A 72,089-nucleotide genomic window follows, 5' to 3' on the forward strand; every position below is an offset into this window, starting at 1 on the left:
ACTTAAATAAAATTATTTCCCCCACCCCGTAGAATGCACAGAGAGCAAAAAAGAGATCCATTCTGCACCAGATATATGAGCTTGATTGATGAAATGAGTGGGTATCACCTAAAATGAAAGTGACCCAGTCCTTGTCGTCATGAATTCCTTGATTTCACCACTTTTCACTAGGATGTGATTATTATACCATAAAATCCTTTATTCTTTATTATAGATGTAGAGCAAGTGATCACTGTCACTGTCGTCCCATTGTTCATCGATTTGCTCAAACGGGCACCAGTAATGTCTCCATTGTGAGACTTGTTGTTACTGTTTTGGGCATATCAAATACACTACAAGTAGCTTACCAGGTTCTGCCGTGCAGGTGGGATACTCTCGGTAGGTTGCTGGGCTCTCCAAGAGATATGAAGGAATCAAACCTGGGTCGGCCACATGCAAGGCAAACACCCTACCCGCTGTGCTATCATTCCAGTCCTATTTTAAAACTCAGCATGAACTTGTTGTGTTTTTTTTTCTTTCTTAATTTCTCTATCTATTCCCTTGTATCTTACTCCCATACCATAGAAATTCTCCCCTGGAAAAATCTTCCCCAAATCTGTGATTCTGAAATTGCTCCCAAATCTCTCCCCTGTAAAAGAACAATGAAGCTCAAGATGGCATTGATCTCTAATTAATATCTTTATATAAGCAAATGATCTCAAGTCCTCTTGCTTTCCTGCAAGAATGAGTCTGGCTCAGGTAACCATCTATTGCACTTGAAGGTGTAGTGAGTTACCAAAAACATATGGAATTGAGATCACAGAAACCCAGGGGGTTATAGGCTCTGGCATCGCACATAACTTTAAACCTAAAGCTAGAATTTATGAGCCGCTTAAAGATGTTTTTAACTTCTAGGAACCGAGTGTTCTTATGGTAGCAAACAGCACTGGAAGTCTTTAGAACCTTAATAGATTTGCTGGCCTGTATACTGGCTATGCATGATTACCTGAAATATTGGAGAACATATGAGAAATATTAATAATGCTGAAGAATTTCATCAAAGTTAAAGAATCTGGCTGTAGATTGCTTTTGAATAGTATCCAGATTTAATAAATTTGTGAGTGATACCCTATGTTCAGTGGTACTAAATGAGAATAGACCACAATTATTTCATGAGGAGCAAAGTTTCTAAGTAATATGATCACAGTTTTCTTCACAAACAAACCATTGTTCTCCCACAAGAATAATATCTTGCTTTAAAAAATTATATTTATTTAAGGGATAGGTATTTGAACACTGTATGGCTTAGAGCCCAATCATGAACAAATTTATAACTGTGTATCTCATAGTGATTCAATTTTTTAATTATATTTATTCCTTTATCTGTGTAATTTTCATATTATGATGAAAATTTTCTGAGACAACAAAATGTAGGATCATTGAGACCATTGTCTGGTTCTATTGTTTGTTTTTACTTAAAACCAAAAATGTGGTGGTTGTTTCCAACTGATTAGAAGCTGGTGCTTATTGTAGGGGGAGATTATATATTTTTACTTGGTGCTGAGCAAAGGCAGACAGAGTCTTCTTTCCCTTCTATAAGAATGGAGAATCGGACTCCAGAATGAGTGTATCCTATTAAAGAGACACAGGGCATTTAAACTCCTCTTGATAGCTTGAGAGTCAGAGTGACTGTCTGTGACATGAGTTAACACTGCATCATGGCCACTAGTCATTTCAGCTATGTCCAAAATCTCTCAAGAGGTAGAAAAGTCAATTAGTCTAAGCAAACATTCTTTCAAAAGCATTAATTACAAATTACAATGCTCCGTAATTTATATTTCCTTTATTATAAAAATAGAAAATCTGATTTGCTTTTACTTTTCTGGATCACACCTGGCTATGCACAGGGGTTACTCCTGGCTTTGTACTCAGAAATCACTCCTGGGGGTGCTCAGGGAACCATATGGGATGCTGGGAATCGAACCCCAGTTGGCAGTGCACAAGGCAAAATGCCCAACCGGGTATGCTATCTCTCCAGCCCCCAAAATCTGAATTTTTAGAATTAGATTATCAGATATATGCATATCTATAAGATAACATAAGTATAATAATACTCTTCCCTTTCAATATGTATTTTTTTCATTGACTTATCATTGGTTTACACTGTTATGTGTGCTGTTTTTATATTTTTTTTATTTTAGTGTAGAAAAAAGCTACAACTAATGATACAATTCTAGAAGTAAAATTGATTAGATAGCAAAGTTCTAATATTAAAATAAGTAAGTATAGAAACCCCTCAATTTACATGAAAAGAGTATCTGACTGTGGGGTTGTTAATTATTCATGTAAGAATTTATTAAGGTGTTTGTTGCTAGTTGGGTCATCTGTGTTATTGTTTTTGTTTGTTAAATTTAGCAAAAGTCTATGTTTCTTTCCCAATATAACTTGGTGTGCTCCTACTGGAATTTCAGTATTGAAGAGTTGCGAGATGTCCAGCGGTCCAGAGATCTCGGTCTGGGCCAATGAGTTGAATGGTGGGAGGGGCTTGGGGGGTGTGACTGCCCACCCCAACTCCTAAAACACCAGAGTTCTCAGCCTGGACACCGCTGTAGGGACCCGAAATTATTTGAGATTCAGTGTCTCTGCAGAGAATATATATGAGGCAGTGGGGTTGAGCCCTTGCCTGGCTGCAGTGGTGGGGTGTGGGTGCGGGTGGGTATTGAACCCGCTCACATTCTCTGAGCATCCGGGAATTTTCAGATCCAGGGACCAGTGATTCCATGTATTTCAGATGCTTGGCATGCATCTCCTGGGAGATTTAGTTGGGAAACGGTAGAGCAAGGCTGGGGCGGGGGGGGGGGGGGTGGGAGTCAATAGTGGTCACTGTGTCTTATATATATAATTGTTACCACTATACCATCAAGTTTCCAAAGCCATGCTGCCCTCACATAGTCCCGTTTGTTCCCTATACCGTTGCTCTCTTTCTGGTTAGGACATCTGTCATTGACTCAAGGTATTGTTTCGTGTCACTCTGTTTGCTTTAGTTATTCACAGTCTACATATGAGTTAGAACATTGTTTTACAGTCTAAACTCAGAATAATCACCTCAATTCGGTACATTCTGTTCCAAAGTTACTACTTAATCTTTTCAATGGCAGAGTAATATTCTATTGGGTATATATACCACTGCTTCTTATCTAACCGTTCGTTGATAAACACATAGAACAGAATCATGATAACCTGAGTATAAGATGATAAGATGCATACTCTCTGCTGAAAGAAAATCTGTATTTTTCAGTTATGTTCAGCAAAGCTTTATTGTTTAGTCATTCAGGGCACAACATCAGATCTTAGCAATCCGAAGAACAGTAATACGGACTGTTTCCCACACACACACCCCTCTGTAAATCAAATTCATTAGGGAAAAATAAGCACATGAATAAATGATTATCACATAGTCTCTGTTGCCACTATACAGGAACGGTTTTTACATTAAACATTGGAGTCCCCGTGAAGATTACACCTTCAGCATGCTTAGATTTAAGTCATGGTGTGGAAAGGAGGAGTGAGCATTCATATCTGAGAAATTCTAAGAATAAACTCGGGCTCATCACAGGATCACAGTGTGTTCAGCTGACAGTAGGAAGGTTCTGAGAATGAACAGTGTTAGTCAAGAAGTCTGGGAAGATTGTTTACAGTCACCTTATGAAGAAGAGCATGAAAAATTTATCCATGCCAGTGCACAGAACGACACTACAGCCAACAGAGCATTTTCTAAACCAATTACTTAAAATTCCTCAACAAAGTGGCCATGTGAAACTTTCCACCCAAACAGGAAATAATTGTGGAAAATTAATAAAATGCTGTAACCAACTATTCATGTACAGCTTAAAATTCTTTCTTACAGAATCATAAACATTGCTTTTTGAAGTCACAGGCAGCTCTAATAGTTCATAATTATAAGGAAACTAAACAGAATGAAGAAAAAACAAGGCCAGCAAAGTAGAACACGAATCATTTGATCCTATTCGGACTATTTTGGAAGTCTGAAGACTAATTCTTCCAACATGCAAAGTTAGTAAATTGTTTTGCTTCTAACCTTAGTGCAAGATAAAAATAAATTTATATCTATGGAGGGAACTATTGTTTCTAATGTTTGGACTAGTCTGGGCTGGCATCCTTGTATTCTACGTTCTGTCCTTAGTGCATTCACAAATTCCCTAGAAAAGACAATCTCAGAACACAGCAGATCCCTAAGATACTATCACCCTCTGTAAACCCACTCCACTTTCAGCCATTGTGTTACTACAAAATAATATTTAGGGTAGCCTCTATTAATTAAAGAACAATATTTCTGTTTCAGTAAAATAATCTTCATTGAAGTCAAAAAAAAGAGGAATCTAGAAATGGGAGCTTTTGAATCTTCACTTCTCAATTATGTTCTCCTTTTGACTTTCTACTTCTGTGATTATGTTTCCAGTGTTCTTGCCTCTCCATGTTCCCCTGATTACTCCTAACACATGATTGACTAGTCTTTATGCACTAAGATGTTCATGGTTTAGAACACTGTATTCAAAAACAAGAGATAAATCAACCTAGTATGAAAACTAAATTAAACTATATGCCCAAGGATAACTTTTAGAGGATTCATACTAACTCCAAGTGTTTTGCCTCATCTACACAGTCTTAAGGGCTGGAGAAATACTACAATGTGTAGGGTGCTTGCCTTACATATCACGGACACGGATTTAATCCCCACCACTATGTATGGTCCACCAAGTCCAACTAGCAGCACAGATCCAGGATTAGCCCTGATCATAGCTGAGTATGGCCCAGTACACAAAATTGTGGCCATAATAATGTTATTAATAATAATAAAGGGACAGTCTTAATCTATGCACCCGATGTGTTCAAGCTGAGCAACAAAAATTATTATTAATTTGGTGAGAAAACAATGATAGAGAATTTTTGAATGTTCTGTTCTAAATATCCAAATATTTCTTTTAGCCCTTTGCTTTGCTCTGGTACCAGAAATTCAAAGACACTAATGAGACATGTATAAAGGCCAATCTATGTCAGTTCATCAAAAACGATTATAGTCATAACTCCATTTTAAGGTTGTCATGTGAATTAATTAGCCACTTCTGCAACTGAGTATGGAAAGCTCCAGCTTATGGTTTAATATTCTAAAATATTCAATATTTAAAACCAAAATTTCTGGCTTAATATACCACTTAGAAATCTTACTGTCTGATAGGCTAATCATTCAACTGGAAACAATTACATGAAAAAATACTATGCCATATTATATGTTGAAAATTAACATATACATTATATCATATCTTATAGTATATTCTTTTATAGAAATAATATAGTTTTCATACATTTTACTTATATACATTTCATTTTCTATACCTAAGTTCTAAATTATTTGTATTTGGAGAGCATTTTTGAGGCATTCTCGTCTATAGAAGGAAGTGCAGGAAGATGAACTAGCTTTCTGATGTGATCTTACCTCTTCATTTTTCTAGTTATTTATTCTGCTGTACAAAAATGTTTTTGCTTAATTTGGTTTTGGTTTGATAATGTTTATTTTGTTCTTGTTCCTTGCCATTTTATTGTCCAAAAATCCATTGCCAAGGCTAATGTAAAGGAGTCTTCTCTTTATTTTCTTCTATGAGTTTTATCATTTTAGGACTTACTTTTATGAATTTAACCCATTTATGGATAACTTTATGAATAATGTAAGATAGAGGCTTTTTCGTGTGATTATCAAAGCTTTCCCACCAGCTCTTATTGAGAAGACTATCTTTTCTTTACTCAGTGTTCTTGAATGTCATCATCACTGTCATCACTCATCCCATTGCTCATCTATTTGCTCAAGAAAGCACCACTAATGTCTCCATTGGGAGACTTGTTGTTACTGTTTTTGGCATATTGAATACGTTATGGGTAGCTTACCAGGTTCTATTGTGCAGGTGAGATACTCTCAGTAGCTTGCCGAGCTCTCAAAGAGGGATGGAGGAATCAAACCTGGGTAGGCCGTGTGCAAGGCAAACGCCCTACCCACTGTGCACCATTCTTGAATGTAACAGAATCTTATTTGAGTACATATTTTGGAATTAGTTTTCAACTGACTATTATGTTTCATTGATCTTTGTGTGTTTCTATACCCTTCCTATACTATATTGATTACTACAGTGTAGTATGAAATCAAAAACAGAGCAGCCTGTAAACTTGCTCTTTCTCATGATTGTTTTAGGTCTTATGGATTTTTATAGTTCCATATTAAGATTATTTGTTCCACTTTCTTTTTGGCTTTCTGAGTCACATCCAGTGATGCTCAGCAGTCACTCCTAGTTCTGCACTCAGGAGTGACTCCTGGTGGTGCTCAGGGACCATATGGGATGGGGAGGGTCAACCTGAGGTCAGCCACGTGCAAGGCAAATGCCCTACCCTCTGTTCTACAGGTCTGGCCCTATATTTTTCCACTTTTGTGAAGAACTTCATTTAAACTTTGATGAGTTCTGCAGTGAGTATATAGATTGCTTCGGGGAATATGGACATTGCAACAATGTTATTCTTCTCATTCATGGATGTAAATCATAGGATAAATTTCCATTTGTGTGATTTTTATTTCTTTTATCAATAACATATTGTGTTGTTTTTGCTTGTCTTATGTTTGTTTGTATGTTTGTTTGGGTACCATAGCCTGGTGCCCAGGGTTTGCTTTTGGCTATGCACTCAGAGATTACTCCTGGCCAGGTTCAGGGGGTCATATGGCGTGCAGAAGATGGAACCCTGGTCAGTTTTATGCAAAGCAAGAGCCCAACCCACAGTGCCATCTCTTGGGTCCTATAACATAATTTTTTTATGTAGAGATCTTTCACTTTTTTGATTTCACATCTTTTGCTCCTCAATATATCTTGATGCAATTATAAATAAAATTAATTTTATGTATTTAATTGTTAATGTGTAGAGTATAATTATGCTCATTTTATATACTTCACTGAATTTGTTTAGATTGAGTTGTCTTTTAGTAGAATATTCAGAGTTTTCAATTAGTTTTATCTTATCTACAAATAGAGATTAGTTTTCTTCCTTTTCCACCTGGATGCTTTCTATTTCTTTTTCTTACATAATTAGTTTAGAAATACCTTCAATACTATGTGAAGCAGAAGTATCAAGAGAAAACAATTTTACTTCTCATTTTAAAGGTAAGCCTTCTAGTTGGGGATAATTTTAGCTGTGAATCTTTCACTATTGGTTTTTCTAATATTAATCTTCCTATAATGTCTAATTTGATTAGAACTTTTATATGAAAACTTGCCAAATCTTATCAAATACTTCTCTGCATCTATTTAAATTAATATATTTTAATCTTTTACTCTATTCTTGTCAGGGATCATATATATTGACTTCTATAAATTAAACTATTCTGCTTGCACCTCAGGGATAAATCCCCCTATATCTATAGGGGTCTTTTCATTTGTTGTTTTTTTTTTTAAATAAAATCACCATGAGATAAACAGTTATAAGGCTGACCATGATATGTTATTAAATTCAGTTTGCCAAATTGGAATGCTCTGCCACAGAGGTGGGGTGGGGTGGGGGGGATAGGACAGGGGGGTGGGAGGGATACTGGGTTCATAAGTAGTGGAGAATGGACACTGGTGGAGGGATGGGCTCTTGAACATTGCATGAGGGTAAAACAAGCATGAAAATGTGTGAATCTGTAACTGTACCCTCACTGCGACTCACTAATTAAAAAATCAATAAATTATAAAAATAAATAAATAAATAAATAAATTCCGTTTGCTAGAATATTGTTGGAAATCTTTACATCAATAATCGTCAGGAATATTACCCTGTAAATTTCTCTCTTTGGAGTTCATTTTGGCAGAGGTGGCTCCAAAGCAGTTCTCAGGGAGCCTGAGGGTCACTCCCAGGAATCCTCAGCTGACCAGGGCAAATAAGTGAATGCTAGGGCCAACTGATGTGGGGCTGCTGGATCTACACAGTGCTTAGAGGCCACCTGGGCCCCCACTGGTGCTCAGAGGCCCTTAGTACTATACCAGCATTTCTGAGACAGGGCCCATGTGGGACTGAAGATTAAAAGTCAGAATCTGGCACAAGTAAGGTCAGTACCTCTGATCCCGAAGCTCTCCCCAATTCTCTTATAGTGTCTTTTTTTTTTTTTTTTTTAGAATCTCCGTCCTTCTCGGAGAGCCCAGCAAGCTATCGAGAGTATCCCGCCCATACAGCAGAGTCTGGCAAGCGACCCATGGCATATTCAATATGCCAAAAACAGTAACAAGTCTCACAATGGAGACATTGCTGGTGCCCGCTCGAGCAAAACAATGAGCAATGGGATGACAGAGGCAGTGACAGTGAGAATCTGAATTTTTTAAATTTTGTTTTACTGAATCTCCATGAGATATAGTTACATGCTTTCATGTTTGAGTTATAATCACACAATGATCAAACACCCATCCAACCACCAGTGCACATTCCCCACCACCAATATCCCCAGCATACCCCCCCTTTCCCACCCTCCCCCTGCCTCCATGGCAGACAATATTCCCCATACTCTCTCTACTTTTGGGCATTATGGTTTGCAAACAGATACTGAGAGGTCATCATGTTTGGTCCATTATCTACTTTCAGCACACATCTCCCATCCCGACTGATTCCTCCAACCCTCATTTTCTTTATCTGACTTTGCTATCAGACCTAGGATATGAATTTTTGAGTTTTCTCTTTCATAATTTTTGGAATAATTTGAGGATTATTCTTCTTAGGAAACAGTTGATTTGGGCTTTGTTGTGAGGTTTTTGATTACTATTTTAATCACTTTTGTTCTTGGTAATGTGTTCGTATTTTCTACTTCTTCATGATACAACCTTGGAAGGTTGTATGTTTTCTAGAAATGTGCCCATTCATTTCTGGTGATCCAAGTTGTTGGCATACAGTTCTTCTCAGTAGCCTCATGATTTTTCGTATTCTGTTGTATCGATTGTAATATGTCCCTAGTTTTGAACATTTATACAATGGAATTTTTAAAAATGTGGCATAAAGAAAGTTATGAGACATCTCGCTAATGTGGGTTTTGTAGCTCTCTCATCCCAGACCCTGCTTGAGAAGTGGCATGTAAAGCTTGCTGCCAAAGAACAACTCCAACTTAAAAAATTGAACCCTTGGACTGGAGAGAGAATACAGCAGATTGGCTACTTGCCTTATATGCAGCTGATCTAGATTCGAACCCTAGCATTCCACCTGGTCCTCTGAGTACCACCAGGGGTAATTCCTAAGTGTCTATCCAGAAGAAATAACTGGGCATCGCCAGGTGTGGATCAAAAAAACAACAAAACTTTGGAGTCATAGTCTTTCTAGGAACCTCCAGTTCCCCTTTTCTTCTGATCCTTAGCCATCCATATTTCCTCTGATCCCAACTTCTTCCGAAAGTCTGCCTTCTTTCTTCATCTCCCCCTTCCTCCTTCCTTCGGGAAACATAGTGTAATCTTTTAGGTGGATTTTGCATTTTAAAAACACAAGGGACAAGCTTTGATGGCAACGCCAGAATTTAACTCCGTTATACTCCATGGCAAGTCTCCCTTCATCTCAGAGACTTATCTGTCTACCTCAAAGAGGAAAAAGAAACAAACTAATTAAGAATTCCAGAAAGATCCTCTTAAACTGGTGTTAGAGAGTCAGTTTCAGAAGAGAGGTTGGAAAATATGAACTGTGCGGTCAGAAAAGACCTCAGTCCCATAGGTCAAGTCTCTTTGTTTATGTTTGTTTATGTTTCTTGAGTAATTAATTACATGAAGTAAAAGGAAGGAGGTGGAGGATGAAGGTGAACAACTTGTTGGTTCTTAAAAAATAGCCAGTCGTTGAGTCCAGTCCCATAAGTGGATGGATTACCTTCTACCTGGCTCCAGCTCCAGCCAAACCACTCAGAGTTAAGCCTTTTCTTTGATATCTTGTACCAAGAAATGGGAAATACCAGACTTGCTTACAAGCGTAAGAGGCATTGGCTTGCCACGCCGATCCCAGCAGTGAGTGACATTCACCAGACTGGAACACCTGGATTAGCTCCACTCATCACACTTTAGATCCCTGAAGTAAATGCTCACTGAACCAAGATTTCTAGCAGACCAGAACAGATTTAACTCTAATTACCTTCTGGTTTCTAGAGACACTCCACCAGATTCTTTTTTTTTTTTTTTTTTGCTTTTTGGGTCACACCCGGCCATGCACAGGGGTTACTCCTGGCTTTACACTCAGGAATTACTCCTGGCAGTGCTCAGGGGACCATATGGGATGCTGGGATTCGAACCCGGTTTGGCCACGTGCAAGGCAAATGCCCTACCCGCTATGCTATCGCTCCAGCCCCAACTTCACCAGATTCTTAATTCTAGGTTGCTGTCCCTGGTTAACTTTGGTGAATTGTCATCTTCTAGTACATTGTTGCCTCTTTAATGTTCTTGTGGAGATGGGCCAACTCTCACTGGGCATATATGGGATATGATCTTCCCTGAGATAGCACATCCCCACATGTAACCCAGACTATGAATGATGATGTGATAATTATTATATATATATTTTTTATTGAATCATTGTGAGCTAGATTCTCATAAAGCTGTTCATGATTAGATTTCAGTCATAGTGTTCTAACACCCATCCCTCCACCAGTGGACATTTCCCAGCACCAGTGTCCCCGGGTTCCCTCCCATCACCCCCACCCCACCCACAGCCTGCATCTACGTGAAGCACTTCTCTCTCTGAAGTGATGTTTAGCTTTGTGTCACCTTGTGTCAGGGTGTTCACATGAGAGGTCAAAGATTAAGTTGTGTATTTCTCTGAAGGCATGGGTTTCTGGTGAATAAGATTAGTACTTAAACTGACAGAGTTTGATTAAAGCAGAATGCCCTCTACAAAGTTATTGGACCTCATCAAATCATTTTTTATAAATATTTTTTAATTTTTTTTATTGAATCACCATGTTGAAAGTTACAAAGCTTTAAGGCTTAAGTCTCAGTTACATAATGCTTCATCAAATAATTTTAAGTATAAAATAAAACAAAGAATAAAAATTAAAAGAAAGTATAAACTAAAAATAAGCAAAAGTATTTCTTCCAAAAGATGACCTTTGGATTTGGAATATAATTATAACCGTAATTCCCTTTATCTTCTCTCTTTCGTTTCTCTCTTGCTTCTTTGAGTTTATTTTACTTTGTTTTATTTGTTTGTTTGTATTTGGTTGTATTGGGGGGTTACACACATCAGTGCTTAGGAGTTACTCATATACCAGTGCTCAGGGATCACTCTCAACAGTGCTCAGGAGATCATGTGGTACCAGGAATCAAAAACTAACCATTGGTGTACAAAGACCGTGCTCTGTTCCTAAAAGATATATTTTCAGCTCATAACTATTTGTTCTTACATTGCAATTTTTTTAAATTATACTTAGGGGTGGAGCTGGAGCAATAGCACAAAGGGTAAGGTGTTTGCCTTGCATGTGGCCGACCTAGGTTCAGTTCCTCCACCCCTCTCAGAGAGCCAGGCAATTACTGAGAGTATCTTGTTTGCATGGCAGAGCCTCCAAGCTCTCCGTGGTGTATTCTATATGCCAAAAACAGTAACAAGTCTCACAATGGAAATGTGACTGGTGCCCTCTTGAGCAAATCGATGAACAGGATGACAGTGATAATGACAGTGATACTTAGGGTAGGTCTGTGTTCCAGCTAAATTTGAAACAAGAATGCTAACCTCTTTTGAGTCGTGTGTGTGTGTGTGTGTGTGTGTGTGAGAGAGAGAGAGAGAGAGAGAGAGAGAGAGAGAGAGAAACCTCTTTTGAGTCGTGTGTGTGTGTGTGTGTGTGTGTGAGAGAGAGAGATGGTTGATTATAGAATTATCCCCCAAATCCCATAGAATGGAACCTAGATCTTTCTACACTGGCATACTCCTTAAAGAAGTTCACAGGTTACTGTGAAGAATGTTTGCTATTCCTCTCATTCAAGAAAGTGAGAAACCAATTCCAATTCTTTCTCCTCTTTAATCAGCCTTAAATCAGTAGTACTCAATAAACTATTCTACCTCATAAAAGCATGTGTTTTTGTCCTTACCACTAGACTGTAAACTTTCCAAAAGCATGAACCATATGCTATATATATATACCATCATTGCAATGCCAACATACCTAAGGCAATACCTCAGGCACAGTGGAAGCTCCTTAAATAGTTGGTCGAGAGATGACTGACCAAACCGGACACTGGGACACTAGTTGAGAAAGTCTGACCTCAGTTAACCCCAAGAACTAACCCGGGCATGCAGGTGTATCTGGTTTAATTTTGCATACCTTCTCTGAAAACTGACTTACCAAGCAGAACTTCACACACTGTGGTTATGAGGATGAATTTTTGCACTGGCTTCAATTCACATGGTTTAAATAGCATTTCATTTTGCGACGAACTTTTCATTTGAAACTCCACGAATGTGAAAGCATTTGAACCAAACCAGATGCGAGTGCTCAGAATGCCCTGCTAACCTGCTTCACTTGTTGAATTCTGCTCCACTTCCAGCAAACCTTCATCTTAGAATGTCCTGTTCCTCTGATGGTCTTTCAAATACTGAACTTTTATTAGCAAGTCTGCAGAAGGGACATAAGTATCCCGCCCACACGGCAGAGTCTGGCAAGCTACCCATGGAGTATTCAATATGCCAAAAACAGTAACAACACGTCTCGAAATGGAGATGTTACTGATGCCCGCTCAAACAAATCGATGAACAATGGGATGATAGTGCTACGACAGTGCTACAGTGCTTTATTTCTTAAGCATAAGTCGTATTACTTTTTAGGACCAGAGCAATATTACTGTGGGAATGGTGCTTTCTTTTCACGTGGCCAACCCCAGTTTGATTCTCAGCACCCCAAATGGTTCCCCAAGACCCACCAGGAGTGATCCCTGAGTAGCATAGAGCCAGGAAGTCAGCCCTGAGTGCTGCCGGGTGTGGCCAAAACATACACATACACATTTTTTCTTCTCTGGAAGTTATAAAAATCATGCCCAAATCTATAAGACTGTGCATTACTTTAAGTTCATTGTTTGCATTCTCAACTCCTGGGTACATGCCCCATATCCTTAGATCACCATAGTTTATGTGGACATATGTAGTTACAGGCCAGTTCAGAAATGTAATCTGCCTTAACATTAACAGAAACGTGAGGACAAAGTTTTCCATTGTCACATACACTACTGTTAGAATATGTAATCTTGCAATGTGGTTGGCATATGAGAGGCAAATAATACTTGTTCCAAATTCAACTTGGAAAGGAGACCTAGCCTAAGTGTTGTCATTTTGCTTTTGCAGAGTAAAAACAAATGGAAAGTAACAATGGCCTATCCTCCTCAACAATTTCCATTTCTCATTCAAACCCTCGCTTGAAAATCTAATCTCTAACCTGGATGGTCAAACAGTGAGTGTTCAGGTGCTGCACTCATGACAGATATGGTCACCATTCATCCCAAAACTAAAGTGAATGGCCTATTCTACGTCACTCAATGAGGTCTGCTAGATTCATTTCAGAAGCACCTACATTTCAAACATTCAGTGGTATACATAAACAATAACCAAGGGATGGAAATATCTCTACACGGAAGCCTCTTTGAGAAAATGACTAAAAGTAATTAAAAAACCCAAATGCTATCAAGCATGCTGGTACTGATGTACAGTAAAATTAACAAAGAAGAGAATACTATCTTTATCTTAGATCCAAGGAATAAAATAATTCATACATAATGAAACACCCTTTATTTGAACCTTTTGCTGTTCTGAATCACTGTTATGGTTGGGGCTGGGGTTAGGGATGGTGGTAGAGCCTTGTTACTAGCTACTTGGAATTCCCAGAGAGTCCACTGGGTTATGGGTTAAATACTGGTGACAGTTCTCCTGTGATATTCAGAATGTGGATTTGCATTCAAAATGATTCATCACAGATACTATTCACTAGTTTTTTAAAGACCCATTACTCTCTATATACACGTTCTATACCATGTGTCCATTTGTGCACTTTTCTTTATGAGACAGAAGTTAAGTAAAAAAAAAAAGAGTTGACAAATCAAAAAACAGAACTAATGACTGTCAAAATTCAAGAACTGAATTTTAGAATTTGCCTATTCAAAAACCCATTCTTCTCCTACTTCTCTGTCATGGAAGAAGAGATAAGCAATAATTCAAATAGATATATATATATATATATATTAATCTTACTTTCTGACTTGAGCTGGAGCAATAGCACAGCAGTTGGGTACTCGCCTTTCATGTGGCAGACCCGAGTTCGATTCCTCCACCCCTTTCGGAGAGCTACTGAGAGTCTTGAGTCTGGGCGGCAGAGCCTGGCAAGCTACCCATGCATATTGGATATGCCAAAAACAGTAACAATAAGTCTCTCAATGAGAGACATTACTGGTGCCCGCTCGAACAAATCGATAAGCAATTGGATGCAGACTTTCTGACTTATTTCTTCGTGATTTCTATGTGATTTGTACATTTTTTGGCACATTATAATTGAAAAGCAGAGCCTGGCAAGCTCCCCATGGTGTATTTGATATGCCAAAAACTACTGTCTACTTGTCTACTACAAGTCTCACAATGGAGACATTACTGGTTCCTGCTCAAGCAAATCTATGAACAATGGGATGGGAGTGCTGCAGTGCTGTAATTGAAAGCTTATCCATCTCTCATTTGAAGTCATTGCTACAAACATCAAGCTCTTGTTAAGAGGGGGGAAATAGAGTAGAAATGAAAGAAAATCTACACATTCTGAAAAGAAAAAGAGTCCTCTATTGTTGGAATATTTTCCCTTTTTCAGCTGCCTTCTGGAAATAATTTCAGAGGCAGTTTCCCTTTTGTCACAGAAGCCTAGCTGATCTTTGACATGCAGATTTTAGGTGCTAGCCAGGCCTGACTTGACATTGTAGATTCCAGGCTCTGGCCTAGCCTAGTCTTTGGGATGTAAATCCGAGTGCTTTCAGCCCAAGGAAGGCTTCGATTTTGGTTTTCTATCTTCTTTGGGGAGGGGGCTTAGATTAACTGCCTGCAGATACAAGAGAATTATGTTGCCTCAATGTTCTTCCTGTAAGATCTTTTGGTGCCTTTGGTGATGTCAATGTATTGCACCCTTTGGAAGGGCCATGATCAATAAAAGGGGTTCGGAGAGAAGGTGAGGGGGAGAGAGTGTATAGAGGGAAGATTGGAATAAACTGCAAGTGAGAGCAACCATCTTGGCTCCGTTCCTTCCTTCGCCTGCCACATCATCACCATCAACCTCCCCGGGGTGGGGAAGCAGCCGGAGACTACCTAACTCGGGTGGCGGGAGAAACAGCGCTGCTGCCCTAGGCCCTGTGCCTGGCTCAGTGCGGTGAGGCGTCCCTTCCCTCGCCCGCACCTTTTCTTTTTAGTTTTACACATTCTATGATCTGCATGGAGACCACTCCCCACAAATAATGTAAATCATCGATGATATAATCCCTAGTAACCAAGAATATATCTTTATTTCAAATACATGGTTTCTATAATCAAGATAAAAATAGTCAAAAGAGGCCATTGAGGTGGGATCTAATTATCATGAGGATTCTATAAAAGGGAGATATGTCTTACAAAGACAGGTACACTTGGAAGGAAGATGATGGAAAGATACAAGTATTAGCAGATATGTAGATTGCTGAAATTGGGGCAGGGACCCTCAGAAACTCCAAGAAATCCCCAGAAATCAGGAAGAGGCAACTCAAGGCCCCACTCAAGCTCTTGGAGGAAGGATAGTCCTAAGGCACTTTGACTGGGACCTCTAGCTCAGAGAAAAGATATTTTTGTTGTCTTCAGTCACCTTACCAGTGTAAGTTAGTACAGGGTCAAGGAATAAAAACAATGATTTAGGCATACTCCTGGCAATACTGTTCTGAAACTAGTGTCCCCTGCACATAACCCAAGGACACTATAGAGCCCAGGTCAGGACCACTAACACCAAATTTTCCGGTGACTCACTTGCACACTCAATTTTGAGAAGCTCTACTAGGGAGAACATGATTTGCAAGGGGTAGACTTAGAAAAAGAAGAGATGCCAGTGGGTACTCTTGAAATGCCATTTAAGATGGCATGGACCCCCCCTTGTATGTCACTAGAAAGAGACCAAATGCCTTCTAGTCAAAACAAGTAACTATGTAGGCATCTGCAGAAACCAAGAAAGAGATTAAAGGAAAATCACCTTGACCTTGTGAAAATGACCTTGTGAAATAAGAGGCAAAGTAGATTCCAGAGCAAAGGAGATTTTATCATGATTGTGATCGGGAACAGAAGTAAATAGCCTAGGAGAAAAGATCCTCTTATTAATTTCCACTGAGGATGTTTTGTCTTGTTAGCTTTTTCCCAGTGATACATACTAAGCAGTGCATGCCCCAGTGCAGACCTAAATTTCCTAGCAGCTTTTCCTCACAGGAAGTCTCAGTCAGGACTTGAGCTCAATTGTTTCCCTCCAAAGCAAAATGGCCGGAATCAGGTTGGATCCAGTCACTGAGACATAAGAACTTGTCCAACACAAATAGGAATGGGAGCAGCTCAAGAAAAGGATGAAATGATTGATTGCAGCTGAGATTTAGAATCACTGTATTAGTGTCATCCCGTTGTTCATCGATTTACTCGAGTGGGCACCATTAATGTCTCCATTCATCCCAGCCCTGAGATTTTAGCAGCCTCTCCTTACTCGTCTTTCCAAACGATTGGAGGCTTCTTTCAAGGTCAAGGGAATGAGACCTGTTATTGTTACTGTTTTGGGCATACTGAATACGCCAGGAGAGCTTGCCGGGCTCTGCCTTGTGGGCGGGATACTCTCAGTAGCTTGCCAGGCTCTCTGAGAGGCATACATATTCATGTCCCTCTATGATGATGTGTTGTGGCCACATGGTCCAGGAATATGTTCACTCATGCATAAGGCTCAGCCCAAGCATGTGGAAAATGGCCTGGAGCGTGGCAGCAGTGGGGTAGTGGAGGTCGGCTGCTGGGGATGGGTCCCTTGGGGTGGGGAGGGCTCTCACTCACCCACCTCTGGGGCACCTCTGTTTTGGAGTCTGATGACATGATATGGGAGCCTCATTTTATGCTCCCTTCTGAGAGAAGCAGCCCTGAGTTCTGAAGGGTCCCTTATGAGGAGATTATCTGGCGCCAGCAGGAGGGGCTTATGGGTGTGACCCCCAGGTTGACGGAGACTGGGGGAAGCAGGCAGAGGATCTCTTCTCCCAGGTTGGGTTGAGCCCAGAGTCCAACATGACAAATTTCTGCGTTTTTGGAATCTAGAATAAAGGGTTTATTCTAAATTATTAAAATGTAGAATAAGGGATAGAAATGCAAAGTGTCTAACTCAGATATCAAATGTTACAGAGAAAAAACTTGTCTACAGGAGGTTCAGCTTAGGGAGAACTTTGGAAAAATAGAAACTGAACTAAATGCCTGGAAAGTAAAAACAGTGTGATGAAGTAGCGCTAAGATGGGTTTCCAGTGGCTTATTCTAAGCAGGATTCTATTCTTCCTTAGAAAACAAATTCTAATGAGAGCAGTGAATGGTTCGTACAGCTTCAAACTGACGGTCATGGATATTTTATCTTGTTCTTTTGCCACTTTTGGATATGGAATGTCCCAAATCAATATGATACGGTAACAAAAGCACATTTTAATCTTTCTCTACGAAAACTCAAACCTCATTATTCTCTAAACTTATTATTTTAAATCAAAGACTAGAAATACAAAATCAATGAGTCACTTTAAGATTTTGTTAACTCTGACAAGATCAAGTCATCAATCTACTTTCAATTCTTTTCAACTTTGCAGTAGTTGAAATATTCACTGAACTAAAAAAATTTTAAATACACTCCAAAAGAAAAAAAAATGTTCCAGAAAAATAGTATCTGTTTTCTCGATTAAAGTGGTTGCTGAAAACAGTTGTCTACAATTATTGCATCTGCATTTGTTTGGGATTTTTATGTGGGGGTGGCCCAGAAAAAAAATCCGTTTAACTGTTCAAATGAGTATTCTAAACAACCCACTTTGAGAGCAATGGAACTGGCATATCAATACTTAATAACTATAACATGGGCTGCAAAGAACTGAAAGGCAGAAAAGAAATTCTGGAAATGCTATCTTCTACCGCCCTCCCCCACAAGGACACAGCCAAAATCCATTCCCCTTCCCCCACTGTTTTTTTTTTAACACAGGAAACATTTGTGAGACAAATGTAGAATAAGCAAAGTTGTATCATGTTCCCAAGTCAGCTGCATTTGAAATAACTCAGAAGTCAATGATACCTTGTCTTGTTCCTGTCTCTGATCCCTGTTTCATGATCTAGTTCAAACATTGTGACTTCAAGGACCCATCTCAGGATTTCAGTGTTTTTATGGGAACCAATTGTTTCCTTCTAGGGATACACATGTTCATGCACATGCATATTTGCCATGAAAAAAAAATTACTTGGAATCATCCATTTAAAATTTGATTATGCTCGGCCCAGATGAGATCCAGAGCAGCCACGGGCGACACGGCTCCTCTGCACCTTAAAGACTATGATCCAGGAGGTCTACTAACCCATTATGGCACCCAAAGACTTATAGAAATGCATCTAGACTGTAAACTGAGCTAAAACAACAGAAATCCAAAACTGTGCAGCCACAACAGCAGCCGCGCGAGATCCTACAATCTTCATTCTCAGCAATGGAAAACAAACTATCAAATGATTCCGTTTTTGAAGGTTTGATTGTTGGGGGGAAATTCCAAATAATAATAGTCAGTCCTCTGTTGAAGTATTGAATGTACCCAGAGTGTAGAGAGAATAGGGTGAAGATCATTGGCTACTCAGGTGCGGGGGTGGGGCGGGAGGGCGCTATGTTGGGGTTCTTGGTGGGGGAACAGGTGCACTGGTGAAGGAATGGGCGTTTGATCATTATATGACTGAGACTTAAACATGAAACTTTGTAACTTATCACGGTGATTCAATAAAATAAAATTTTAAAATAAAATGAAATAAAATTTGATTATTCCTGGAAGACATGTTATAGTAGTGTAGTCTGTTTCAAAGTTTTAGAGAATGGGGCCACAGAGAAAGCACAAAAGACAAGGCACTTGTCTTGCATGCATTGACCTGGGATCAAACCTCTCACACCACATATGATCCCCAGAATGTGTCTTTGAATTACATCTGAACATAGATCCAGGAACAGCCCTTGAGCACCATGAATGCGTCCCCACCCACCCCCAAAGCAAGACTGAGTGGTCTGAAGTAGTGATGCATGTTAAGCAGAAAGACTGTAGCCAAAATTATGTACAAGAAGTATAAGTCAACGCCCCCTGTTCATGCCCCCAACCTACAGTTTTCACATGAGAGGGTTCTATTCCTAGCAATTCCAGGGACTAAAAGCAGTCTTAGGGTGACTTCTAATGTTTCATAAAGGATTTGCTACCAAAACTTTTTCTGGCATTTAGATATGAACAAATACTATAAGACTTTTCTTTCCAGGGAAACCCAGAATCATGAAGTGTTGCAATCATGTCTCTGAAAGGAAGCCTGAACAGACTGCGTGTCATACAACTAGCTTCCAAACTGCCCATCTTGCCTTACCTAAATGTTCCTGCATCACTGTGGGTTGATGACTTAATACCATGTCTTCTTTGTATATCTCCAAGTAAAAAGGCACATGATGCCCTTGTTTTCCAGGGACTCCAAGTCAGTAGAAATCTCACTCCAAATAGGCTCTGTATTTTACCACCTGGAACACCTCTTCCCCTTATTAGAACGTGCAAACCATGATTATCCTTTCAGCCAGCATTCCTCTGTGTCTCTTCATTTCTCTCTTCCTTTCTTCTATCTTCACCTTCTCCCTATCCACATCTCTCTTTATCCTCCTTCCTTTCCCTCTCCCTTTATCCACCTATTCCTCTCTCTTCTCCCTCTTCTCCCTTTTTTCATCTCTCCTCCCCCTCCTATTTCCCTCTTTCCTCACTCTTTTCATGCATTCTTCTGGCACAAAGTGAGGGTAGCACACTCACGATAATAAAATATAGATTCTGCACATTATTATTATGAGAATATTGCTTCATAAGTCTAGTCAGTCATTCTCTTCAAACTTGATAAACTTTTAATGATGCATATGCTTTGGGTAGTGTGGCTGTGGGGTGCTCTTGTATGAGGCAATATGCCTATTATTTTATGCCGTATACCTACAATCAGTAAGTCTGTAAGAGAATGAGAGATGATGAGAGGATGAATCTAAAGTAAAATTATTTCATTTGAATAATTTAGTCAAGAGACTATGGTATTGCTGTATCACTGTAGCACTGTCATCCTGTTGTTCATTGATTTGCTCAAGCAGACACCAGTAACGTCTCCATTGTGAGACTTGTTACTGTTTTGGGCTTATAGAATATGCTACAGGTAGCTTGCTAGGCTCTGCTGTATGGGTGGGATACTCTTGGTAGCTTGCCGAGCTCTCCAAGAGGGGCAGAGGAATAAACCTCGGGTCAGCCACGTGCAAGGCAAACACCCTACCTGCTGTGCTATTGCTCCAGCCCTCGTAAATAATACAAGTTTTATTTGTATTATACAAATATACATAATATTGCAGAGAACCAAAAATGAAAGAAGAGAAATATTAACCGAAACATTTTGAGAGGCAACAGAAAATTTCAAAGCTATCTAATCTAATCTTTTTGTTGGACAACTAAGGAAATCAAGTAAGGAAATCACAACAATCTACTTTAAGTCACTGTGTTATGAGGAAGAAAGCACCCAAAGAACATCACTTCCAGACCAATGCTCTATCACAGAAAGGAAGGAGGAGAGCATACATTAACGAAGGCCCAGATGGCAGCAGTATAGACAGCTAACTACTATTACTAAAGCATTTTTAAAACCATCTTTCTCCATATTGGATTAGAAATGTGCTCAAATAGATGAAATTATTGACTGACTTTCATATTTTCAGAGCATTTGATATGAGTCTTCACACAATACACTGAAAAAATAATAAAATTTCTATACAATAGACAGAGCAGGTTTGAGTACCATTTTCTGTCACTGGCTGCAAAGTGAGAGAAAAAAAACACATTATTTCCACTTCATTAACGTGGTGCCACCAACATAAGGGATGACAATTCTAGCATCTTTCTAACAACACTCAAATCCGAAACTGATTTTCCATTCCAGCTCACACCTCTCCCCCTTGATTATTCATTGTTTGGCACAAAAGAAAGGAGCAAAGCTTCCTCTCCCTTTCAAGAACATCTTTGAGCAAAGAACACAATGTATCACACAAAATAGCACACTGCCTGCCTCTTAACTGCAAACCATGTGGTCCTGCCATTTGCCTCTGCCCCTTCTTTGCTGCTGCCATATGAAATTTACAATCTGCTGGAGAACACTGTGTCCACACACTTGCTCCAGACTCACAACTCAGGGTCAGAAACTTTCCTTGGGGCTACAATTCTAGTGGTTCTCAGAATGGGGCTTCTCATCTTTGAGAAGCTTGTCAGCACTCAGGCTCCAAGTACCCAGGACTCGAGGCTGCAAGAATCCATAACTGTGAGCTGAAACACAAGGCTGGCTCCTAGGATAGCAAGAAAAACAATGGTAAGAATGCATGAATCAGCCCAACAAAGCAAACCCCAGAACCCTCTGGCCGAAGCATCACTGACACTCTGGCATCAAGCACTGTAGCACTGTAGTCCCGTTGTTCCCGTTGTTCATCGATTTGCTTGAGCGGGCATCAGTACCGTCTCCATTGTGAGACTTGTTGTTACTGGTTTTGGCATATCAAATACACTATGGGTATCTTGCCAGGCTCTGCTGTGTGGGGGGGATATTCTTAGTAGCTTGCCAGACTCTCCGAGAGGGACAGAGGAATAGAACCTGGGTTGACCATGTACAAGGCAAACGCCCTACCCGCTGTGCTATCACTCCAGTCCTTCGGCATCAAGAAGAACAAATATTGAAGAGTAAACCTAGCATCTTTCAGGATCCTGGCCTGCAACTTTCCCTGCCTTATGCCTCCCTCCAGATCTGTCCCCCAGATACCAGACACCTTAGAAATACTTTCTTTTGCACTTACAACCTTGCCAATCTTTCCCAAACCATCCATCTCCTCGGGAAAATTGTGTCTCCTTGATGGGAGCAAAGCATTTGCTGAAAAACTTTCCACATTAGAGAAGGGATCACTAAGACAATGATGGTTGGAGGAATCATTCGGGATGGGGGATGTGTGCTGAAAGTAGATGAAGGACTAAATGTGATAACCTCCTGGTGTCTGTATTGCAAACCATGATGCCTCAATGTAGAGAGAGAGAGTGTATGAGGGGAACTGTCTGCCATAGAGGCAGGTGGAGAGTTGGAAAGAGGTGGTGGTTACTGGGGATATTGGTGGTGGAAAAAGTGCACTGGTGGAGGGATGGGTGTTCAATCATTGTATGACTGAAACTCAAACATGAGCACTTTGTAACTGTATCTCATGGTGATTCAATTAAAAGAAGAAAAGAAAAGGAAAGGTAAACCTTCCACTGAAAACACAATTGACTTGTAGCTCAACTTCCGTACTCACCCTTCCAGGAGCATATCCTATCTCCAGAGATGAGTCTATTGATCCTTAGGAATCACTCTCTAATATTGGAACTTAAATCCTCGATGTTTGTTTATCCCAAGGTCTTCTGAGCACTTTGGGAATGACATTAAATGAGCTTTGTCCACAAGTAGAAAAATTCAGCTGTTATCAGCTCGAAGATGGAGCCAACGATCTTATTTTTTTTTAAATAAAAATTTTATTTTATTAAATCACCATGTGGAAGATTACAATGCTTTCAGGCTTAGGTCTCAGTTATATAATGCAGAAACAACCATCCCTTCACCAGTGCCCATATACCACCACCAAAAAAAAAAAAAAAAACACAGTACACCTCCCATCCCGCACCCCACCCCCTGCCTTGTAACTGATAAGTTTCATTTTACTTTCTGTTTACTTTGGTTACATTCAATATTTCAACACAAACCTCACTATTGTTGTTAGGAGTACCCCACTAGATTCAGACCTACTGTGAAGACAAATGAGGTCGCGAGGCCGCAATAGCGGCTGCACGGTTTTGAATTTCTGTACTTTAAAAACTAAGTCCAGGGAGATTTCTTCCAGATATAGGATCATTGCAGGCTTGAAAACCCAATCTGTGGTTGTCATAATATGGCGGACACCGCGCCCTTCATCCCCGGAGAGAAAGAGGCGAGAGAGAGAAATACCTTTCCCCTCCTGGGCGGGCACGGGGCCGAGGCTTAGATCTCAGGCTGGAGACATTCTGCGAGGAGTTGCCCATGCCAAAAGAGGTTTTGCTGTGTCTGGATTCACGCTCGTGCAGCTGCGGAGAGGCAGCACACGCATGCGGCCCCAGGGATCACATCTCGGCGGTGGGAGGGGCCGGTGCCTCCCACCTTCCCAAGAGCACCCTCGTGTCCTTTTGCTGCAGTTTTTGTCGTAAATCCCATCTGTGGTCGTCTTAATATGGAGGACACCGCACCCTTCATCCCCGGAGAGAAAGAGGCGAGAGAGAGAAATACCTTTCTCCTCCTGGGCGGGCACGGGGCCGAGGGAGCCGACAATCTTAATGTTGAGAAGAAAGTGATGGATTTAGATACAGGAAATTGGGGAGCTGTTCTAGTTTCCCAGCAAAGTGAGTCAGGCAAAGTGTTTCACTACACCATTTTTTCATGCTACTTACTCATTTGTTCCTACATACCTCTAAGCCCTTTTGAGGAGACCATGAGATTTCTCTATGTGTATAAACATTTTAGAACCACTCATCACATTAATCATTGCAATTTACAGTTTTTACCTTTTCAGTTATGTCAGTTATGAGAGGACACTATTGTGAGACTAGCTTTGTTTTGTTTTGCTTTATTTTGGGCCACACCCAGCAATACTCAGGGGTTACTTCTGACTCTGCACTTAGGAATCACTCCTGGCAGTGCTCAGGGAATCATATCAGATGGCAGGGAACTAACCCGGGTCAGCTGCATGCAAGGCAAATACGCTACCCACTGTGCTACCTGTCCCACCAAATGAGACAAGTTTTTGAAAGATCCATCTAATAAAGGTTTCAGTGAATGTTTTAACTAAAAATGAGAAAAATAGGAAAGAAAAAAAAAAGTCTGATAGAAAATCATTTGGATGTTAAAGGCCCTTCAGTTTCTTAACTATGTAAAACAGCTGACAAAGTAAACACTATGATGTGGAAACAAATGGACATGACAGACTTGACTCATGAATAGTAGATTGCCAATGCTTATTTTTAATAGCAAAAGCCCATCATAAGCTCTGTGGACACTGAACACTGGCAAATAAATTGGTGTTGGAACATTATATGCCTGAAACTCAATCATGCATTGAGTAAGTCACAGTGATTCAATAATAATAGTAATAATAATAATAATAGCACTGCACTGTATCACTGTCATCCCATTGTTCATCAAATTGCTCGAGCAGACACCAGTAACATCTCCATTGTGAGACTTGTTGTTACTGTTTTTGGCATATTGAATATGCCACATGGAGCTTGCCAGGCTCTGCAGAGCGGGCGAGATACTCTCAGTAGCTTCCCGGGCTCTCCGAGAGGGACAGAAGAAACAAACCTGGCTCTGCCGTGTGCAAGGCAAACTCCCTACCTGCCAAACTCAAAATAATAATAATAATATAATAATTAATTAAAACAAAAATGAAAGAGGCAAACCATCTCTTCCTAAACCATTTATTTTCAGTTCTTAGAACAGCAATATACTCCACATACCTTCCTTGCTACCAGCTTGTCAAAACAATCCGTGTGTAAGACAATAAGGAATTATTAATACACATGCTGAGATAAATACAATATGTTCTTCATTCCAGGCTCCCACATATTCATACTCAGACTCAACAGATACCAAATTACCTCCTAGTAGCTCTAGTGGCAGAATGGTTTATCTGTCACTAATGCTCGTTTTCTTTCTCCAGTCTACATGATGTCGATGGTGGGGTTTCTGGAGCAAAGACCTCTGGACTGTCGCTCTCTCTGCTTTATAGAACCTCAGTCCCCATCCTTGCATCCTCTATGTCAAACCTGTCTAAAGCATGATGATTCCAGATGTTGTGGCCATTCGTTGTGGCTCTTGGCTACCATTCCAGATGTTCCTGCTATCGTTCACGCGTTGCAGACCCCACGTCCCTCTATCTGTAGACCCGCTATTGCCAAATCTCTGCCTTTGCTCTAACCAGCAGAGACAGGTCCCACCAGGAAAGAGGGAATAGGAAAAAAAATACTCAAATTAGAATCCAAGATGTTTTTAGGCAACAGGACTCTAGAACAGGTAATGCTACCTTAGACACCTCAGAACAGTTGCACTGCGGGGAGAAATATGAGATAGATCAAGGCAGCAGCTAGAGCAATAGCACAGTGGGTAGGGCATTTGCCTTGCACATGGCTGACCCAGGTTCAATTCCCAGCATCCCATATGGTCCCCTGAGCACCGCCAGGAGTAATTCCTGAGTGCAGAGTCAGGAGTAACCCCTGTGTATCACCAGGTGTGACGCAAAAAGCAAAAATAAAAATAAAAAAGCGATAGATCAAGGCAGGTCCAAGGCACCCAAACCAATTCCTGGCACTACTTTCACAATGGCCAGTACTGTCAGGGTACAATTTAGTGGCTTACAAGCACTGCCAGGTCTGTTCTGGTTGTTTCCATGACTGCAGGGCCTGAGCATCACAGCCTGGAATCCCCAAGACTAAATTTTCAGACCTGCAACTGTGCAGATGAGTATCTTTGGACTGACCCCTCAGTTCTCAAGCATTGACGAGGAGGTGCCTAGATAGATAGACAGATAGATAGATAGATAGATAGATAGATAGATAGATAGATAGATAGATAGATAAATAGATATTACACATGAATGGTCGAGGGGCCTCCTACCCTCTAATTGCAACCCTATTTTTCCTGGGTCCTTCCAAACACTAGCTCCTGGTATGATCGGTCTCCTTGCTCAGAAATGAAAGCAAATATAAGATGCGAAATCTCGGTATCTCTCTATGTGTTATAGTCCTTGAGAATCTGCAACACAGTATTAACTTGCATATGTCTCCCAGAGATGCATAAGTTCTTTTTTCTTGGACTCTCTAACCCTACTGAGGAATCTGGAAGCATAGAAAGGTGTTGGTGCTGCAGGTAGCTCAGACAGGCCAAACAAGTGGCTACAAAGCTAAGGTCCTTGTGCTGTGGCTTCTCTTAGCCAATGTGCAGGATCAGGCATAAAACTCTCTTCCCTCCAGATCTAACTGTCCTCCAAGTCTCATTGGGATTAAGCCCCGCATCTGTCCGCAGCCCATTGCTGAGACACAGGCTTATTGTCTGTGCCCTGGAACAATCTCATAAGTGATGTTCGCTTGCCTCCCAGTTTTTATCAAACTATGTACCCACCACCATTAGGGAGTTTGATCCAAAATTTGATCGGCTCCTTCTTTGGCAGATGTGTGCTTGGACACCACCATCAGCCTAACAGGCTGTTCTAGTTAAGATATTCTTCTATTCTGTTACTGAAAATAGTTAAGCAATCTCTAAGAAGTGCAGCCTAGATGTCAATGTTTCTTCATTTCTTAAGCCCTCTCCTCTCACTCAGTAATTCTCTTGTATGTTGAGTGTTGAGAATTGCTGGCTTACAAAACAGATCAGATCCCAAGAGATGAACTGCACCTCTTACATCATGTCCACACATTGCCAAACTGGTCCACTCACTGACTTTCCTTGTTCAGAGATCCTGTGGAAATGTGGTAGAACTTTTTTTTTTCATGGAAGCAGAAAGTTAGTTCACTATTTTTATGGAAGCATATATTCAGACTCTCAGGGGTGCTGTTTGTTTTCTTCACTTTTGGAGGTGGGATGCTCACGCCCACAAGCTTTAGGTACCCAGCTGCTACGGCATCTCCGTTATTTCATACAACTTTCCATACCTGGAAATGTGGCTGGTTGAGAGAGGACAGGGAGCCTGAGTCATGAGCTGTCTCTTTCCAGATGTGCACTATTGGCAGTCAGTGGAGAGGCTAATGCAAGAAGGGCAACTTTTTTTTACAGAACATTACTGTGAATATATCACAAGTTCCTCTGAGGCAAGGTCACTGCATGCTGGTAACTACGTTAGGGACAAGTTCACACTTTTTCCAGAGGAATGAGAGAAAGAAGCAAGTGCTCAATAACTGAACTAAGAGAATCTGTCTCCCAGCACTAGGAGAACAAGAAAGTATCCTGAAAGACATCTTTGTACTGCACAAGCATGAGTTTTTCACGGAGCAGTTAAGTACATTTGCTTGTTGATTTGCTTTTGGGGAATGAGTTCTGGAAAAGATTGAGTCCGAGAAAGTATGAATTATACTCTTTTTTTTATGGTCCCCTCTGTGATTTTAGTATTAAACAAAACCAATAAATAGTAACCTTCTAATTTATTCATTATTCCTACTGTTGAAAGCATGTCCAAGCTCCAACATAACAGCCTTCTCTCATCATTTGAACAAGCAGAACATTCTCTAGAAGCATATGGGTGTGTGGATGTGGTACGTGATGCAGAGAAAGGATCACTGAGACCTGGAAAAAGGAATACTTAGAAAATCAAAAAGAAAATTGCACCTATTTCAGCAAATTGGAAATTGGTGGTGTCTAACTCTGAAAGATCTCTCAGTAGCTATTATTTCCACCCAGGCTATTATTAACTGGTAATATTTTTGCTAGTAAACATTCAATTACCATAGAAACAGAAGTCATGTCATATGGACACCAGGGCCTCCCTTACTTTGCCAGAAAAAAAAAGAATGGCCTTTTAAATGAAGTTTAGAACATGCAAAAACTTGCCAAGAAAACTGTCAGAATATAAACTGAAGTTTGCACTACAGACTCAAAAAGGAAGAGATCTCTGATAAAGTGGAAACTTCACCAACCCTAGTTCCAATATATTTTATCTAGCACCTTTTCAGGAAACATTGAACAGTCTTTCATCTCAGAAACAAACCCTCCACTCTGTTCTAAGTACACCCCATGTCCCCTTCCTAGATACTTGCTGTTCATGTCAAGAGTTGCTTCTAAATCTCTCTTCTATTTCTTCCCTTTCTCCATCTCCCCCATTCGTATCTTTAAAGTGTTCATTTATATTGGCATGCAGCATATGTGCAAAACTGAAAGTATAAGAACGTGGTGTAGTTCAAGGGGGCCAGAGCAATAGCACAGTGGGTAGGGTGTTTTTCTTGCATGCCGCCGACCTGGGTTCAATCCCAGGCATCCCATATGGTCCCCTGAGCACCACCAGGAGTAATTCCTGAGCGCAGAGCCAGGAGTAACCTCTGAGCATCGCTGGATGTGACCCAAAAAGTAAAAAAAAAAAAAAAATGCTGTTCAAGGAAGTCAGACAAGTCGTTCTACAGGTTTAATCACATGTTTTGCATGAGGAAGTCTCAGGAGGGTTAACCTTCAGTATGTGTGCTGCCAAGAATGACCTCCAAGTCTTGCACAGGAAGTGGCCTCCAAATACTGGAAGATGTAGGCAAAAAATCCCTCCAAAATAGAACCCAATAACATATTTCAAAGTGAACACACCTATTCATTACATAGTGATGAAACAGAATATAATAGTATCCAGGAAGCACTCCCCCCCCCATCCTAGTAATCTCTTTGCCCTAGAAAGAATCATTCTATCATTGTATGACTGAAACTCAGACATGAAAACTTTGCAACTGTATCTCTTGATGATTCAATAAAAAATTTTTTTGAAAAAAGAATCACTCTAAATTCCTTTGCTATATGCCCGAAATTTACTTAAATGGATTGTCATCCACTAGCTTTATCCAGTCAAAACTAAAATCAGTGGATTCTACATGAGAAGACAGTTCATGCAGTTTGTTGCTGTACCAGTTTCCTAAAGCAGCTGTCCCCACCAACTGGATAGTGTGAAAATCAATGAACCAAAGTCTGATTCAATCAAGGTGGGGAGGCTAGAAGAGATAACACACACTTGCACAACCAACTCACTGCAGGACTCATAGCATAACTCTCTCTGATAGGAAGTGATGTTGCACTGCCTTTCCAGGGGAAGGAAAAAGGTAATAGCAAGAGCCCCCAAAGCTATATAAGGGGGTGGAGGGGTTGATTTACTGGCTTTTACTTTGAGAACACAAGTCTCACCTGAACACTGCACTTTCTCAAACCCTGTCTGCTGTTATTTCCCAACTAATTCATTTTGTTGTGGAATAAATGATGATTTTTTTCAAAATTATTTATTAGTGAATCACCATGAGGTACAGTTACAAACTTATGAACTTTCATATTTGTATTTCAGTCATATGGTGATTGATTACATCCCTCCACCAGTGCCCATTCTCCTCCACCAATGTTCCCAGTATCCCTCCCACCACCCTCACCCCAACGATGATTTTTTAATTGAATTCAGGCATATATTGTTCCAACATCAATCCCTTTACCATTGCCCACTACCCTTCACCGATGTCCACAGTTTCCTCTGATTACCCAGCCTGCCTCTATTGCTGGCATATTTCCCCTCCCCCTTTATCCTAGTATTCCCTCTCTTAACCTATCCCTACACCCCTATCCAGTGCCAAGCTTCCTACTGAAGACCAGTTCTCCTGTCTTATGTTTTTATTGCATTCGGGCTTTTAATATTCCCATACGAGGTTTCTTTATATCCCACTTATGAGAGATCATTCTGGGTCTGTTCCTCTCTAACTGGTTTTGCTCAATATGACACTCTCAGATCCATCCATGTTGCAGCAAATTGCATGACTATCTTTTCTTATGGCTGAGTAGTATTCCATTGTGCATTTGGATCATAGTTTCCTTATTCAGTCATCTGTTTGTGGGCATTTGGGTTGTTTGCACATTTGGTAATAACTGATGACTTTGTATGTGGTGTTTACAGTGGCTTACTCATGGCTAACAACTTGGAAGACTGAAAATCCAAAATCATGAGGTCAGTGTGGATAATTCCTTGTGAGGGGGGGGAGTCATATATGCTTCTCTCCCAAATTCTGGTGATGTTCTAGCAATCTATCACCTTCCTAGTCTTACAGACCTGTCTGTCTGTTGGTTCTCAGCCTCTGTGCTAATGGTTTTATTCCTATGGGTGTACCTATGTCTTCACAAGACATTCTTTTTAAATTTCCCCCACTCTTCTCCTTCCTGTTATTGTGATGACCAGGCATTCCCCACAAGTTTGGCTGTTGTGCTTCCACCTTTAGTTTTGCCACCCATCAGGTGTTGCATCCCAGATTGCAACGTTTACACACTCAGCCACAGAGTTCAGTCAGAGCAGCACTCTTCGAGTTGTGATGCTCACTTGTATGCTCAGACAGAGTTGCACTCCCTGACTAAGATGCTTGCATACTTTTTTAAAAAATTTGCAGTCTTTTGTGGGGCTCTCCGCCCCTTCAGCTGTGGTGCTGCCAGAAATCTTTGCAAAATCAGTGGTCTCAGACAACAGAGATGTCAGGCACAAACAGCAAAGCTACTGAGACCACACTCAGTACATGCAACAGTACCAGGGATCAAGCTCAAAACCATGCACTTACAGCACCTGTGATAACAATGCATTGTTTTTACAAGGACATCAGTTAGATTCAAACCCTACTCCAAAGCTTTTGTTCAACTATGCCCAACTACAGTGATTATGTTTCCAAACAGGGTGCATTCTGAGGTCCTGAAGATTTTCTTCAAATTAATTATTGAAAGAGTTGTAACACGCCTATGAAGTATTTCATCATCTGAACCCACTACAATTTTCTTTATTCACTCTATATTCTTGTGATTTTTTAGTAGTTCCCAGTTTAAACTAAGCTATTATAGAACCCACATTAATTCCTGTAAAAGATTAAAGAGTAGGAAGCTTGCCTCGAGTGTTGCTCATTTCCTCATTCTATATTGTTCGCTGTTTTCCTCTTTCCTCAAGCCTTTTGTTGACGACAGTTTCTATCATGTACAAGCTGTTTCCTGTTTAACGATAGCCACAAGACATGAGCTGATTTGGCCATGGGAAGTGGTGGTCCTATTTGTGGTGGTCCTGTTGCTGCTATGGTTCTTCAGGAGCCACACCCAGTATGCTCAGGGACCACTGGTTGCCAGGTATCAAAACCAGGGCCTCACACATGCAAGACATATGCGTTACATTTGAACCACATCACCAGCATCTGGAAATCAATCTGCTGCCCAAGCTTTCCTGTAGAACAGAAGTTCCCAAACTTATTTGGCCTACCGCCTCTTTTCAGAAAAAAAAAATCACTCTGTGCAACTAGAAATTTTTTAAGAGAGAACAAAGAGAAAGTAACCCCAAATTATACTTAATTTTACTACTTTCGCCAGGTGATTCCAGCATCCCCATGTGGAGGTGGCATCGCCCACTTTGGAAAAAAATTGCATTAAAAGAATATTCCAGAAAATCAGAAAGCTTCTAAAAGTCATAGAATAAATCTCTCAATTGAATTCCTGGATATGGAACATATTTGGAGAAAATTTGGCATCAATTTTTCCCAAATGGAATGAGCTAAACCAGTGGAGATTTTCACTACCCAATATGACACAGTTATACCATGTTACTGCATATCGTGAAATAAAACATTTGATGTGCTAATACCACAATTACACTACACAAAAAATAACCACTTCAGATATTAGTAGTTTATAACATTAATATATTTTCACTGGTCAGAGTATTAGCTCTTACTTCGCTGAAGAAAGGTCAGACTCCAATCTGATACAATATTCTTCCGGTATACATTTTAAGGACAAGAATAAAAGTTTGTAAGAAAATTCTAACTTTCACGCTGTACTCACTTCATACCATTTTAACACTTAACTATTAATATGAGCAGGCAAGCAAATGTTACACTTGAAGTTATATTCTCAGGGAAATAAGGAGAATGACTAGTCTTTGAATGATTTGGTAGTTCTACCACAGGAAAGATAAGACTATTGACTATTCTCGAGTTCTATGCCATGGAGTAAAACATAGAGCTGAAACAATTTAACCTGATGATTTTCTCAGATCAGCTGAGAATTCCCAAATGGGACATCTTTTCTCTCTGATGAGCTGACAAGATATAATAGTGACTGTATTAGTCAGTTACGGCTGTCACAACAAATACCACAGACTGGGTGGCTTAACAACAGAAGCTTATTTGTCCCACCATTCTGCCAGAGTCCAACATCAAGGTGTTGACAGCATGGCTTCTTCTGGTGCCCCTCTCCTTGACTTGCAGTTGGCTGTCTTCTTGTCTTTGCATGGTCTTTGTCAGTATGTAGGGTATCCAATTATTTTTTTTCCTCTTTTAATAAGGCACCAGACAGAATTTGTTAGATTCCAGCTAACGACCTTGTTTAAACTTATTTTCGTCTTTTAAAATATCATGTCTAAGTACAGTTGCAGTCTGCTGTTCTAGAAGTTAGCATTTCAACATATTAATTTGTGGGAGGAGAGTTGAGTCCATAACCATAGACTAGATCATAGCTTCTGGAATCAAACAGAGGTGAGCTGGAATCAGACATTTCCAGTTAAGAACTGGATGACCAGATAAGTTGCCAAGCTACAAAATTGTCCTAGGTAGATCCATATCCAGGCTGAAAACTCTGAGGCCCTCTGGGCATAGGGGTGGCATAAGGGTGGGCAGTTCTTTATCCCTTCTGGATAGGCCCAGCAGCCGTCACAAACACATACAAATGTCCCAACTCTATGGCTGCTGGACTGGGTGGCCACATACTCAGCTACCCAGAGGCTCCAAATTTCACAGTACTTACAATCCAGTAGAAGCACAGCACATTTGATGGGAAAGTTGCCGAGAAGCCCACTAAGCTCAATGAATAAATGAAAATAATAACACAGAAAGGCTCAAACAGCACCCAACCAGCTCAGTAAATTCTGTGGCAATGACATTAGAGACACAATTTTGAAATATAACCATGATCACAAATTAACTTTTATTGATCTTTTATAATTCCATTTGCCATTTTTTGTAACAAGCAAAATAGAGTAAATCTGTCTGTACTATCTAAAGGCCATGTTTGGAAGATAGGTGAGAATCTGAGGATATTCGTGGAAAGAAGGTCACCCTGGTGGTGGGTAGGATTGGTGTTGGAACATTGAATGCTTGAATCCCTGAAACAATCATGTCGGGCACAACTTTGTAAATTATGGTGTTTAAATTTTAAAAGATGAACTGGATGACCAAATATTCATTTTCACAAGTCCCAAATTCCTTTTCTCTAAAATTAGAGATGATAGCATTTCCTCAACAGGTTGCCTTTCAGTTTGCCAGAGTGTAAATTTTGGGAATAAACAGTGCAATATATATATGATACTATTGCAGTATATTACATAGTGTTATAAAACTCACAAATATTGTTGTTGTTATGCTTTCTTTGTTAAAATACTTTCAGATGCATTCTATGTCAGATACTATATAAGGTATGTAGGCAGTTTATAAACAACTGATAATTGCAGGAAAGTAATACACTATAAAATTACTTTGCCATATCAGTAAAAAGAACAGACCTGGGGCTGGAGCAGTAGCACAGCGGGTAAGGTGTTTGCCTTGCACAGGGCCAACCTGGGTTCAATTCCCAGCATTGCATATGGTCCTCTGAGCAGCTCCAGGAGTAATTCCTGAGTGAAGAGCCAGGAGTAACCCCTGTGCAGAGCCAGGAGTAACCCGGGTGTGACCCAAAAAGAAAAAAAAAAAAAAAATATATATATATATATATATATATATATATAAAGAACAGACCTTAATTTGTAGAGTAGCACCAACTTCTAAGTACTTTGAAGGCTCTTCGTAACAACTATTCCTTAAAACAACAAGCTCTTAAAACAACCACCAAAACCTCTCCTCAGTGATCCTCTGCAAAGCTTTACTGAACTTAGTATGTACATGATGTCAGCTTTTCAGCTGAAGAAACCAGAGCTCATGAAAGTTCAGTGATTTGACTGTCAACTTGGGCTTAGTGGAAAATAAGCTATACTAGAATCCAGTCTTTTGCTACATGCTTGGCTCACAGATCTAAACTGAACTGACTTTACTCCTTCCCTTGCTTTGATGATCATATACAGTTTGATTGGAAAGTTACACTATAATTTCACAGTGATTACATGCCTCTAAAGATCATTTTGTAAGTAAATGTTTTGAAACCAAAGATAATCATTGTTATAAGACCATAGCCCTTTTTCTTATGCCATGTTTCTCCACCAAGAATTTCACCAAAGCTAAAGTTACACTACAGAGTCTCCGTTCCTGGCTCTAGGCTTTGTTCTGCATTTCTGGAACTCCGATTCCATCAGGCTATCTGGAGATGAATGACTGTTTCCTGGACTCTGGGGTGACCTCTATCCTTTCCACTTAATCACTTATACAGAAAGAGCTGCCTCTGTGCCCTTGACACGAGTGTTCTCTAATGTAACACGCTAAGATGAATCAGAAGAAAGGCCTTGCACAAGAGACGTTCAAAACTGGAACATCTTGTCCAGATGGTCTGAAACTGAAATGAGCCCGGATGTCCGATCGGCCTTGGGGTCCTCTTCTCCACTTAGAGGCTGTCTAATTGCTAGACTGTATGTTTCCAGGAAGACCTACAGATTGAAGCGTTTGCTCTACCAGGTTGGGAGCTCAGAGTTACCTCAAGCTGAAACGTCCCACAGTGCAGTTCCAACTTGCAGACCGTTGACTTGTAGTCTGGGTCTGCCTCAGCTCTCCGTGACCCAGCACTAAATGACAATAGCAAATAGAAGACAGTCACCCTTGTTTTAGGTGTTCTGAATTTTCAAATCTGCCTGAAATTTGTATAAAGAATCAGGCCAATTCACATTATCCTCATTTATAAACTGACAGAGCAAATAAGTGAATCTGCCCCAAGGTTCCCAAATTTATTTCATCTATTGACCCTATTTATAAAAATATTACTCATTCCCAGCTCCCCTAGCCCCAAAACTACCTTATTTAAGAAGATACAAAGAAGGAACCCACCCCACCCCTCACCCCCACACACCTAATAGCTTCTAAGATTACTACATTCCCCTGCATCATTACAACCATCCCGCTCTCTGCAGAGGATAGGATCACCCACTTTGAAAACAAGAACACTGAATGGCCATAAGACATTTGACTTGCCATAAGCTTCAGAGTAGAAAGAACAAAGGAGAAATGTTGACTGTCATATCTGTCTTTGGCCCTTGGCAAGCAGTTATAGTTAGCAGCAACTGTCTTTCTGTAACTGGATGTGAGGACAATCTGACTGCGATATCTGTTACCCTGTTAATGACCAGGGCTGTCTTTGCTGATCTGACTGGCTAAGATGAATGTCTATATTGCCAATACACATGCATCCCTTCAAAAGTTTTGTGCTTGATAAAAGAGGATGACCTTCTTCAAAGAGAGACAGACACCTCCAACCCCATACAGAAACACTAATTAGAAGAGATTGATGCTTACGGAAACTTCTTTTTCAATAGCCAAGAACTGGGGAAAAAAATCTTAGTGCCCAATAACTGACAGATGGATTCAGGAGATATGATATGTGTGTATATGCGTGTGTGTGTGGGCAATGATGTTTGCAACTATAGAGGAAGATGATGCACTCATGCTATTTGCTATAACATGCATAGGTCTAAAGGGTATTATTACAGTAAATGAAATGAGTCAAAGAGAGAAAGAGAAATCCTAGAGAGTTTTACTCATATGGGGCATATGACAAAAACAAACAGATAAAGTGAAAACCTTGATAAGATAAACACTTATTGGTCATTTTGTTAAACACGGAATCTTTTTGGTGGAGGGAAGTTATTGTAGGTGCAACTTCCTGCTAGAACCTCCAACCAAGCTCTCCAAGTTCATCTTTCCAGAGTAACATCAATAGGGCATTCTTTGCAGATAATACAAAAGGCATTTACAGTTTATTTGCTCATTCCAAAAAGAATCAACACTAGCGCAATCTGATAAATCGGGAAGCAAGCATGCATGTCTGAAAAATTAAAGTTTCTGCATGAAAATTAATACTATATCACCAAACATACTTGAATAAAAATGCAATGAAAGAAACCTTTTCTACCTGTTACTGAAGTCTCAGAATTCCCATCTCTCTCATATAGCAGCAAAACTCTTCAGAAACTCAGAGTATTTATACTGGCTTACTTTGTATCTTGTTTTTGCTTTTTGTCAAATGGCTTTCACTCTTTTTCATGGCCTTGGATTTTAGGGTCAGAAATAATAGCAATTTCCATATTCACATCCTCAGAAAACATGTCATTTAAAGTTCTAAAGATCCCTCATTAATTACATTTAGTCCTTTCTTCCATGCAAATGAGGAAGCCTTGAAATGATTTATTATGTGCTTGCAGCAAATTCAATGGCAAACTCAGCGTAATACTATTATTTTTTTCAAAGAATTGAAATGCCTTTTTATAATTTTTATATGTGAATAACAGCAGGAAGGGGAAGGAAAATAAAGAGCAGCTCCCATTAGTGGGAAAAGAAGCAGAAAAAGGAAAAAAAGTATCGAGGCCAGAGATATAGTCAAGGAGATAAGACACTTGTCCGACATGCAGTCGACTCGAATTTGATTCCCAGTGCTTCGTATAATCCAGGCCAGGAATAATCCCTGAGTACTGGCACATTGGATTCCAAAATCCCCCAAAAGAAAAATAATCTTTCTGACCTAATTTAGGTTTAATAGTTGATTTTGTACTCATCTGAATCTTGTGGAAACTGTTGACTATCAACCCATTGAAATAAATAGATAATGAACCCGAATCAAAACTTAAAAAGTTAACTTGTAGCACGGGTGTGTGGACTGTGTCTCTGTGTATTTTCATCAATGGGGTAAGCCAGCGTATGCTTTCTTTCATCTGAACCCTATTTTGGCAGGGATTGCCCTGAACTCCGGATACATGATTTAGGTGGGATTTCTGGATTGGCTGCTGGAAATGTGATCGCAATCTGCCCCCTGATTTCCTGTGTAATCTGGAGACCTTAATCTCTCTACCCTGTTTCCTCATCAGTAACTTTATTCAAATGCGTGTACTGTGTACGTAGGAGGGGCAGACAAAGGTCATGAGGCAACAAGGAAATCTAAGGCATAACTAAAATAAAAAAGAAAAGGAGCAAGGAAGGGTGCCTGAATAACTCATCAAGTATAAGTGGACCACACATTTGTATTGGAAGAATTTATTCTGAAAGGCAAGGAAGAAAATATTTTGTAGTTACATCCATGTGTGTCCCAGAAATCATTGCAGTTCTTTAGGGGTGCCTGTCACTGTCACTGTCATCCCGTTGCTCATCAGTTTGCTCAAGGGGGCACCAGTAACATCTCCATTGTGAGACTTGTTGTTACTGTTTGGGGCATATTGAATACGCCATGGGTGACTTGCCAGACTCTGACATGTGGGGGAGATACTTTCAGTAGCTTTCCAGGCATACCTTCCCCAGGCAGAAAATTCTGGTTCATCTCAAAGAAGTAAATACTAGGTATCAGTTGAACCTAGATATAGTGATTCTATGGAACTGGGGGAAGAAATCTAGTGAAGTGAAGCAAGATAGTTTTCATTGAATGAAACTAACTTAGGAAAGATGAGAGAGGACAGAGAGAGGAGAATATGTTCAGGCAAGAACACAGACTTCTCCAAAGTATGAAAGAGCAAGGAAATATAGAGAAAAGCAAGTGAGGTACATGTTCAAGGAATAACATGGGCTTGAGGAGCAAGCAGAGAGGTTGTTTGTTTTTCACTAGAGTATTACTGCATGATAACATTGCACAGGTTTAAGTATATATCACTGAATATAAGGGTTCCCTTCTCTCCAGAGACCTAACAATACTTTTTGTTGTTGTTTTTGTTTGTTTGTTTGTTTTGCTTTTTGGGTCACACACCTGGCAATTCACAGGGGTGACTCCTGGCTCTGCACTCAGGAATTACCCCTGGCAGTGCTCAGGGGACCATATGGGATGCTGGGAATTGAACCCAGGTCAGCCATGCCCTACCCACTGTGCTATCGATCCAGCCCCAATACCTAACAGTACTTTTAAGCTTAGTTAAATGCCATTGTAGTTTTTCTTTTCCTTCACTATACTCTCTCCTTATAATTAAGCTTAAATTAAGTGCTTTCTTTGTACAGTTCTTGTCATATACATTCTGATACAGAGTTGTTTGAAAGATTGGATAGGTTTTGAAAATCTATAGTAGAAAGTACAAAAGTCAAGATGCTCTTGACTTATCTTAGGATTCAAATTACTTTCAAAAGATAGGAAAAACAATGAAAAACAAAACATCTTGTTTTTGTATGGTCAAAATATCAATGCCAGGGGCCGGAGTTATAGTTCAAGGGTAGGTCACTTGCCTTGCACATGGCTGACCTGGGTTCAGTTCTTGACATCCCCTGTGGTCCCCTGAGCACCACCAGCAGTAATTCCTCAGTGCAGAGCCATGGATAACCCATGAGCATCACTAAGTGTAGCTCCCAAACACTTACATATGCAAAATCTAAGTGGATCAATGTAAATAGAGAATAATTATATGAGCTTAACATGGTATTTGAGTTTTTTAACTTCAGGAAAAAGGCTGTTATGGCTAAATTGGAATACAGAGACATTATTTTAAAATTGTGATTCTGCAGAATGAGAATCTTTAATGACTACTCCTCTACCATTTTACCAAGGGTCTGAAGTTCCAAAATGATCTTCTCATGCCTGCTTGATTTCCTCTAGCTGTATATGAAAACTCAATCATGTGACATTTTAGTTTTCATCTCGAAGTTTGGTAATACACAACACAGCCTTTGTGTCCACTTTCTTGCACACTATCTCAATAATTATCTCCATTTTACAGATAAGCATCAGGCAAAGAGAGATGACGCTGATGGCTCAAATTTGATAAACAGCAATTCTCAGGCTAGCATGTAGACCTGCCCATTCTGACCAATGTGGCCTTTACATTGCAGCCTGTTGCTAAATATTCTGAAGTGTTCTTAGATAGGCAGGAAATGTTTTTCTAAATGTCGTCGTTTGCAAGATTGAGCCGCTTCTCAGTGTTTGTTTATCTGCAAAATCGAGGCACATAATGAAGCAATCTTGCAAGGGGCACAGAGGGAAATAAATCTTTGTGGTGCTGAGGGCATGGTGGTTGGCTTTTCAGCAATACATTTATTTCATTTAGGCACCACTTTCTCTTGCCAAGGCCCTTGAGTAACCTTTTGCATCTATATTATTTTGTCTACTGTGGTTCTTGACTCCCCTTCATATACCAAATGTCTGTGTCCTGGAATGGTTTTCCTTTGAGCCCAACTAGTGACTGAAAACTTCCCTCATATTTCCCCCGAAAAGAACAGAACTGAACAAATTCATTGCCTTTCATGTTCATATGCAAACAATTTTATATTTCCTTCTAGTGAAGAGAGTGGATACAAATCATTCCTCTTCCGGTCCCCACCCTGCCCAAGGACCTATAAAAGGGGTGGGGACAGGTGGGGCTTTCCCTATTTGAAATCGGGTTTCCTGAAGTTCTCTATTTCTATTGTTTGACAGGGAATTGCCTACTACTAAGCAATTAACACTCCGCAATTATCACCCTTTCACAAAAATTTCCAAATCCTTTCTGATAAGTAGAAATCATTTTCCAAACGTGCTCAGGGTACACAGGAACGCCCTTACCTACCATTTCTCTGTACAGGCACATTTGGTTATCTCCTGCACTCCTTGTGCAAAAATGTCACAGCATGCTAATGGTAGAGGTGCAATGCCAGCTATACTTAGGCAAGTTCCCGGACAATGTAGTCGTGTAATTTTTCTTTTCAGTAAGATTGCTCCCATGCCCTCACTGTTGTTTGCTTGTGGAGACAAATCGAGGTGAAGAATTATAAACACAACAATTAAATAAGTAATCTCTTTAGGAAAAATTCTCATTCAGCTGGGTAGAAGGAGAGAGAAAAAAGAAAGTGTGTGTGTGAAGAGGGGGAGTAAACAAATTAAGTAAAAGATGAAAAACTCATAATTCTGTGTCTTAGAGCAAAAGTACAACCATTACAGATACTGATCTGACTTCCCTTATGCTCCAGAGGCTTAGCAAAAATATCTAAATTGTGATGAGACTATAGTACAAAGAAAGGTTAGGGTTCTTGCCTTGGACCTACAGACCTGGGTTCGATCCCTAGTACCACATGAGGTCTCCTAAGTCCAGCCAGGAGTGATGCATGAGTTCAAAACCCTGGCCCTGAGTGCCACTGGGTGTGGTGGCCCAAAACCTCAAAAACAACAACAAAAATCCAAATCTGAAATTTTCCTTTGATGAAGACCATGCATTGTCAATGAGAATTTCTAAGACTGTGTCTGTTGCTGTTTCGGCAATCAGTCTCATTTGCTCCTGTGAATGCGCCCTGCAGAGACTTTGTCCTTGGTCTACTTCATGTCTAAAAGTCAACCTAGCATCTCCTTTCCAGTGTTTCTAGAAATACTAGAATTTCATATGCCCAAATTAAAGCAATTCTTTAGTATCTTCAAAAAGTTGTATAAAGTACCTGAAATTCCTGGATATGACATATTGTATTCCTACTGAAAAAAAAAATGTTTAGCAGAATAAAGTTGACCGCATGAATTTTGAAATATTAACACTTTAGTGGACTGGAGTGATGATAGCACAGCCGGTAGGGTGTTTGCCTTGCACGCGGCTGACCCGGGTTCAATTCCTCCATCCCTCTCGGAGAGCCCGGCAGGGTACTGAGAGTCTCCCGCCCTCACAGCAGAGCCTGGCAAGTTGCCATGGTATATTCGATATGCCAAAAACAGTAACAACAAGTCTCACAATGGAGACGTTACTGGTGCCTGCTATAGCAAATCAAGAAAAAACGGGATGACAGTGCTACAGTGCTACACCTTAATACTAGCATTCCAGTGTCTGTATTTTTTTTTCAATTTCCCTAAGATGATTATCAAGAAAAAAATTGTTTTAAATAAGAAAAAGAAAACTTTTTAAAAGACTATTACTTAGTACCATTATAATTATCATATGTATCTTTACACTGTTTTTCTTTCCAGCTTCTGCTTTCTTCTTTGATTGTCCTAAGGGTATAGGTGATTATTAAGAAAACTCTTTGAACACTGTTATTTGGTACCATTATGATCATCATAATATGTTCTTGCATTATTTTCCCCTAAAACTGTTTTTTTATCTCCTTCTCTCCAACCTTGCTTCCTTTTTATCCTTCATTATATCAACTGTATAATAAATACAAGTTTTAATTAAAAATATCAAGCAACCCAAAGATGCAATGTAAATATGTAAAAATGTACATATTTAATGGTATAAAATAAGCAACCCATATATAAATAAGCAACCCAAAGATGTAATGTAAATATGTAAAAATGTACATATTTAATGGTATAAAATGAATTTATCTCAAATAAATAAATAATTAAATAAAATAGATTACCTGTCAATTAAAAATAAAAATAATGTATCACAAGTAGACATTATTGCAAATAGACTTATTTTGCGACCTGTGTTGTAGTTAGCATCTTTAATTTAGCAATTTACAGTGATACTCTTTAAACAATTCCATAAAGCTGCCAATATCTTTAATTTGTTCTATATAAAATATATAAAATAGTAACTACATGTCTTTATAACTTAGTTCTTTTAATGGTGAAATGGAAAACTTAGAATGAGACTTCTGATGGTTAAATCAGCCCTTTTCATACTGTCTATTTTTAGAACAGTTTCTATAGTCTGTGGTGTGTCCAATCAGGTGAACATGATGAAATATATAAACACCTTACAAGTACAAATGAGACCCATTAGTCAAATTGTGCTTTTAATCTGCAAAGGCATTACATCATGAGTCATTTAAAGGAAAGGGTAGAGTTTCCTTTTGAATTCATTACAACATGAAAAGTAACATTTAGAAGGTAGACTGCACAAAATGAAATTGTACCTCTCAGGTAGGATTAGTTTTCCCATGAGAAAGTACACCTTGTATTTAAAAAGAGACCAAAAGTATTCTTTGTTGGTTTCATTATACATAAATTGTTGGAATCTTATGAGCTCATTAATAAAATCTCTCAGACTCAATGTGTAAATAAAGAGGTTCAAATCAAGACTCTATTGAGATGTAGAAAAGAGAGATCATTTAAGAAAATGTTATACGTCAATTTTTAACTTTAGTCTAGAAATTTTTCTAGCAAAGTTAAAATCTAGCCAAAACATATTACATATTAGTTGACAATATAACTGAAATTGACATCTTGTCTCCTAGTCTTGTCTTATGATTTACCAACTTAATATATAGGCACTTACAAAATTCTCACACTTAAACTTTAAAACCCCTACATGTTAAATATTTAATGTGGTTTTCTGTGACTTAACTCATGTCTTAGGGAAGCTGTTCCTTTCTTATTTTGTTTTCCTTGAATATAGCATTAAAAATTCATAATATAAAATGCTGGTGGTTAGGGCACTAGCTCTCTTCCCTTACAACTAACATTACTACCCCTCAGTTTTATCATTGCAAATTTAGAGTTCTGCAAGTTTTACAAGTCTTATGTCACAAGGTAGTGTAAGAAAAAATTGAAATGATATATAAGAAAGTATTAGAAATCAGAGCTATATTAGAGTCATAAAATTACTTTAGAGAATTTGAACATACTTTGTCTGATGTTGGAACTCCTAAGGTTGGATAAAATCGACATCATTAAAAATATTTTAAGAATTGAGCCATGGAAGGAAGATTAGAACTACTCAATATTTCCTACACACACACACACACACACACACACACACACACACACACACACACACACACACAAAGTAGTAGATAGAAATAATAAAGGGGCAGATTTGGGCTCAATAAAAAAAGAAAATATGTCTAAAACAGTCCCGTAGGTATGAATTTCCCTTCACTACAGTTGTTCAAATGCGATTTTAAAAAACATTATGGAAAATGTAGAAATGAATACTGTATAAATGTGGAAAAAGTCCTTATTAAAATTGGCAAATGGACTAGAGGATCACTAAAGCCCTTTCAGGGTTAAGAATCTAAGAGCCTTTTGATATATGCAGAGTTTAAACACTAAAAGTGATTGTTGCTGCATTGTTATTGTTCGTGTTTTATTTAGGTGTCAAGATCACTTGAAAGATAGACTTACCAAAGAAATAAGTTCGTTTATATGGTAACATTTCTATACTTTCATCATTTTCACTTAAAGGGAATATAAGAAAGCAAAGGAGACATACACAAGGAGATGGATAAGCATTCATCTAATGGTATATGTTTCCCTGAGAATAGCATTATGACTAAAGGAATAAATAGGTCATTTGTATCACTTAAATTGTACCAAATTTGTTAGGATCCATGATGTAGAATCATTTATAATTAGCTATGAGTTAGATCAAATTTGGGTCCAAAAACACTTTTGAATTAAGTGATTTTCCAAATAATTTATGGCAGTTATTAAAGATTTTTTTAAAGTAATCATCTAATTAGATTGTGCATCATTTAGATAACTTGGGCCCTAACCTTCTCTCTTTCTCGGTATCAGGGTTCTTTGTTGTCCTTCTTTTTCTATAAATTACCCAGAAAATGTCCTCAAAGTGCTATATCTTTGTCTTTCTGGAAATGCCCTGGGTGTGCTCTGAATACAACACTGACACTCAGAAAGTCTTCTAAAGAAATTTGGCAACTCTGGCTTCTGCCTGGGAGGCTTGGAACTGACTCTTTGACCAAATCCATGTCTCAAATTAGCATGCACACTATGAAGTTCATAGCATGCACACTATGAAGTTCAAGGAACATGAAAGTTTATTATTTAATGAAAATGTTGGGGTGCCCTGTGCCAGAAGTTGTATCTATAGAAATAAACGTCATCAAAATTTCCCGAGTTCCAATAGTCCCATTTTCAGACCCTCTAACTCTTATTCTCTTATATCTTCATATACACACATCAGGTAGCTCAGATAACCCAAATACTCTATTACAGATTTCACAAACAAAGTAAATGGATGTTTTTAAATCCTTGAGATAGAATATCATATTGACTGATAAATTCGAACCTAGAAGAAATGATAATCCTTCAGTTTTTCTACATATAAAGGTCTATGTTTATTCGACTAAAATGGATTTTAGGAATCATTTATGAAATCAGCTTTCAGTTATAAGCTGTTAAATATCTCTACTAGGTGTAAATAAGATATTTGGAATAAGTTGTGACGAGCTAAAAAATAAAGAATAATTCATGTTCCAATATCTCAGTAGAAGTTGGAATGCTGGTAAAGACCAAAGTTCTTCAAGTGAGGGGCTGGAGCTATAGCACAGCAGGTAGGGCGTTTACCTTGCACGTTTCCCACCCGGGTTCGATTCCCAGCATCCCATATGGTCCCCCGAGCACCTCCAGGAATTATTCCTGAGTGCAGAGCCAGGAGTTAGCCCTGAGCATCTCCGGGTGTGACCCAAAAAGCCAAAACAACAACAACAACAACAAGAACAAAGTTCTTCAAGTGAGAAAAACAATATTCATCTTATTAATAAAAAAAAAATCCCTGTTTCATTCAGCAATCTCTATCTGTCTCTAATTCTGTCTCTGCCTTTGTCTCTTTCTCACTCTCTCCCTCTCCCTTTCTCACTACTAGACCCCACTAAAATAAATATACAGAAGACAAATCATTTCAACAGAAAACAAAAGTTCAGAAAATCAGACACATTTTAGCCGGCTGGAAACCTGTAAAATAAACAGGATGTTCCTTCTAAAATGGTGAACATATGATAACTGGTACTTGCGTTTTACTCAAATCAGAAAATATTAATTTGTGTCCACTTAATAAAGTCCAGATGAAGGCATAGATGTGAAAATTTTCCTCTTTCCTGGAAGCTCAAAATGATAATGGAAATACCAAATGTCTGAACTTGGCCAGGACAGTGCAGCAGTACAAATACCTTCTCCATGATCCTCCATTCCCTCTGTTTCATTTTCTCCTTCTCTCCATCACAAATCTTGCCTTTCTCAGTTAGGGAAGGTGAAGGAAGAATTGATACAGAAAATCACTGTAGCACTGTCGTCCCATTGCTCATCGATTTGCTCGAGCGGGCACCAGTAACGTCTCCATTGTGAGACTTGTTGTTACTGTTTTTGGCATACCGAATACGCCATGGGTGGCTTGCCAGGCTCTGCTGTGTGGGTGGGATACTCTCGGTAGCTTGCAGGGCTCTCCGAGAGGGATGGAGGAATCGAACCCGGGTCGGCCGCGTGCAGAGCAAATGCCTTACCTGCTGTGCTATCGCTCCAGTTCACAGAAGAGAGTAAGCAGAATTTTTGTTTCTTTTGTTATCACCCCTGTCAGGGCATCCTCCTGTCCTCTTGTCGCTTCATTCAGGGATCATTCCTGACCAGGCTCATCAATGGTGCAGGGGATAGAATCTAGGTTGACCGCATACAAAACCTTTTTCTTCTATTATCCCTTTGACCCCATGTAGGCAGAGTTATTGTGAAAAAAAAATAAAGCTTAGGGAGAGGAATGGTATTGACTCAGGCTCAGTCAATTAATGACACAAATTTTTTTTCTCTAAAACATTGAAGCACGCGTTTATTGAGGTACACGTGGAATAAAACCCTGACTCAAGAGGGACTTGAGTACATCCCACATTTGTTTTAAGTCAGCTCCATTCTGGTTCTTGAAATGTGAAGTCAGGTCCAGAGTCAGCCAACAAGTGGTCCTCGGATGCAGGCTAGCTGCATCAGGATTACTGGTGAAGATCAGAGTTGCTAATTTGTGGAGTCTCTCCAGAAATCTGCATCTCGTGGATCTTAAAATTGGTATTCGGGAATTGCTGGTAGGAAGCACAGATTCTTCTCTCTCTCGACAAAACTTAGACTCTCAAATCTAACTACATTGCTGAGAAAACAGGTCACAACTCAGGCAGGCAATCAGCAGAGTAAATGTATCTTTTTGTTTTGTGCCCTCCCCCTAAGTACAGGTCTTTTCTAGGAATGATTCCCCAATGTCAAATACAGTCCTTGGCACAAAGTGGGCAGATAATAAAACAAGTAGTATAATTAGTATTTTCTTCCATTGTGATGGATGTCTGATTCTTCTCCTTTATCCTTATTCTTCCTTTCACTTTCATTTTCTTCTCATTACCCCATATAAGCACATGCCTTTCCTCGAAAGTATAGCCCACTATTATGCCACCTTTCTGGCAGAAGACCTTAGAAATACCAATGGCTAGCAATAAAAAATGATGGACTCTTCTTTCTGTTCAGAGGTCATTAGACAGGAAATATCTTGCTCTCTTCTTTATCAACATCTTCTCAGTCATATTTCTGCTTGAGCTCTGCTAAGAAATAACATATTTAATTTCTTTTTTTTGGGGGGGATGGGGGGTCACATCCAGCAATGCACAGGAATTACTCCTGGCTCATACACTCAGGAATCACTCCTGACTATGCTCAGGGGACCATATGGGATGCTGGGAATCGAACCCAGGTCAGCCACGTGCAAGGCAAATGCCCTACCCGCTATGCTATCATTCCAGCCCCTACATATTTAATTTCTAAGCATAATTAAAGCACAAAATTCAAGGGTTGGAATGATATTGAAATGGGTAGGATACGTGCCTTGCACACAGCTAACATGGGTTCTATCCCCAATACCACATATGGACCCAGGCAATGTTGGGGGGCAAAGTAAACCCTGAGCACAACCAGGCATGGCTCTAAAAGAAAACAATAAAATAACACATACACTTTGAATTCATTGACTACCTGGTTCAGAATCAGTCACCAGACATTCCCATTAAAAGTAAAAATCTCGGGAGCTGGAGTGATAGCACAGTGGGTAGGGCATTTGCCTTGCACTCAGCCAATCCAGGTTTGATTCCCAGCATCCCATATAGTCCCCTGAGCACCACCAGGGGTGATTCCTGAGTGCATGAGCCAGTAGTAACCCCTGTGCATCACCAGGTGTGACCCAAAAAGCAAAAATAAAAAAATACAAATCTCTGGTTTTCACCCTAGATCCAGAGTAGACCCAGTGAGAACCCTTTGGAGGTAAATTCCTATTTACCTTTATTTTATTTTTGCATCACAGAATTACTCTCGATTCACAGTACAGGTTGTAAAACTACCACTCTAAAATAGTTGACCCATTTTCTGAGTTCCTGGAGTTAGATTTTTCTCCAGCTTTTCTCCAAGGAGACGGGCATTGATTCGTTGGATTTTATTAAGGGCCCAGTTCAACTTCTACATTCAAAAAGAAAATTACCCTGAGTTTAAACATGTCGGGTGTGTTTATCCTTTTATAGGAAATAATGCCATAGTTTTTTGAATGGTTTACTATTTCATAAAAACACACTTGTAATCATAAAAGCAGTTTATGAAACATTTTGTTATGTTTAATGAGTTCACCATGATGGCTGCCATGACTCCAGAGACAGATTATAAAATTGGTATATTAATCATGATTCATTTATCTTAATAACAACACAAATCCTACTTTCATTAGTCCTAAGAATTTGACTTCACTCCCTAAGCTACAAACGTACTTGTATAAGGTGTTACTTTTGGAAGGTCCCCAGCACTTGGTTTAATACAATGCTGAAGGCTTCTGAATTATGTGTTTGGGATTTTGGTCCATACCCTGCTGTTCTTGAAGGCTATTCCTAGCTCGGGGCTCAGGAGACCAGATGGTGCTGAAGAGCAAACCCAGTTCTCCCACATGTAAAGTAGGTGCTGTATCTATCCCTTTGAGCTATCACCCTTACCATTAACAATTATAAACTTCAAATCTCCAAATTTGAGTTCTCTACGTTTTCCCAGATAAGACAATAAAGCGTGTGTGTGGATAGAGGACATAAAACACATTAGAAGTAGTTATTTGGTCAATTTGTGGCCAGATGTGACAGCATTGTTTTTCTTTTTGGGTCACACCTGGCGATGCACAGGGGTTACTCCTGGCTCTGCACTTAGGAATTACTCCTAGCGGTGCTCAGGGGGACCATATGGGATGCTGGGGATCGAACCCGGGTCAGCATGCAAGGCAAACGCCCTACCCACTGTGCTATTGCTCCAGCCCCAGAAGTGGCAGCATTTTGACCACCCAATTGTTGTTTATGCTTAGGCCCCTCTGGTAACCCAAACCAGCAGGAATGGTGTGATCGGGACAAACCTGTTATTGACCATGGAAGTAGTAGCAAAAGTAGTAGTTAACACAGCCCTGTAGAAGAGCTGGACTCTTACGAGCAAGGACCCTCAGTGACAGACCAGCTGATCATTCCTGTCACGCGTCCTTATGGGACCTGCACAAACACTGACTTTCCAGCTTAATCACAAAGAATTTTCAATTTATGATCAACTTCTCCAGAAAGTTATTACAAAATTAAAGTGTACCTACACATTTTGCAATCAAACATACCATGGAGCTATTAGAATAGTTGAAAGAATTGGACTTGGAAAACGGTACAATGATGTAAAGGAGATAATACAGGCTTAGGAATGGAAATTAAATTTTAAAAGGCTCCTATTTGATGGGAAAGAATACCCAAATGCTCAGATAATTTAATTGTGAGTATGGAGGATGAATTTAAAGTTGACTTTTCCGTGCAATTGAAGATACAGCAATAGAAAGCAAAACAAATTGAAAGACAAGTTCTGATCAGAAAGGTCTGGAGTGGAAACCAGGGATTTGCGTTTTTAATAAGCTCCCAGGAGCTTCTGGTTTCTTCTGTGACTTCATATTGGCAATTATGTTTAGAGAGACCAGGTTATAGATACCACCCCATTCTATCACAGATCAGTATTGAGAATATCCAGGTACTCACCTCAGGGTTATGCCAATTGTGACAATAGTGACCTTTTCTTACATATACAAATTAATAGCCACAGGATGGGTCCCAGAGTCTCAGAAACCCAACTCCTCCGGATCTCCCAAGACTCACCGACAACAGGTAGAAACCTCAGGAAGAGGGAAATTGCAGCCAGAATTCCTCCTGATTGGTCAGTGACAGGTTGGCAGGTTGGTGGTTTTGAAGGGTCACTCTAGGAAGGCTGTTCCAACAACAACAACAACAACAACAAAAGATGCTAAATGACTATCAAAAGGTTGTAGACCGACTGGTAGATAGATCTCTGCTTAATCTTCATATCCTTCGAAAAACTCTACACCTCCTCTTTCTTACAAAGACCTTCTACCTCCTCGTCAGTGAATGAAGATGCCTTTTTTAGTTAATGAAAATGCTGTTTTCAATCACTGCAATTTATTTGGGAATCTATTTACTTCAACTTGCTCATTTTTAAAAATATTTTAATGAGTGGGATTGGAGAGATAGTACAGATGCGAAGGCATTTCCCTGTGATTGATCCCTGGCATCCCATATGGTCCTCTGACCTTCACCCTGAGTGCAGAGCCAGGCATCAGCACTGGACACCTCTGGGTTATGATCCAAAGACCAAATGCTGATAATTAATCCCATTACAATTAAGGTAACATAGTTACATAGTCCCCTCGAGGAGAGCCCGGCAAGCTACCGAGAGTATCGAGCCCGCTCGGCAAAGCCTGGCAAGTTACCCATGCGTATTGGATATGCCAAAAACAGTAACGTCTCTCAATGAGAGACGTTACTGGTGCCCACTCGAACAAATCGATGAGCAATGGGATGACAGTGACAGTGACAGTTATCATAGTGGTCATGTTACTCATATTGCCAGTGAAAACACTGTATATCAAAAAGTTGAGGTGAATTGCCCCACGTCAGAAAACCAGTGAAGTTAACACAGGATCATAAATTTATTCTCATGCCATGCCCACCAGAATTTTCTAAAACGAAAGATCATCTCAATTATTTATCATCTAGAGACAACCCGCAAAGATAAAATTGTTAAGCCACCTTTTAATGTTACTTGAAATGAATGTCACTATTCCTTTCACTCCAAACTCCTGACCTCAGAAGATAGTTTATCATTCGATCCGTAAAAATACTTTCATTCAAAAAAAAAAATGTTCTGTATCTATAATTTTTTTGGTCGGCCTGTGTAAAACCCATCATGACAAATGCAGAATCAGAAAGGATTTGTAGAACTTCACGTTGCTGTTGAGTTTCAGATGCAGGATTCCAGCTCAGACCTCTTAGCCTTCCCTTGCCACCACAGCAGCCCTGCTTCTCTCTGTTCCACGGACGTTTCTGCAGGAGCAGCCAGTTTAGCTGTGTAACCAGGGTGCTGTGTAACCAGGCCCCAGACTCTGGTTTACATTTCTCAGGGACAAGGTGTGAACATCCACACCTAAGAAATGAGAGTCAACCCCGCAGAGGTGTAGCTGGAAGCTGACAGAGAGTGCCCTCTGCTGGGATGCCAAGGGGTGTCCTTTAAGGATCCCTTCAGCATTTCCCAAGGCCCCTTGAGGAATAATAGTGGTGCACGGAGCAAGGTTAGAAGCAAGCAAAATGCTTTGCCATATGCCTTCATCAGAAATTATTTTCCAGATGCAGACATATTCCCTTACCAGCGTCTATGCAGCTGCCACACCGTGCAGCATTGGGTTTCTTAAGCAAGGCCTTTCGGTTAAAAAGACCATCAGCTTCCCCAGGAGAATTGTGGGAGCTATATTCCAGGCCTCTCACCCACCTGAAGCCTGAGGATCCAGTGGTGTAGGACCAGATACTTTACAGAAGGGACAGGAAGTAGCCTGTCCTTCCATTTAAGGCCCACGTCACTGCTAGGACTGAGGTTAGTTAACACAGCGCTGAAGAACATTACAGAGGAAGTAAGATCCGTCGGGTTCTAAGGCTGGTTTCCGTGTCCAAAAGCACTGCCCACAATAAATCATCATCCTGATGGAAATGACAGAATCATTCCCCCAGGAGGGGCAAGCGTGGAGGACAGTACAAACCGCACGTCTAGGTCAAGGGCAAGAGGAAGGAACCGCTTAGCTATAGCGCTCTGGGAGAGTCTAAAGCTTCTTCCTTCCACCTCTCACCTCTCTCCCTCTGAGCTCCCCAGCTTAGTACTTTGAAGTCATTGTTTACCTCTAAAGATAGAAGCCTTCTCGGTGTCAGTATGCTGTTAACAACACAGCAAGACTAATCTCCAGGGGAATAACATGGTAAGTATAAAGGAAGGCTGGAAAATTGGGGAAAGACGCATTTGCATGAATAATGCCAACAAAAGACCAGAGAGATAATACAAGAGATGTTTGCCTTGTCCTTAGCCAACCTGGGTTCTATTCTCATCTCCTTCTATGATTTCCCAAGTACCCCTGGGAGTGGCCACTGAGTAGGGAGTCGAAGGAGCCCCTGAGCACTGCCTGTGAGGTCCCCAAACTCACTAGCAATAAAAATAATGTCAATAAAATTGATTGGGAGAAATAAACTAACAAAAGCCATAATTTTGGCGAACACTTTCTTGCTGGTGCTATTCATAATTAAAAATTTTCTACTATTCATAATTGGGCTGTAAGGTACTTGTTAATGAAATTAACATTTAATTGGATTTAACATGTAAGGTATTCTTTACCTGTAATCAAACATAAGGACTGAGAAGCATACTAGTACTTATTTTTTTTAAGTGAAGCAAAAAGATATGCAAAATGCAATGGGATTTTTAAAGCCGAAGTTAAAATTCACATTCACTCGCTTCATCAATTGCATTGCTTTCATAAGAATTCATAATAGGCTTTGTATATAGCATTTGGCAAAGAAACTTCAGTTCATTCTTTTTGAAATGAATTTGTTAGAACGCAAGTTCTCTTCCAATCAAAACTTTAGGAAATGCCACTCCCAACCCGGCTGAGTTACTCAGGCTTTTGATTTCTGAGAAATTCTTGCCCAGGTCAATGGGAAAAGAAAGGTCAGCTTTGAGGAAGTTTCTGGAACAAGAAGAATCTCAATGAAATAGGCCAAATTTTTTCAGTGATAACAAAATATTCTTATAATAAAGCTGGTATATGGAAATTAAGGCTGTAGTTTCACCAAATTCAACCTAAGCATTTGGTCAGATCCTTTGGAGCATGTTTCTCATAATTAAAATTTTTATTTGTTGCATTTTTGGCATGATGGCTAAGTGACTTGGGGCACTGGCCCAAAACTCATAGCATTGTGTTTTTTTATTAGCAAATAAATAAATTAAAGGAATCTTTTTAAACATTCGCTATGAATAGTGTACTTTGGAGGGGAAAAATCCACAGTCTGCTCTAAGATATGTTCTTTAGATAGTCTTATTTTTTTCCCAAAGTTATCATGATAAATTTTTTGCAATACTCAAATTTAGCTGTTCTCCAAGTATGGTCCAAAAACTCTAAGACTCTTAAAACCATGCATAGGAAATCTAGAATTCCCTTGCTTTTTCATTTAAGGAGCTTCATGAAACTAAAATCTCTTTTTTAAGCTTTAGCCACCCCTCCTCCAACATTGTAATTCCTTAAATAAAGAAACAGAAAATGTATTGAGCCAAACATTTTGAAAATTGTAAAAAAAAAAAAAATTGTAAGACACATTCTTAAATTTTTTAGAAAAAAAACTATTTTATTAAAAAAAACATATGCCCCATATCAAATTATGATTTTCTGTCTGTAACTGCTATTTACAACGTAGCGATGAATACCTATTTTTAAATTTTCTCAATGTCATTTATTAATAGGGTAAACATCAATTGCTCGAAACAGCCCAAAGGAAATTTCTTTGAGCTATTCCATGACTTATAGAAATGTGAGGGAATTCTGAAGTCAAAACATCTGTGAACCTGCTAAAATAGACAAACTCCTGCTAGAACAAGCTCATGAGAACTGGTGGGGGGTGAGAGAGTTACATGATGTGGAGCCGTCCCATCCCGTCTGTGACCATCCTGGTCAAGCTCAGCTGGTCCCACCACTTTTGACAGATCCTGAATGGGTTGAGCCAAGTTGTGCACAAAGATGAGACTTCTGACCTAGCTTAAAAGAACTACCCAGTTATAAACTCATGAGAAATAAGACATAATTTTTGTTTTAACTTTCGAACTGTTTTGCTCCTCATCTGATGGATGCCTTGTTGAATTGACTATTTATTTACAATGAATCCCACACATTTATGGTCTGGTATGTGTTGTTCTTATATTGCAAATTGATGTTTCTAAACTGCTTGTGAAAATATAGTGTATTTTTACTTTTCTTTTAAATATTTACTTACTTCATGGACCAATTGGGAAACTGAAATTTCAGGACAAAGAATTCATTAAAATTGCTTGCTCCTACCTCACACTCTTGTTTTAACACCTAATATTTAAAAAACAAAAAAAAATGGTTTCTCTTTTGAAGATTCAATTTACATTTCCAACATATTTTTATTCTCCAAAGCACAGCCCTAATGAGCCCCCAAACTCATCGAATATGGAGAATTTAAAAGCTTCATTTTCCAGCAAAAAAAAAAAAAAAGTCTTCAGTTTAATAGCTTTCACATTCCTATCATTGAAATTTTAGAACTCTGTAATCTGCTTTCTCCATCATTTTTGTTATGACTCTTATTCTGGAAACTGTTCAAAAGAAAAGTGAGTCACTTTGCCTAAAAAGAGATTGTCTCCTCTGAGGTACCATCCCAAAGCTGTCTATCCAGAACACTCCCTAAATGCCTATTCATCCTTGGCATACACTCCCAGAAATCTTGGGCACTGTGCAGCCTCAGACAAGCAAAAGACCTGGTCTTCTAGACCTTCACATGACCTTTTCTTTCTTTCTTTTTCTTTTAGGGTCACCAATCACCTTATCTCCTGGGAACCCTTAGGTTCTTAACAGCTTGCTTCTTTAAATAACAAAAACAAAAAATTCTTTTTTTTTTTTTTTTTTTTGCTTTTTAGTTCACACCCGGCAATGCACAGGGGTTACTCCTGGTTCATGCACTCAGGAATTACTTCTGGCTGTGCTCCGGGGACCATATGGGATGCTGAGAATCGAACTGGGTCGACCGGGTGCAAGGCAAACGCCCTAGTGCTATGGCTCCAGCCCCAAAAACCTGCAACTCTTAACCTTTCAAAATGTTTTCTGCCCAGTTGAAACATTACTTATTTCTTTCCCAGCTTGGTCCATACCAAGGTCACCACCTTTCCATTCTTACCAAAGCGCTCTGCATCTCATCTTAATGTCTAGTAAAAAAATAAAATAAAATCTTGCTGGATCGGAAGAGATAGTAGAGAGGCTAAAGTAAATGCCTTACATGCAGCACCTGTATGGTCCCCAATAATAACTTCAGGGGGAAAGTTATTTGACTATATATTTGACTATACCAACAGGTAGTGATGTAGGCAGGTAGATAGAGAAAGGCCCTTGGCAATGAAATTTAGATTAACAAAGTCTCTGGGAAGGAAGATCTTAAAACTGATCCACCTTGTGGATTCAGTAAACAAAAGACCAGATAAGAACATCAGCAGACCCTGAGGATAATGGACCCCTCCCCGGGAAGTTCCTCAAACTCTTCCTTATCTGATTAATTCAACCCAAAAAAGATCCTCACCACTCCCAGCCTCTCTGGTAACCTCTTTAGCAACGGAGTTTTACCTGGAAAGAAGCTCCACGTGGGGGCAAATTGGAGAAACCGTACAAAAGACACCTTGAACAAAGGAAGCGCGCACATATGCTGCCTGAGCCCATGTGCTGCTTGTGCCCACATGGCCGAGCACATGTGTTGCCCACATCTCTCCTCTTGCTTTTGTGTCTAAAGCTCGGATGTGTGTAGGGGCTCTCTCCACCCTTGGAGAAGCCCGCATTTTCTCTTGAGCATGTTACTCTTACTCTTCTCTCTCCCACTTATCCCTTCCTCCTTCCCTCAAAAAAAACCTCTAAATAAAATCTATTTACTTCACTGCTTGTCTACTCCTGAAATTCTTTTCCTCGAGCGAGACAAGAACCCAGTAACCTGGTGGCAGAGGCGGTTGGGGAGAAAGTGACTGTCTTTCTCCTCCCCACTTCACGTAAGTCACCGTGGGGCCCACCAACATCAGTAGCACTGTAGCACTGTCATCTGGTTGTTCATTGATTTGCTTGAGCAGGCACCAGTAACGTCTCCATTGTGAGACTTGTTGTTACTGGTTTTGGCATATTGAATTCACCATGGGTAGCTTGCCAGGCTCTGCTGTGCGGGCGGGATACTCTCGGTAGCTTGCCGGGCTCTCTTAGAGGAAGGAGGAATCAAACCTGCATCAGGCGTGTGCAAGGCAAATGCACTACGAGCTGTGCTATCACTCCAGCTACCAGGTATAGTCAAAAAATCTAAATACATTTTAAACAACAATAATAAAAAAATAAATAAAATATAAATAATATATTATAACAATGTGAATGAATGTTCACTGAATACATTTATTGAGAAAACTATTTGCATAAAAGTATGTTTGATAATAGAATTACATCAACAGAACTATGTTGTGACAGAATTTGCTATCTGCTCACCATAATACTGTGTTCTAGTCCCCTTCCTGAACACACTGCAATTTCTCAATTAGAGGTAGTTGGCCTGGAGTAAGAACGGATCCATACAAATGGAATCAAAGGATCTAAAGAAATAAAATAGCAAGTCATAGCCAATAGAATTCTGAATGCTGAGAAACAATAATGATCTTGAGATCAAAATACATGGCATCAATAATGAAGAGATAAAAGGACAGAAAAATAAAAGGATTGGTGGAGGGAGTAAAATACTAAATGGGTAATAGCAAAAAAAAAAAAAATCTCTAAATTATTGAAATACCAGAATGAGAGGAAAAAGAGAATCACAAAGAACAACTGGTGGAAAAGATAATAGCTCAGAACTTCCTCGGTCTCTGGATGGAGACATTTTGCACAGATTTAAGAGGCACAAAGAGAACAAACAAGATAGACCCAAACAGAACAACACCAAGACACACCATAATCAAAATGGCTTAAACCAAAGAGACAGATTACTTAAAGCATCAAGAGAGAAGAAAACGCTCACATAGAAGGAAATAGTATAAAAATCACAACAGACCACTCCTCATATAAACCATCCAAGCAAGAAAAGAGTGAAAGGAGCAACTCTAGGTGAAAGGAGTGAAAGAATAAGTATTAGGTGAAAAACAACAAACTAGAGTTCACCACCCTGCAAAGTTGTCATTTCTGTTTGAAAGGCCAAAAACATTATTAAACAAATAAGAGCTAAAGACATTTACTACAACAAAACCAATCCTGCAAGAATTACTGAAAAGCTGACTATACGAAACAAATGGCCAATTTCAAAAACAGATTTCACAAAGAAAAATGACAACATAGCCTTTTATACATATAATCTCTGAATGTCAATGGATTGAATTCCCCATAATAAAAGCATATCAGACAAAAATATAAGTTAATAAGACACAGAGATGGTTATACTATGTACTAGTTAAGGAATCAGTAAGACAGGATATTCTGATAGTTATAAATATAAATGCACTGAATAAAGGGGTGAAAAGTTTATAAAGATCAGGCTCACAGAACTAAAAGAGCACCTCAATGGAAACAGAATAGTATTAGGGGACTTCAATACCCCACTATCACCACTGGACAGATCATTCAAACAGAAGATCAGTAAAGGAACAAGAGCCTTGAACAGTGAAATGGAAGAGGGGGTGTTAAATGATATATATGGGGCTGTCACCCTTATCAAGCTGAATACACTCCTTTACAGTGCACATGAAACATTCTCCAGGATAGAACATATACTAGAACATAATGCAAGTGCACACAAACTTATAAAAATAGATTTTTTTCAAGCATCTTATCAGAGCACTCTGCTATGAAAGTTGAAATCAACTATATAAAAAAGACAGAGGAAAGCTCCCATACTTGGAAACTGAATGAAATCCTGTTAAATAATAACCAGATCCTAGATAAAAGCAAAGATGAAACTTAAAAATTTCTCTAAGTGAATGATAATGGAGAAACAAACTACCATAACCTATTAGACACAGCAAAGGCAGCACTAAAGGGAAAATTTATAGCAATGTAGTCTTAGATTGGGAAAGAATAAAAAGCTCACATCACTAACGTACTGATTCATCTTTAAAAACCTAGAAAAAGAGTAATAAATTAGTCCCAAAACCAGCAGAAGAAATTAAATAATAAAAACTAGAGCAGAAATCAAGAAAACAATACAAGAGCCAATGAAGCCAGAAACTGGTTTTTTGAAATAATAAGATAAACAAGTTAAGTCAATTGGCTCAGAACCAAAATGGGAGAAATTACAGAAAACCCCTAAGATACACAAAAAGATCACAAGAGCTTACAAGGAAAAACTCTATGCTATTAAGCTGGAGGACCTTGGAGAAATGGAGGAACACCTTGAAGTATATAAGCTCTTGAAACTAAACAAAGAGGAAGCAGAAAATCTAAACAAACCAGTCACAGACCAGTTACAAGCAAAGAAATTAAAACAATTAAAAATATCCGAAAGAAGCTAAGCCATGGTCACACAAGGACATTCAATGGTTAGTTCTATCAATTCTGTAAGAAAGATTTCCTACCTATACTCCTCAAGTTCTTTCAAAATGTTGAAGAAACAAGGACTCTCCCAATATTACACTAAAACAAAAATTAGATAGAGACATTTCTAAATGTCTCTTTTAGAAAAGACTCTATGTTTTCTCTTTCTAAAGAAAACTTTAGACTGATTTCATTGTTGAACATAGATACAAAAATAGTAAAGTCTTGCAACCCAAATTTGACAACATATCAAAAGGATTGTACATCATAATCAAAAGGAATTTGTACCAGAGATGCAAAGATAGTTCAACATCCATAAATTGATCAATGTAATACACCATTTCAACAAACAATAAAAATCATCACTGTATCACTATCATCCCATTGTTCATCTATTTACTGGAGCAGGCACCAGTAACATCTCTATTACACTCAGCCCTGAGATTTTAGCAACCTCTCCTTACTCGCTTTTCTCAACAATTGGAGGCTCTTTCAGGGTCAAGGGAATGAGACCTATCATTACAGTTTTTGGCATATTGAATATGCCACAGGTAGCTTGCCAGGCTCTGCTGTGCAGGAGGGATACTCTCGGTAGCTGGGCTCTCCAAGAGGTACGTAGATATCTTTTACTGTATTTGGGACATGAATTCGCCATGGGGAGCATGCAAGGCTCTCCTGTGTGAGAAATAGACTCTTGGTAGCTTGTCAGGTTCTCCAAGAAGGAGAACAAGGCTATTAGATGTCAAACAAGGCTTTGTGGCCCCGCTTCTGGGAGCTTGGTCTTCTAGTCTCTGGATGTTGGCCGTTGATGGGATTACATGGCGCTGGGGGCAGTTTGTGAGTGTGGCCGCCAAGCTACTGGAAAATGGGGGTTCTAGATGGAGAAGGATCAGTCCCAATTGGTGCAGACTTGGAGATCTCAGCCCCAGGTCCCACACACCTGGGTCCTTCTACTGGTCCCTTCATGCGTGAGGCTCACCCGAACGTGTGATAAAAATCATAGAGTGTATTAATTGATACAGAGAAAACTGTAGACAAAATCTTATCTCTGTTCTTGATTAAAAAATCAAAAACCTCAAGAAGATAGGGACAAAAGGTAACTTCCTCAATATAGTAACAGCCATTTAAAACAAGCCCACATCTGGGATTGTACTGGATCAGGGAGAACTGTAAACGTTCCCTCTGAGATCAGGCACAAGGTAAGGATGCCTTCTTTCCCTGATTTTAGGCCATCTAGTTCTGGAATCTAAGTGGCATCAATTAGGCAAGAATAAGTAAATCAAAAAGATTCCATTGGGAAAGGAAGAAATCCAACTGTCACTATATGCAGATGGCATGATAATTATGTAGAGAACCCTACAAAGTCCAGAGTTACTTAGAAACTGCCTCTTAGAGAACTCATCTTTACTCTACCCATTATAATGGTATAAAGGATATCTGCATTATTCACCTGTTAACTAGTAGGTAAACAATACAAAAATCTAAATTTGTTTTTGTTATGAAAATATTGGTGGACTGGAGCGATAGCATAGCATGTAGGGCATTTGTCCTGCATGTGGCCAACCTGGGCCCAATTAATCCATCCCTCTTGGAGAGCCCAGAAAGCTACCAAGAGTATCCTGCCCCCATGGCAGAGCCTGGCAAGCTACCTGTGGTGTATTCAATATACCAAAAACAGTAACAATAAGTCTCACAATGGAAAGGTTACTGGTGCCCACTGGAGCAAATTGATGAACTATAGGAAGATAGTGCTACAGGACAGTGCTATAAAATATTGGCATTTGTTGAGTAAGCAATAACTACTTTGAGAAACACACCATTCTTTTCTTCATACTATGATCTACCCTTCTCATGTCTTCATTCACTCATTCCCAAAGAGAGATCATCAAACTTTTTCACCAAAAGCTAGAGAGTAGACATATTAGGCATTGTGAGACGTGCCTAATGTCTCACATCTCAGTCATTGCTTCTGGTATGGTATGGAACAAGCTATGGTCAATACGTCAAACAAATTAACAAATACACAAAAATCAGACAATAGACTTTTGTGAAAGAAATGAGAAACTTGTATTCCTCAGACTGGTTGGGATTATTCCACAAGGTACTTGCTTGAGAGCCCAAGAGCCAATTGATCAAGTTCTCACATTCTCCAAAGAGGTCAATCACAGAAGTTCCATTATGAATAATTACAAAATATACTGGGTCAGAGAGATAGTATAATAGTTAATGGGCTGACAGTCACCCCCCAGTTTAAACCTTGAGGTCCACTCCTGAGAAAAGATCCAAGAAGAGCCCTTGAGCACTTTTGGGTGTGGCTCAATGCCTTCCCTGCAAAAATAATCTATAAACTTCCTTTTACTGTGCTGAGCACATTAATGGCGATTTGCACAAGAATGAGTGTGGGGAACAGAGTTAATATTGGGAGGGAAACCTCTTTGGGGGGTCTTATTCTTCAAGTTGTGAAGAGTACATGTAATCCATTTTTATTTCAGGAAAAATAATTGGCAGAGACACAGATTGAAAATAATAAAAGGGAAAGACAACAGACAGTTTGAAGGCTTTTCAAACAGTCCAAGCAAGAACTCTCAGCTAAGACATTACAATTGCAAATGAGGATCCAAGGAGGAAATGACAGCACATTCAAGAGTCAGAAGTCTTTTAGAGTTGGAAACAAGGTGGGGAGGGGGCTGGCTGGTATGGCAACAGCATTGGCATTGTGCCATAAAATAAGAGAGAAGAAGCCAGTGTTTGGCATGAATTAGTGTGCTCACAGGTAATTATTGAATTTCAATTGTTTCTTTTTTGTAAAGAGATACAAAGACAATCAAAAATCCAATATGAAGAACTAGTACCTGACATTGATACATGTTGATTGTCTTATCATCTTCTATATATAATACATGAATAAATAAATTAAAACAGGAAAAAATTGGTGGGAGAAGAGGCTTGAAAGAAAGAACAATGAGTAATAGACCTTATTAAGAAGGTGAGTAATGGATAAGTAGATGGGAAAATCCCTCCCCCAAAAATGGCAGTAAAAGTTCTGAGTGAAGTAGAGTTTTCCTCTGACTTGGAAGTTCAAAGATCACTGCTGTGCTACCCTAGCAAAAATTTACTAGAAAATGAAACCTCCAAAAAGAAATGATAAGTGAAAAATGTGTATGTCACAAAAAACCCTGAGACACTTGGTCATGAACTAAAGAAAACAAGTTAAAAGACACTTAACAGGATGAAAGACTTGTCATGATTGCATGGAGTTTGAGGAGAAAAAGCTATTGCTGAGGTTATGGTAGAAAACAGAAAAGGAAGAGAGCCATTTTATAAAGAAAATAAAACATAAACATATGGAAATAGGAGAGAATAAAAGGAAGGGGTAGACCATTCAAATAGGGGAACACTTAATCCCTCTTGAAGACGCTATTGCTTGGGAGTCTCAGAGTCTATGTTAGCAACTTGTGAAAAAGATTATGTTGTCATCTGGCTTGGAGTTTATGAACTTTGAACTATCACTGGCACAAAGTACTTGTCTGAATCACTTATATACTGGTCATCCTGTTGCTCATCGATTTGTTTGAGCGGGCATCAGTAACATCTCTATCAATTCCTATTGCATGCTAGTATAGCCCAATAGCATCTGCTCACTCCAGGAACACGAAGAGCATCAAACCGTTCTTTTAGTGTCTTGATGAAGAAGTCTGACCATCTCGTAGGTGGGCAGCGAGGTGTTCTTTTGATGTCCCATGGAATCCAGTCAGTAACATCTCTAGTCCAGTGGTCATCTTCAAGTCACATTACGTGTTCGGCCCATCTGATTTTAGACACCTTGGCAAACAAGGCAGCTTGTCTGAATACTATTCTTAAAGTTTAGCCTGACTTCCCACCTGTACAAGACCATGATCTCCAAATCAACTGCAAAGGACTCAAGAGATGGTAAGATGAGTAGGGTACATGCCCTGCTTGTGGCTGCCCTGGTTTGATCCCTGACATTCCATAAGATCCACTGGGCCTGCCAGGAAGGATTCCTGAATGCAGAGCCAGGAGTAAGCACTGACCATGTCTATGTGTCTTCAAAAAAATATAAAAAGCAAACAAAAAAATCAACTGCAGCCTTCTTGCTCAAGGAAACACAGTTCTGTCAAACTACCATAAATATATTGTCCCAATCTAACCTGCCAAAATATTTTTAATAATTTTTCATTAACACTCTTCTATAATTTTTCCACATTTACCTAAGTCCTTCTTTCCCTTTAATTATTCCCACAGACTCTTTATATTCCCTTATCTAGTCTCTCTTTAAAAACCTCAATCAACTTTGTCTTTGTGAGAATTAAGTTCAGAGTATACTGTAATTGCTCTCCTCTCATATAGTAGACTGAATAACCTGGCCACCATTCACAAATAAGTGAAATAATGAGGGAAGAAAGGAAAAAATCTTAGCAAAATAGTCATAACCCCAATAATTATATCACTAGACCACACTCTATTTCCCTTCTAATGAGATATCTATTAAAAATTATATTTATGCTTAAAAATTATATCATTTATGCATTGATGCATAAAAACCCCCAAATTTGGTGCCTAAAAATAATAATTTTCAATAACAGAGAAGAAAATAACTTGTTTTTCATAATTCTATGTTTTGACTAAGTTGAACTGAATTACTTCTTGTTTTTCATAATATTATCTGGGATCCCTCCTGAAGTATGTTCGATAATGCATGATAAGGGTTGGCCTTCTAAGAAGACCTTATACTCGAATATCTGTTGACTCACCTGATATAAGTGAAGGTTCGTCAATCTGGTGGAACTCAAACTTCTTTATTTAGTACTAGATTCCACCAAACCAGCAAAGCACCCTAAGCCTAGCCTGAGATCACAAGGATTTGCCTTCTCAATATTCTGCTGATCAAAATTGACTGCAATAAGCAAAATAGATTAGATAACCTGGATAAATAAAGCTGGGTCTCATTCTCCTGACCCTGAAAGAGCCTCCAATGCAGCATAGTTGGGAAGGACGAGTAAAGAGAAGCTTCTAAAATCTCAGGGATAGGACGAATGGAGAGGTTATTGAGACCGCTCAAGAAATTCGACGATCAATGGGATGATGATGATGATGATGATGATGATGATGATGATGATGATGATGATGATGATGGATTAATAATGCAGTAGCAGGAATAGTCTTCTACTTTACAGAAAGGAGTGACATGTAACTGTAGATGTATAAAGAATCAGTAGCTATGTTTACAGACACCCCACCATAATGTTACATCTTTCCCAGTTTACATTCTCATCCTCTCCCAACACTTCTCTATCTTGATCACCAAGTACTAATTAATGTGCATAGGAAAAATCTATCCTGAGTGGAGGAGAAAAAGGAGAATCAGTGTAAGTTGGACATTGTGGGAAGGCTCCCGTAGATAAGAACAAAGAGCAAGATTGCTAGTGGGCAACCTTAAAAGTGTTCATATCAAGTATATGGGATGGCTCAGGATGAGGAAGGAAGAATGTGAGGTAAAGAAAGAGCTAGCAGACTGTTTCACTTACTCATTTGATGAAACAAATTATCACTCAACTAGGGAAATGTTTGGGGACGGGCCCCTGTCCTTATCTTCTTCAATTATATTATGGGCCTTGGTGCTAATACAAGGGAGTGGCAGTTTCCTGTGACATAATTTTCTGCATGTTCCTGCTTGGAAAAATAAAAGTTGAAAAGATGAAGTTTAGCATGGCTATCTTCAAAAAAAAGGCAACTACTCAAACTTCAATACTCATTTCAGATTGCTTGTTATGCCTCTAAGCATCTGCATTTTACCACAATTCAAGACAATATTTCTAGCTTCTAGCCATTTTTGTTCCACTGGATAAGGAAGTTTACTATTTTCTAAAAGTAAATAAATGAAGCACATTTAACCTGTGCCATACGAGAACAATGTGGTAAGCAAGGTTTTCCTATCTCAGTCCAGTATGTATCTCTGAAAAATGTTTATAAAGGAATAAAAGCACAGCAAGATTGGCATGAGACAGTCTCTTCAGTCTATTCTCAAAGCAGGTTGGGGCTTCCAAATCTTTCTAAGACTGAGAGATACAAACAGTAGGGAACAAGGAAAGAAGGAAGAGGAAAGTCTTACCTGCTGACATTGAAAAACAAGCATCTTTCTTTTCCTTCTGGTTCTTCAGGCAGAAATATAGCACCAAAAAATGGATACGTGAAGAATGAATGCACACAAACATTTAAGTGAAGTACTGGAAACTTTTGGGCCAATAACTCACAGTAGCTTTTTGCTACATTTTTACACTCTTTTCTTTCACCCAGTTCAGAACTTTTTTACAAGACCAGTGGAAGACTCTTTCTCATGGAACAAGACCTGCCAAATTGTTCTCCAACCAAGGAAGAAAATTGCAAGTAGACAAAAAAGGATAAAGAAAGGAAAGAGTAAATGTGAACTATTCTTTTGCTGTTTCTTTTCCTTTTTTGTTTCTTAGAAAGTCATTTTTTTTAAGATGCCAATTCTTTTTCTTTTTTTTTTAATTGAATCACCGTGAGAGCAGTTACAAAGCTTTCAGGTTTAAGACTTGGTCATGCAATAATAAAACATCTGACCCTTCACTAGTGCAAATTTCCCACCACCAACAACCCCAGTATACCCCCATCCCATCCCCTCCTCCTACATGTGTGGCAGATGATGTCCACATTACTCTCTCTCTCTCTACTTTGATTACATTCAACATTTCAACACCGGGCTCACCGTGGTTATTTGAGATTTTCCCCCAACACTTAGATCTGCCGAAAAGGCAACATTAGACACTGTGTTTTCTACTCCTGATTATGAATAGCTTAGGATGTTGCATTGGCCGCAGTAGCCGCAATAGCGCCTGCACGGTTTTGGAATTCTGAAATTTTAATAATTAAATCTGGAGGGGGCAGAGAGTCTCTTGCCCGCATGCCTGGCTGTCTTCCCTGGGGCCCCTTGGAGGGGATGGGCTCCATCTTCCCTCCCCATCCTGAGCTGAGCTACCAGTGGCCAAAGACCACCGGAGCCTAGCTACAGCCATGCTGGAGGCCCCTCTCCACACGTTCGGACGGGGCCTCACGCACGAAGGTACCAGCAGAGGAACCCAGGTGTGTGTAATCCCATCAATGGCCAACATCCAGAGACTTAAAAGCAAGCTCCCAGAAGCGATATCTTGTAGCCTACTTCTCCCTCTGGGAGAAACTGGCAAGCTTCTGAGAGTTTCCTGCCCACATGGGACAGCCTTGCAAGCTTCCCATGGTGTATTCATATGCTAAATCCAGTAATGAGCTGGATCTCATTCCCCTGACCCCAGTGTGACATCGTTGGGAGGGCCGAGTTGAGATAGACTTCTAAGATCTCAGGGAAAGGACGAATAAGAGGTTACTGAGCCCGCTCAAGAAATCGATGATTAACGGGATTTTGTGATCGTGACCGTGAAATCTGGAGGGATTTCTGCCAGAAGCCTCTGAGTTCCGATACTTGTTTCTGTGTCTCATGAAGGATGCAGCAACCAAATGGGATTGTAGAAATATCTGACATGTCTACAATTGAATGTCCACAGTTAGATATCTACTAGAACAGTCACCACCAAAATGCTAACTGCCATTCACAACAAAATAATCACCTTTCTTTCTCATTTTCTCCAATCTTCCCCCTTTCCCTTTGGTGAGTACCATTCTATAGTCAGAATCTGGGAAGTGGGTTTGGGGTGGGGGGGTGTTAAATTTGTTTCTTCTGTTTTACTATCCTTTGAATAAATGAAATCATATATTTGTCTTTCTCCCTCAGACTTGTCCACTTAGCATTTTTAATTTTTTAATTTATTTATTTATTTATTTTTAGGGGGGCTGGAGCAGTAGCACAGCCAGTAGGGCATTCACCTTGCACGTGGCTGACCCAGGTTCAATTCCTCCGCTCCTCTCGGAGAGCCCAGCTAGCTACCAAGAGTATCACGCCCACACAGCAGAGCCTGGCAAGCTACCTGTGGTGTATTCAATATGCCAAAAACAGTAACAATAAGTCTCACAATGAGAGACATTACTGGTGCCTTGCTCGAGCAAATCGATGAGCAACGTGGTGACAGTGACAGTGACAGTGACAATTTATTTTTAAATTAAGGTAACAATATTGGTTACAAGAGTGTAAATGTTTACATTTATCAGGAGTATAACAATATCACACCATACTCACCCATATCCATCCACTCCAGTTCACCAAACCCTTTCAGTTCATTCCATCCCCAACCTGGTATCCCCAATTTTGTGGCCAGATATAATGGGTTGGATCTGGTTGGAGATTGTCTCCTCCCTTTGTTTTGTTTCTTTAGCATACTTACAGAATCTTTTTGGCAGAGATTCCAAGCAGTGCTCAGGATTACCCAGACCCCTCCCTACAGTGTTCAGGTCACGGGGCTGGAAGGTACACTGCATGAACACAAGTCTTTCTGGGGGCTATCAGGGCCACGCAAGCAATGCCCAGATCCTATTGGGCTGTACACAATGATAAATGGAGGACCATGCAGTGACACAGATCAAACTCAGAGCCTTATACACTTAAAGCTATGTTAGCAATCTCCCTGGCCACTAGAATATTCGCTTTCTTAAGTTTTTTTTTATAATCTTAATACTATTTAGTGTGAAACAATTGCATGAGGGAATTGAAAGAAAAGGAAAATAAGTGTAAGGGAATGATGTTCTATAAGCTTGGGCTTTCCAGAGCTAAGCACAACATTGAGTCAAATAAATAGGATGTGTATATGTAAGTGGAAGAAGATACCTTAAGAAATTGGCAGGGGCAGGGGCTGGAGTGATAGCACAGCAGGTAGAGCGTTTGCCTTGCATGTGGCCGACACGGGTTTGATTCCCAGCATCCCATATGGTCCCCTGAGCACCGCCAGGAGTGATTCCTGAGTGCAGAGCCAGGAGTAACCCCTGTGCATTGCTAGGTGTAACCCAAAAAGCAAAACAAAAAAAAAATGGCAAATTGCAAATCTGTGTGACTGGCAAGCAGGACAGAGACCTGGGAAAAACCAAGGCTGCAGCTAATGTCTGATGACTGTCTGCTGTGTGCATACATGTCTGCTTGAGAAATATTTATCTTTTGTCTTCCTCAGGTCATCAGCTGATTGAATTACACTCACCCACACTTCAGAGAGTAATCTGCTTTATAAAAAAAAATCAGCATTTAAATATTGATATCATCCAGAAGCACCCTTATAATAAGAAACTTCTGAGATGATACTGGGCCACAGAACTACACAGTGACCCAATCAACCTTGAGCACAAAAAAAATTAACGATGGTATGGTTTGCAATACCGGTAGTAAGCGGCCATCATGTTTGGTCCATAATCTACTTTCAGCATGAATCTCCCATCCTCAGCAGGAGTCTCCAAGCATCATTTACTTAATGGTCCCTTCTCTAGAGAATGTGCCTGCCACAGAGGCAGGGAAAGAGGGGGAAGTGATGGGGTGGAAGTGGTGGGAGGGATACTGGGAACATTGGTGGTGGATAATGGGCACTGATGAAGGGATGGGTACTCAATCATTGTGTGGCTGAAACATAATCATGAAAGTTTGTAAGTCTGTAACTGTATCTCAGGGTGGTTAATTAAAAACAAAATGGAAAAAATAAACCTAAAAGACATAAATTAAAAAAAAAACACGGTGGTTAAGATAGAGGATCCATTATGACAACACTAGCTGGACATGATCTCTCTGGACAAGAATTAAGTCTTGAAAGCAGGTAAAAGGATGCACATGATAACCTTTCAGCATCTGTATTGCAAACCATAATGCCTAAAATGAGACACAGAGAGAGTGAGAGAAGAGAGGTGGGGTGGGGGGTGGTTTGCAGGGAGGGAAACGGGGGACACTCCTGCTGGAAAATTACAACTGGTGGAGGGATGGGTGTTTGGATATTATATGACTAAAGCACCATCATGTACAATTTTGTAATGTTCTATCTCACCGTGATTCAATAAAATTTTTTAAAAAACTAAGCACGACATTGAGTCAAAGTTAGAAAGCATAACACAAACTGCAAAATGTAAACTCTTATTTACATAGCTCATCCAAATTTATATTCTGACTTTCCTAGCAAACAAAGCAAGGAACAAAAGGTGTATTCCCTCAGAAACTTTTCCAATTGAGAAATCAAAAGGAAATTTCTCATATCAGTCCTCAGGAAAAGGGTAATATGCAGTTCCAGGAAGCAATGTTCCAATCAGCTGCCCTAAATTATTTCAATGGAATAGGTCCAACACATAAATTCCATAAAATTTATTTTATGAGCAAAAATAAAAAAAAACTGTGGTTAAATTCAACATCATCTAGGGCTGGAATACAGGATAATTTTAGAAACAAGCAGATTACAAGTTCTTGTTCAATTTTCCATGAATACTACTATCCAAAGCTGTTCTTTTGTCAAAATGGCACAGCAAGAAATTTTAGATTATATTCTATGAATAGAATCTGAACATCAAATGGCCTGTAGATATGTAGGAAATACCTACGGATAACTAAGCTCTGACAATCATATGAGTCCACAGGGAAGTTAAGGCCCTTGATCAAAATGAGAAGCCGAACAAAGATTCAGGATTGAATTGATTCATTCAACTACTGTGTGGAATTAATCCAAGATAATGTTTCTAGGTAGAGCCAACAATTTACTCTTCTAGATCTGCTTCCAAGATGGGCAAATGAGCACTGAGTGGGCCTCCAAAGTTCTCCTTTATAGACTATATTTATTTATTTATTTTGACCGGAGCAATAGACTACATTTATAAGAATATTAATAGAAATATTGTAAATTGTAAGAAAATATTGTAAATTGATGCTAAAAACCATAGCAAGATTCATTTTCATGATCAGCACAGTGACTACTCGATTCAGAATTTAAACTGCATTTGCCTTTTAGAGACAAAAGGAATAGTAAATTTTTAAAGCATTTTACTTTGTAGACATTTCTCCAGATGAAATGATATATCAGGGGAAAATGAAAAAAAAATTCTCTAAGCTTGATTTAAAGTTGAAGATTGTCAATGTGTTGATTTACCATGGATTTTATTAATGGTAGAGAAAATCGTGAAGCCAAGAGAAATTTCTCAAATCTGAAGAATGCAGGAAGGCCAACCAATTGACAACCATACTGAAAGTTGAAGGATAAGCAAAAAAGGAGTGAGAAAATAGGAACGATATAGCACGAGCCCTTCTGTTAAGCCTGAGAATTCCAGCTTTTAATCTCACAAGAGATCCAGTTCCTCTTAGTCAGAATTTCCAAAGACTGGTAAAATAACTTAATTACTGACATGAAAAGAAGAGAAGGTATTTGGGTAGAAAAAGTTAGTGGGAGCTTCAAGTGGCTAAAGACTCCAATTTCATTAAACAACATGTCCTCACGTCTCGACAAAGAACTGTAAGTAGAACTGCATGGATCTGCTGTTTTCTATTTTCTGTTCCTTTATGTAAACTGCTTATTTGAGCTGAGTTAGAAAACAATAGCTAGCAGAGTCACTGCAAAATAGTAATCAATTTTGTCAGATTTATTGAATTCTGCAAGTCATGGACTTTCAGTAACAGTGATGAATAGTGACTGAAAAGACGGATAAAGTGAAGCAAGGAAAAATGAAAATTTGGATTCATCCTGTCGGCCAGTTCACTGGTTTCAAAATGACATTGACACCCTGATGGTAAAAGGAAGAGACTAGTAGTAGTGAAAGTGGTTGAAATTTCACAAAAAAAAAAAACCACTTCCCACACAATATCACTTTTGATTGCTCATCTTCTAAGTGAATACTTCATTTACAGTCAAGAAATTTTTTTTACAAAAAGCTTTCTAGTTGTTTTCATTGCTAGTGCATCTCAGTGACTTACACATTCTTCTCCAGAGTTCTGTCTGAAAAGTCAATAGATTAATAGATAACTTTTTAACACATTGCTGTCAATTAAATTTGGTGTCATTATCCTTATGGTGCAGTTCTGGCTCCCAGCACCTTAAACGGGGACCTGGTTTGGAGTTAGAGTTGTTGCAGACATTGTAGATTAAGATACGGTCATGATAGAATGGAATAAGCTGCTAATTCCGTAGGAATTCTGTACTGGTGGAAAGAGGGAATTTGGACACAGACAGATGTATAGGAATAATGTTAGGTCGACATGAAGATAGTGGAAGGGGGTGATATGTCTACAAATAAATAGTATCAAAGATTACCCTAAAACTACAACCTAGGGAAGAGGCAGAGGTATTTCCCCACTGAGTCCTTGGTGGAAATAGCCCTGCTAGCATCTTAATCTCTGAAATCTACCCTCCAGGACATTGAGATCATTAATTCCCATTGTTTAAGCCACCCTATTTGCTATCCACACTATGAGGTTAATTGAATGTTTCTGAGAGAGCTAATGGGCACATTTTTAAAAGTCTCACCATCACTTTTTGGATGTTGAAGACACACCCAGTAATGCTCAGGGCTAATACCTGCCTTGGTGCTCAGAGATCATTCCTGAAAGTGCTCTGAGGACCATATAGGTTGCTGATGATCAAAGACAAATTGGCCACATACAACACAGGTGCCCTAACCATTGTACTATCTCTCCAGTTTGTACATTGGACATTACTATTTTTTTGTACTTAAAAAAAATCATTAAATTAGGGAAATGGGTCCTTGGGACAAAGCTGGGCAGTTATTGACACTCCAGCGGTGGGGATGGTGTAGCAGCATTGCAAGTGTACCGAGCAGTAACATGGGAATGGTTTAAAACCACATTACCTCAACTGAAATAGACAACGGGAAAGAAAAACAATAGGGGTAGGTAAGAAAGCCATGATCTTCCCATTGAAGCAAAACATCCAGGGTCAGGAAATAGAACAGCAGTTAGAGTACTTACCATGTGCCCAAACCATTTTTGATTCCTAGCACCACAAGGTCTCTGAGCATTGCTAGATGCAACCCTTGGAGGTTCACTGCATTGCCAAGGTGTCCCGGCATCCCTGCCACTCCAGGGCCTGAATAGCATCACATCCTTTGACCTTTGCATTGAGCCACTGGTCCAATTGTCAAGAATCACCAGAGGGGTCCTCAGACCTACCTAAGAGCCCCCCACATAAATACATAAATGAATGAATAAAATCATCAATAATGAAATATTAAAAATCACTTGCAAAAAAATTAAAAATTAAATATCACCTCAACCTTAATAGAAATTATATAGTTAATAAAAAAGGAATAACATGAGCTAGCAAGGAGATGGGCTGGAGCAATAGCACAGCGAGTACGGTGTTTGCCTTGCATGCAGATGACCTGGGTTCGATTCCTCTGCCCTCTCAGAGAGCCCGGCAAGCTACCGAGAGTATCTCACCCTCACGGCAGAGCCTGGCAAGCTACCCATGATGTATTCGATATGCCAAGAACAGTAGCAACAAGTCTCACAGCGGAGACGTTACTGGTGTCAGCTCAAGCAAATCAATGAGCAATGGGATGACAGTGATACAGTGTGATACAGCAAGGAGATAAAGAAAAGGGATCCCTTTGTGAGATGCTGGTATGAAGACAAAGTGGCACAATCACTTTGGGAAACACTATAAAGGATTCTCAAAAAATATTAAAAGCAAAATTATTATATGATCCAGTGATTCTACTTTTGGGTAACATCCCAAGGAAATATAAGCAGTGAGTCAAAAAAAATATACACTTTCATATTCATTGCAACTCAATAATCAAGACCACTAATGATGAAGGGGTGGATAAATATATATCTATAAATATATAAAAATGTGTACACTGGACTCTTGTTCACTCATAAAAATGTAAATTTTTTTTGTCATTTGATAATATGAGTGGATCCTGAGGGCATTATGTTAGCAAAATAAGTAGGACTAGAAGACAAATAGCATATGCTCTCACATTGGGAATCCATAATTAATAAATAAAATTAAGCTCCTGGCTACAGTGAGAAAGAAAAAGAAGAATGATGATTGCCTAAGGTAGATGGTAAAAGAGTAAACAAAATTAGATAAAGGGATGTCAAATAGTAGAAATTTCAAGTTGTAAAATGAACACATCATGGGAATATGATGTGTTCAGTATAGTACAGTGATGACTATTCATAATACTCCACTACACATTCTACAGCTCAGCACTAAAACAGAAAGCATCTAAGATAATTTTTTAAAGTTTCTACCTTTTTTTAAATGCTTCCTTTACACTTTATATAAACACTGGTTCATGATGATTTGTTACAGCATTCAATATCCCAACACCAGTTCCACCACCATTACACCTTCCCTACACTATTGTCTCCAATTTCCTAAACCAACTCTTAAGCAGGTCCTCGATAATTTATTTTATATTGCTTGTTATCAATAGTTCACTAACAGAATGACCAAAAAAATGTTTCCTTAGAATAAAGTTAGGGAAGACTGTTCACTCCTGCTTGAAATTAAGATGGAGTAAAGTTTCCATCTTAAGGGAAAAAATTAATGTATAATGATGGATATTACCTAGACTTCCTGTGATGACTATTTTCCAATATATATATCAACAACTTTGTAAAGTGCA

The sequence above is a fragment of the Sorex araneus genome, chromosome 2, assembly GCF_027595985.1.
Source record: "Sorex araneus isolate mSorAra2 chromosome 2, mSorAra2.pri, whole genome shotgun sequence".
Classification (NCBI taxonomy): domain Eukaryota; kingdom Metazoa; phylum Chordata; class Mammalia; order Eulipotyphla; family Soricidae; genus Sorex; species Sorex araneus.